Here is a 72089-nt window from a genome sequence, read left to right as displayed (position 1 = left end):
CCGCCAGCCGGAGACGCAAGGCCCAGCTCCCCTCCCGGGTAGTCATCTCTTCGGGGAGTGAGGAGTCTGGTGCTGCATCCATGGCTGCAGCTGCCGAGGGAAAGTCCAAGAGGCGGCGTTTAGAGGTGGACTCCTCGGCAGCAGTAGGGACAGCTGAGCCCCCACAGGGGCCTATGGAGGAAGATGGCACGGAGTCATCCAGGTTGGTGGGGGGTTTGGTTGAGAGGAGGCCACAGAAGGCCCATGCACGTGGCCTTGAGGGGGGATTCCACTGGTGCTAGTGGTGCAGTCCAGGGGCAGGGACAGGAGGCAGCACAGGCCGCCACGGAGGTGCCTGTGTGCAATCCTTTCCCCGATCCTGTGACTGCATCATCCAGCACCAGCTGGAATGCCTCCGTCCAGACCTGTTTTAAGGGAGGGTATGCGCATACAACAACTGGCCTTCCTCTCCCTGTGGATGTTGCAATCCATGACCTTATTGAGCCTGTCCTAGCAGGGATGGCGTTGCGCCAATGGGGTATTTGGGATGATGTGCAGGGTTCTCGTCTGGACAATGCATGTCATTTCGAATACCTCTTTGGCTGTGTCGACCTACTAGGACAGGTCGTCGGCACTGGGTTCATCCGTGTGCTGCAACTTCTTGCGACCCCTTCCTCAACTGAGCCCCCTATGCGCCAGTCATCCTCCGTGCCAGCTTCCAGCCCAAGTATCACCTGGGCCTCCTGTGGAGCTGCCCCTGAGCCAATGGCCAGGCTGGTGGAGGACACATCCCTGCCACAGTCTGCAGTCGGAGGTCCAGCAGGGCTGGCCACCCCACCAACTGGACCCCAGAAAGAGAAGGACGTGCAGGCATCAACAGGCAGGGCACGTGCACGGCAGCAGCAGGCTCAGGGTGGGAGCGATCATGGCTCTGGGCCATCAACATCACAGGGGCAGGCAACGGCCATCGGGCAGGAGGATCCAGGATTGGGAGTGTCTTCCGTGTGGCAGCGGTTGGGCCGGCAGATAGATGCAGAGTGGCGGCGGGCGGAGAGGGCACGGTTCACAATGTTCAGGCCGGAGAACTCCATGCACCGGGCATTGAGGCGGGCTGCGTGCCTCGAGGCAACTCGCACGGAGTTGGAGGAGGCCATGGCTGCATCCTTGCGAGACCTCGAGGCCAGGCAAGTGGCCCTCCTCTGGGACATTGAAGTGGAGTTTGATGATGCCCTGGCCCGGGATATCAATGAGTGAGCCGTGGGACTAGCCCATCGCCTTTGTAAATAGTTATGTAGTTGTAGGTTTCCTTTTTGTTTTCTTTTTTTCTTTGGGGCGCATGGGCTATGCCCTGCCTTTTTGTATATAGTTATTTATTAGGTAGTATTTTGGTTAGGTTTCCTTTGGATTGTTGGGCTCATGGACCCTTGGATGTTCTATTGTATATAGTTCTGGACCTGGATTGACTGAATTTGTTTTTGGACCCATGGTGGAATACTTTGCTTTTTTTTTTACTTTGGATTTTGTTTAATGGACAGACCCATTGGAGCTATTTTAGTTTGGATTTTTTTGGTTACAGCATTCATTTTTTTAAATCATTTTGGGAGTTCCGGACTTTGATGTTCTTATTTTATTATTGTGTGCTTTTGTTTTATTCATTTAGTTTACGATGGAATACATTATTATTATCTACTTTACTTGTGTGGTCTTCTCTCATTCGTTTTGTGCATGTCACAATTTGGGTTTTCTCAGCCATGTGTCGCCATTGTGTGGGTCTGAGGGATATGTATTCATGGGCATGCTGGTTATTTGTTTTATATCATGACATGGGGAATTCTGTGTGGAGTGGATGGAATGCTTGGTTGGGTGTTTGGATTGGGGTGGCGTGGGGTGGGATTTGGGTGGCCGTAGGGGCCATGGCTCTGGATTGTATAGACGTGTTGGGTGGGGGGGCATGAGTCGGGGCCTGCTGGCAGGTGCCGGTCAATGGGGGTGGGCATTAGTTGGGGCTTGCTGGCAGGTGCCCGTCAATGGGGGGTCGGGGGCATGAGTCGGGGCCTGCTGGCAGGTGCCTGTCAATGGGGGTGGGTTGGGGGCATGAGTCGGGGCCTGCTGTCAGGTGCCCGTCAATGGGGGATGGGTGAGGGGGCATGATTGGGGGCTCCCAAGTGCATGGTGACATGTGGCCTGCCTGCGGGGCATGGGGTGGGGGGAGGGCCACACCCGGGAGGGTCCACACTGCCAAATCGCGTGTAAAACTCCCAGCGCACCCCCACAATGCGCGTACCCCGCTCGTGCCAGCGAAATCGCGTGTAAAACTCCCTGTGCACCCCTCGGAATATGTGTACCCCGCTCGCGTCAGCGAAATCGCATTTAAAACTTCCCGTGCACCCCTCGGAATATGCGTACCCTGCTCGCGCCAGCGAAATCGCGTCTAAAACTTCCTGCGCACCCCTCGGAATACACATACCCTGCTCGCGCCAGCGAAATTGCATATAAAACTCCCCACGCACCCCCAGAATACGCATACCCAGTTCGCGCCAGCGAAATCACATGTAAAACTCCCCTTGCACCCCTCGGAATACGCGTACCCCGCTCGTGCCAGTGAAATCGCATGTAATACGTCCTGTGCACCCCCAGAATACACGTACCCCTCTCGTGCCAGCGAAATCACGTGTAAAACTCCCACGCACCGCTCGGATTACACGCAATAAGCCCCTCAACTGCAGGCCATTACTTCATAAGTTATTGCCCCCGGGGCCTGTATCTATAGGCCCCAGGGGCATTACCATGTGCGGTAATGGCCCGCAGTCTCGGGCTTATTTTCTAAGTATGTTGTGAATATGTGATCGTATTAGAAACTCCAGCGTATTGCGGTATGTCCTCAGCACTGAGACACCCTGTCCTGATAAATTCCGTCGACATTGCAGCACCTTCATCACCTTATCCCAATGGTGCACAATGAGCGCTGTGAAGTGGGGGAAGGCAACGCATGGCACTATAAAAACGTTGTAAGAAATAGAAGTGAAATGCTATGAAGTGGTGCCTGCAACGCAACAGAAGATGTGTGCCCGTTCTACGCCATACAATTCAGACCCTGGGGAAAGGGCCGAAAAGGCCACACCATTATCTCCATGGAACAATTTCACTTTTAAGTAGATGTCTCGGACCTGCAGGCAAGAGCAAGTCACGCTGGGCCTGAAAAAGGAGCGCACGCAGCCAACAGCATTGCCTAATAAACATAGAGAGTAGTATTATTCCAATTATTGCACATTTAATATTGCACATGGATGAAGTCGTTTCCAATTTACATTCCATTGATGCCCGGGGTGTAGTAGAAATAGGCTACGGCCATGACAATGGCGGGCTCCCAGATCTCTCAAGGCGTTTCCAACTTACCTTCCAGGACGTACACAATTAAGGCGCGTCTGATGCCCGTGGTGAAGTGTAAATCGGCCACAGCCATGGCAACCGCTGGCTCCCGACCTCTTCTGTGGGCAGTGGCGTAATACTAGATCTCGGGGCCCCCCTGCAAGCCATTCTGAGGAGGCCCCCCCAACTCAGCAACAAATCACGAGTAGCGCCACACTCTGGGCCGCCCTAGATTACCACGCTTGCGTAGTATGCACAAACGTGTTGCTGAAGGGGTAAGCCACACACTGCACTAGGAGAAAGATATAAATATGTGTTTCGATGCAATATACAGCACACTTTCTGAGAAAAATTGACTAAAAATCCACAGTGTTTGTTATTGTTGTGTAGGGTAAAGGCAATCCAATACATGCACGTCACCAACAGTGCGCATGAACATTAATGCTTTGCTATTAAAAATGCCATGCCACAATGAAAACATGTCCAACTGGCTGCACAATGTAGACCAATGTAGACACATAATAACACTACAGTAAAGCATGCCAGGTCACATTAAGACATACCTAGAGTGGTTGCACCAAAATGCCAGTCGAAGCAATAAGACTCATCAAGAAGAGAGCACACATTCAAGCCTGCGTCTGTGCGGCCTCTTACAACACAACCAAACTCTTTAAAATCTGCAAGGAACTGGCCAATCCTGTTGCGGTTTCTACCTCTCCTGTTCCCTCAACAGGCCCTCTGTACGGCTTTGGCCTCTCGCTTCTCTGCTAAAACTCAGGACATCCTTTCCACTATCTCCTCTTCCTCTCCCTCTTCCTCTCTCGGCCCCCTTTGGCCATCTCTCCCTCTCCTCCTCCTTTCTCCTCTTTCTTTCTAACACCTGACAAGGTTTCTAGACAAGTCCCATCTATGGAAGTGTCATCGAAACATGTGCTAGCCTGCTCCTCCAGAACCATCAAGGACCACATTGACACCCTTGATCCAGCCTTGGCGATTTCTGTAATCATTCTTTTGCCACTGGAACTTTCCCCTCTCCCAAACTCTTGGAAAAGCTGGCCAATTGCCAGCTTACTCTCCACACTGAATCGGTTGGTTGTCTCCATGACCAGTCTGTCTTAAGAGCTTCCAGAGGCATGGAAACTGCTCTCCTGAACACCTGTGAAGATCTGATCTCTAAACTTGATTCTAGCATTCCTTCTGTCCTCATCATCCTGGAACTTTCCTCTGCTTTCGACACTGTCAACCATGCCACCCTGATCAATTCACTCTGTGAGAACCTGGGCATCATGGATCAGGCCCTGGAGTGGCTGACCTCCTTCCTCTTGGACCGCCACTCCTTGGTCCAACTTTGTCCCTTTCACTCCGCCACCTCTCTTTATATGTGGATTTCTCCAGGGCTCCATCCTCTCACCCTGGTTTTTCAACCTCTACTTGGCCCCTTTGACCCACCTGATATTTACCTTCTCCCCTAATTTACAGTGTTATGCGATGACACTCATCTTTCCTTCAGACTCAACTCAGCCTACTCTCCTCTCTCGCTCATTCCTGGTGTCATCTTCAACTCCACTCTTTCTTTCTCTCCTCACATCTCGGATGTCGTCAAGAAGTCCCACTACCAGCTGCACCTCCTCAAAGGGACTCTTCCATTTCTCACTTTCCCCCAGAAGCTCACTGTCTCCAGAGTTCTGGTTCTCTCTAGGCTGGACTACTGCAACAGCCACTTTCTCAATCTACCTTCCTCTACTCTCCGCCCTCTGCAACTAATCCAGAACTGGACTGCGAGACTTATCCTTGGCCTCAAGCCCAGGGACTGTATCTCTCCAGCCATGAAATCTCTCCACTGGCTCTCGGTGGCTGCAAGGATCAAGTTCAAGATCTTTTTCATTGACCACAAGGCTTTCCGGGGTTGGGATCTGCACTACATACAACTCTATCTTCCAAAATACCTTCCTTCTCGAGCCCTAAGAATTAGATGCTTCTCCAGGCAGAGAGTGGGGGGGAGGTAGAGCCCTCTCCCTTGCAGGTGCCTCCCTCTGAAATAGCCTCCCTGACCCTCTCAAACTTGAGCCGGACCACCTGAAGTTAGGGAAGCAGTTCAAAACGTTCCTCTTATCCTCTGCTTTCTCTCTCTCCTTCCCCTGCTGACCTACCTGACCTACCTGTCCGCTGTCCCAACTGGTTGCTTGGCTATCCTCTGTCTCACTGAGTCCAGGCTCTTTCTTGATCAGTCACCCTTGCACTGCCTCCAGGCCTACCATACAGTTAGGGGCTGTAACTGTAACCCTACACTCCCTTGTTCTCCTTTCACTACCCAGAGCTGTGCTGCCCTGATGGCACTTACTAAGAGCATTGCTGCCCTGATTTCCCCTCCCCTCTCCTTTGCACTTCCCCCCTCCCTTTCCCCTTGCACTTCTTGTTCTCGCACTTGCACGATCTGAATGATACAAGGCTTAGTAATATCATTTGTCTTTTCCTCCCTCAGTTTTCCTTCCCTTGTCTTGTTGTGCCTAGAAACACGTGTGTACAGGTGCGTTATATATGACTTATCATATCATAAAATATCATTTTATCACAGATGCCCAGAAAAATATACAGTGCCGCAGTAAGAAACGGCTAGACTGGCAGAACCCAAATGCCAGTCTAGCAAGGTAATTACACTTAGCAGGACTGCTTTATCAGAAATGTCCAATTAAAAAAAGTCATACCAAACTGAGGAATGACTAGACTGGCTGCACCAAAATGCCTCTCTAGCCACAAAATGCCTCTCTAGCCACTAATACCACATATCATGCCTGCTTAGCATGGATATGGACGACCATTATGACTTAATGCACAACCCCACCCCCCCACACATCCCTTCTCCCTCCCACCCTCTACCCCAACCTCTAAAATCAGCTCATTGCCCCCGTATTACCTCCACATCCCTCTTGCTTGTCTCTGTGCTTACGTATGAGGCTCCTTGCCCCACTGGTAAGTACTAGGATGAGGAAGAGTGAGACTAGGAGTAATGAAGATTACATGTAGCTAAGTCAGGCATTACGTTCAAAATAAACTATTTATTTTTGAAGTCATAGGGCTTCCCCACCCCATGACATGGAGGCCTCCAGCCTAGGGTCTTCATGTCATGGGGTGGGGGTGGCCACCAGACTTTTTGTATTCACTCTGCCTTCATAAAGAAATTATTTCTGTTACAGAAATCAGTTCTTTAGAAATGCAGAGTGAATTCAAAAAGAAAATGTAAAAAAAAAAAATTGCAAAAAATAAATAAATGTGTTTTACTCCAAGTGGGGCCCCTACCAGAGCATGTGGTTGCGGCCCCTCCACTACCCCCGCCCACCCGAAGGGGGTGAGGGGGCCCCTATTACGCCAGTGTCTGTGGGGATGAATAATACTCGGGATGGGACCCAAAGAAAGTGCTGTGAGCAGAAGGGAGCCTCGGAGGGGGGCTGTATTGGTGCTGAGAGGGGTTATTGCTGCTGACAGTGAGCTCCTGAACGTCAGCTGAATCCATGCCCTGGGGCTGCTCTTTTCGAAGGCCACGCTCGTTGAACCCTGCTGCACTTACCAGATCAGGATGAGCTCATGGCTGCTAAGCAAACCTGGAGAATACTCGAGGCTACACAGTGGTGCTGGTGTCGGCCACGCCTGCTGCCCAGGCTGGCATGGAGCTTGTTTTTTTAAAATAGTTTGTTGTTTTCGCTGAGCAGAAATGAGCCTCAGAGGGGACTGGCTTGGTGCTGACAGGGGTTATTGCTGCTCACAGTGCTCTCCTAAGCGTCAGCTGAAGTTGTGCAGGGGGGCTTCCTCTTTCCAAGGCCGTGCTCAGTGAACCATGCTGCTCTCACAGGATCAGGACGAGCTCATGTTTGCTAAGCAACCCTGGAGAACACTCGAGGCTGCACAGTGGTGCCGGCCGGCCGCGCCCGACGCCCAGGCAGGCATGGAGCTTGCTTTTTTAAAATAGTTTGTTGTTTGCGCAGAGCAGAAGTGATCCTTGCAGGGGAGCTGGCTTGGTGCTGAAAGGCGTTATCGGCGCTGACAAAAGCTCTTGAGCGTCCGCTGAATCCAAGCCTCAGGCCTGCGCTTTTCAATGCCGCGCTCAGTGAACTCTGCTGCTCTCACTGGATTAGGATGAGCTCATGGTTGCTAAGGAACCCTGGAGAACACTCGAGGCTGCACTGTAGCTCTGGCGCCCGCAGCACCTGCCGCTCCAAGGCAGGCGTGGAGCTTGCTTTTTAAATAGTTTGGTGTTTTCACAGAGGGCCTTTGCGACCCCTGTTGAAAGCTCCATTCCAGGGGTCGCAAAGCCAAGGCCAGGGCTCACAGTTGTGACACCTAGCAACCCCCAAATGACATCCCTGGATTGGAGGACTTCGGGAGGGACAAGAGATGTGTCAGCCTAGACAATTAATGTAAAATGTGCGCAAAGCAGTGGCATATCAAAAAATAAGAGGGCCCGCTGAGAGCTTTACTGAGACCCCCCAAGCTCCTTGGAGAAACATATTTTGCCCCACAGACCCTCTGGCTTGTCTGGATCACCACTCATTCCTAATAATTGATGATCAGCTGCTTAATGCGGTCTGAACTAGATGAAAGATGTAAGGTTTTGAATCAAATCTTACACCTAACATAGAAATAAGGGCATGGCAGCTGGACCCCAAATGTTGCAGCCGCTATTGTGTGTGGTCATTAACATTGTTGTGCGCATGGCAATGGCAGAGGCCGCTTTTGGGGTTAGGGGATCAGGTGGCTCCTGAGTGCACACTGGCCTTATAAACAATTCAAGGTTAGTGGTGGCAGGTGAATATATTTAGTGCAATAGCATTAACATCTTCAACAAATTAGCACAAGCGAGGAACCATAATAAGAGAGTCTATAGTAATGTTGTGCAAAATGGGTGTTTCTCCCAAGAACACTTGTTAAATAAAGTTGAAATCGTGCTTTTTACAACATCCTTTTGGGGAAATATTGGTTAAAAAGTCATACAATTCATAATTGGCTTTCTAGATTAATACATGAACCTTTCTAGTAGATGTCGTGTCGCCAACAGTACACAGAAGCATTGTAAGTAATCTTTATGCATCTGCGCCCGCAATATATCCCAGCATTGCCATTGTAAATCATTTCATGAAGTTGAGCCCAAATGCTCTATATAGAAAATTGGATGATGTTGCACAAAACACTAGAATCTTCACTACTGATAAGTTACATGATACTCATGGACACATTGTGCAAACCCACGCACACGCACACACACACACACATGCATGCACGCACACACACACGCATGCACGCACGCACACACACCCTAGGACAAACATCACTCACACAATAAATCATGCCTACAACACTTTCACGACTTGTATCTTGTAACCATGTAATCTTGTCAAGTGCCTGGATGCCCCAGGGCCAGGCAGTGCTATATAAATAATAAACTAAACTAAACCAAGAAGTATGGACATGTGCAAACCTGAACTCTTCCGCTGCAGGAAGGAAAGAACCAGAAGACAGGTCTTCTCTGACAACACCCCCAGATTCTGGAACCTCCTTCGCATCCGCACCAAATGTGCCCACTAATTTTTTTCATTTCAGGTTGGAGATCAAGACCCAACTCTTTAAAGAATGGTTTCTCCCTAACGCCTAGGTCCAAAACCCTCCACCCACACAGTCGCCTGACCTGAGACTGTGTGGTGTGGCCCGCTCCTCCTGTTTCCTTCCATGGCTACTTGTAAATCCCTTGGTGCCAAATTGCCCACCCTCGCCCTCCTCCGTTGTTAGTTCCCCACTCCTTGTATTGATCTGCTTCCCTCACTATGTACTCCCCCCTATGAATTGTAAAGTGCTCTGTTGCTTCCCGATGCTCAATAAGTACAATAATAAAATAAAACAATATTAATAGAACAATAAAAATCATGAGCACGCAAACATGTTTCACGTTCACGCGGCATGATCTCAGGTGGTCTTGTTTGCATCCAGTCTGATAAATGCACTTTTCTTCCACATTCTGTAAACAGACCTCATGTGAGAAACAGTGTGAGGATAAATAGCATAGCAGTTCCTGGATGCTTTGAACACAAGAGCATTTTGTAAACATAAAAATGGACATGGATTTTTATATTTATGCATATTTATTTTTTATTTTTATTGTGTTACGGTTTCAGTAAACCTTACACAAACCATATTATTGAATCCAATATATAAAAAAGAAATTGCCCATTTAACGAATACATGATTTTCATATTTAACACGAATGGCTGTAATAATGATGTAAGAATGCTACTAATGTGAGCACACAATGCACAGTGGGCTTGATTTTCATGTGTCACAATACCCACCCTAGCAGTAAAATACCTGCAAAATACAAGTCATTTCTTCCATTTTGGACATAGTTTTATTTTAGGTGCGAGGCAATTACTGCTTGTTTCTCTCGCTGCATTGGTCTCTGGTGACGATTAGTTGGGGGAAAGCAGCTGTTACTTGTCTCCTTTAGGACCCCCCTCTGGATCTGGGGGCCATAAGGCCTGCAGCGGTGTGGGGGGTTTCTGCAAAGTCAGAGTTGCAGGGTACGTCTTGTGACAACAGAAAAAACACATTCTACATTAGCAAACGCGTCGCTGAGCATCCAGATCCTCTGGCCTTCCAGTGAAGGAAAAATGTGCCCTGGGTGTGACAGGTAGCTCAAGAAAATTGTATTTTTCTTGCAGTAAGTTGTAACGTTGGGAGCTATTCTTTAGGGTATAGGTAGTGCCTCAAAAAAGAGTTGATGAACTATTCTTGTCTTTTCATCACAGTGACCTCACTCTGCCATCTTGTGGTCTGTGTATGAATTATATGGGCAGGGACAGCCTGCTTAATAGACGTGTTTTGGTTAACAAAAACAACGTTGCTTTTCTGCTTGTCCACATTAACCTCTCCTCGAGGGGTGCCGTACTTTAGCCCCTTGAGTAATGGTGCAGAATTGGTGCTGTACCTTCAAAATCTGCTTGCACCAACAGCGCAACATTATTTGCGGCCACTTGAGGCCTGATTCTGAGCTCGGGTTAAAAGCCGTGTAAAAAAACCACGCATTCGCCTTCCGGTTTTCAGCACCAACGTCCTTTTTTGCCTTTTTTTTTGTTCACTACATTTTTATTGAGATTCTTTTAAGAAAAACACAATCATAAAATGCAAAGAGAACACAGACCGCATTAGTACATGAATTCTGCATAAACGCCTAAAACATAGATGGGGGAATATGCCTTCTATTATTAGCCTGTGCCACACTATGATAGAACTATGAATATTAGCCTGTGCCGCACTAAGATAGAACTGTGAATATTAGCCTGTGCCGCACTAAGATATAACTGTGAATATTAGCCTGTGTCACATCCAAAAAGAGGATTGTGCATATTTCCTTTAGTCACATCTAGAGAGGACTGTGAATGTTAGCCTGTGCCACTTTAGGATAGAACTGTGAATATTACCTTGAGTCACACAGAGAGAGGACCCACAAAATGAGTGTGCGTCTCTTCAGACAACAATGCTAACAAGCAACCCTATTAAAACCTCACCCCCCTGCAAATACCTCTCATAACTTGCATATACCTCTCAAACTCACTAAAGACAACCATACCTCTAAAACCACAGCAAACCACACGTACTTCACTACACTGCAACAAGAAACAAACCACACATAGCCTTACATACCAACTATACATACCAAGAAACATACCACACCTAGATGGAATTCTTAACATTAGCCTGCATTGCATCTAGGTAGAAATGTGAATGTTAGCATGTGTCACACCTAGATGGAATTCCTAACATTAGCCTGCGTTGCATCTAGATAGAAATGTGAATGTTAGCATGTACCACACCTAGATGAAATTCCTAACATTAGCCTGCATTGCATCTAGATAAAAATGTGAATGTTAGCATGTACCACACCTAGATGGAATTCCTAACATTAGCCTGCATTGCATCTAGATAAAAATGTGAATGTTAGCATGTACCACACTTAGATGGAATTTTTTTAACCTTAACCTGCGTCACATGTAGACAGGATGGTGGGAGTTAGCATGAACCACACTTAGATGAATCTGTGAATGAAGATAAGTGCAACACTTAATTGGAATCGTGTTCACCTGTCTGCCTCATATCTAGATAGTATATTGAAAAATTGGAAACGATGGAATAGTGAATGACCCCCTTTTTTTTTGATCCGCCAGAGCACCAGAGGACCACTCTGGTGGTGATAGTGCGTGGTACAAAAACCCATTTACATTAACATTCTGAGGCACGTAAAATAAACATGTTAAAATGCAACAATATAGGTTACTACACATGAATTATGTAACTATTGAACTATTATCTATTCAATGAGTAAGGAATAGGATATAAAATGTGATGAATAGAGTATGCAGGAGAAGGCATATATAACAAAATCCTTGAGCAAGTTTCTGAAATAGAGGTAGCATTACTTACTGCCCTGGTGGGAACGACAAGGGAACAAGAATAGACACGCAATGACAGACACAACACAGTTTGGGAAGAAGGGGGAAGGAAAATAAAGCATATATTACATTGGAGCAAAAACAATGCAACATTCCGCAAGCATAAACAAGTTAAAAAAAAATATTCAGCAAAACAAACCTTATCGTATTATGTTCACGATCTTGAGGTGGGCATGTTCTGAAAGTTTAAATAATTGATGAAATGGAACCATTTGGCATTGTGCTTAACTAATACACTAGGCAATCTGGACATACATTGTTCAACTCTTTGTGCACGATAGATGTTATTCCAACATACATTAACTGTAACATTTAGAAATTGTTTCCAATTTGCTGTAATCATTTTGATGGCAATAGCAATAAAATGAAACCATTTCTGTTTCAAGAGTGAGCCAGGAAGGATTAATGCCAGTTACCTCGCGTGAAAACCAGGAACAAGCCTTTTTCAAAATAAATGCACTGTGATAGCACTTGAATTCAGGAAAACAGACCCCCCCGCCCTTTTCAAAGGGTGCTTTCAGTTTGCTGAGTGCAATTCTCCTACTTTTCCATGTACGCCAAAGGAAATTCCCCAGGATAGAATTCATGGATTTAAAAAAGGAAGCAGAAAGGGGGACATGAAGCATTTGTAGATAGTACAAATAATTGCTAATAGCATAATTTGAATAGTTTCTAAACACCTCCACCAGGACAACTATAATGGTGATGAGGCATAAATTAAGTCTCTAAGCCTAATAAGTAGGGCATCCAATATCAAACAGAGTGAGCAAATTGAAGCCCACCATATTTAATATAACTGTTACACCATTTGAGAGCAAACCAATCTAATGTATGCTTAAAATAGAATGAGTAAAGTGGCAGGACCCAGATTTATCTCTAAGGAGCATATATTCTGAAACTGAGGAGAAATGTTCTAATTTATTCAATAGATTAGAAAGATGGGCTTTAGGGTTTTAGTAGTACGAGTAGATCATAGGCATAGACAGCTAGTTTAATCTCATGTTGCCCACTTTTAATCCCTGGAATATATACACCCATCGTAAAAAGTTCCAATAAATGTTCTAGAGCGAGGACATCCAAATGGGAGAAAGGGAGGAACCTTGCCTAGTTCCCCTTTTAAGAGAAAATAACTATGAAGATTGGCCATTGTTTGTTTGTTTGTTTTATTATTTATAATGCGCCAGCGTACCCAAAGGTATCAGGGCGCAGCATTTACAAGAATTTTCGAAGCTTAGTTGCAGTCATCATAGAATATACATAAGGACAATGAGGTAAACCAATGATATATACAAAGTAGCAGTGAGGCAGACAGGCATTATATACATGTAAACAGGTAAGCACACGTGGTTACAGTGTGTGCGGGTAGCACAGTATTTAGTTGTCCTAGTGAACCTCCGTTTGCAGCCATGAAACTACCTTGGAACGGAAGTTCTGGTAGGGCAGGTCCATTCTGAGATTTGGAGGCAAGGAGTTCCACAGTTTGGCTGCTTTCACCGGGAAGCTGTTTCCCCCTATAGTGGCACGTTTGTAGTTGGGAACGGATAGGCAGTCTTTATATGCAGTTCTAACGGGTCTTAAAGAGGACTGTCTGTGGAATCTATTGATCAGGTATGTTGGGGCAGCATTGTTAAGATATTTGTGGGTGAGTGATGCCGTTTTTAAGAGAATTTTATCTTTAGTGGAGAGCCAGTTGTTCTGTTGGCTGATTCCTGTAATATGTTCTCTTCTAGAGATACCCAGAGATGCTCTGAGAGCGTTGTTCTGGAGAGTTTGTATCTTGCTTGTGGTGGCCTTGGACGATCCCAGGTAGAGGGCGTTACAGTAGTCGAGGTGGGACAATATGAGGGCTCTGGCGATTGTAAGGCAGCTAGTGTCCGACAGAAATGGTTTGGCTGTGCGGATTAATTTGCATGTGTATGCCGTGGAAGATGCTAGGGAGCTCACTTGTCTTTTGAAGGAAAAATTAGAATCCAAGTAGAATCCCAATGTTTTGACCTCCTGTCCGACTGTGATGTCATTCCCGTCAATCATAAAGGAATTGTAGGCCGGGCCCAGTTTCTGTAGGCTGGACGTGGTACCTAGGATGATAAGCTCTGTTTTATCATCATTCAGGCATAGTCCATGGGTGGCCATCCATGCCTGATGATGATGTATACCATATTTAGCAAGGCCAAATCCTTTCCATAATCTCCAGAAAGCGGAAGGAGGATCTGGGTATCATCTGCATAGTTAGTGTAGGTGATACCGAGATGATCCAAATTATCGAAAAGGGGCTTGGTAAATATATTATACAATGTGGGGGAGACACAGGAGCCCTGAGGTACACCACAGGTGATGGTACAGGGTCTGCTGCAGCAGCGAGGGAGAAGACCCTCATGGTTCTGCCATTAAGGAATGATGTGATCCAGGTGATGGCCTCAGTAGAGAAGTGCGCTGAAGAGTGGAGGTGTGAACATAGGACAGAATGATCGACCAAATCGAAAGCTGCAGATAAGTCGAGGAGGAGGAGTAGGGCAGCTTGTCCATTGTCTCTGAGTGTGTCGATCTGAGCTTTTAAGTCAATGAGTGCGGTTTCAGTCCCGTGTTGAGGGCGGAACCCTGATTGTCTGGATCCTAAGAGGTGGTGATCTTCCAGGTGCTTCTGTATTTGTACATAGGCAACCATGTCCAGGATTTTTAGTAGGAAGGGAACAGTCATTATGGGTCGGTAATTTGTAGGTGTGGCTGGGTCAAGTATAGGTTTTTTCAGTAGTGGACGTACCCATGATTGTTTTAAATTGGTGGGGATGGAGCCAGTGGCGAAGGAGGCGTTGATCAGTTTCGTAATGAAAGGGCAGCGTCTTTGATAAGCTGTGCTGGGCACAGATCTCCCTGGCAATTGGATGGTTTCAAGGACAGGATGATTTTTTCAACTTCAAGTGTATTGACTTTGGAGAACTTGAAGCGGGTGATATCTCTGGGCGTGAGCTTGTCCGGAATTTTTGGAGGGAGAGTGACATTAAGGGAAGCTTTTTTGCTGGAGATTTTACTTTGGAGGGTGGCGATCTTATTCGCTAAGGCACTTTGAATTTCTGAGCACCAGTTTTTATCTTTGGTACAGGTGTCAGGGGATACTATGGGGGTTTCTACTTCTTTGAGGATAGAGAAGAGTTCTTTCATGTTGGATTTTGCTTGGGATATGCAAGAGTCAAAGGAGGTTCGTTTAGCCATATACATTTCTATTTTGTAGAATGCGAAAGTTTGAGTTTGTTCGCGACTGAAGGGGATTTTTTCCAAGTGGCCTCGCAATTTCTTTTCTGCTGCCTAAGGTTTTTGAGGAATGGTGTGTACCATTTGTTGAGGTGTGTTTTTGGTTTGCTTGGTCTGAGTTTGAGGGGGGCGATAAGGTCCAGCGAGGTGGCCATAATCTTGTTGTATTCTTCGACCAAGGTGTCAGGGTCAAGGTTGTCAGGGAGTGTGTTGAGTGTGGGAAGTAGGTTCGGGATGAGTCTTTCTACTGTCATATTCTTCTTGTTTCTAGTGAAAGTAGGTGGGGCCCTAATGGTAGGCGTAGGTGTAGGTCTGTCAGTAGAAAGCATGAAAGATACCAGATGGTGGTCGGTCCAGGCTAGGGGTGAAATATTTGTGATATTCGCTTGGCAGTTGTAATCGGCTACCCAGTCAAGTATTCTACCTTTTGAATGAGTGGGTGCTGTGCATTTTTGCGCGAAGCCTAGTTCAGTAAGAGTGTTAACTGTAGGACTGACGATATGGTCTTCCGGGTCATTATAGCCCAGATTAAAGTCTCCCAGGGTGAGAACTTGAGTGAAGCTTTTAAGATTGCTGGATAGAATAGAGTTGAGGTCTTCATCAAAGGTGCCAATGGGGCCTGGCGGGCGGTAGATCAGATAGATATTGAGCGTTTGGGTATTGGTAAGTGGAACTTTGATTGTTAGTGTTTCGCATGAGAGGACATTGGAAGAAGTTGCTAGTCTCATGGTAAGACTGCACTTATGGATAATGGCGACACCCCCTCCTCTGGAATTGTTGAACATAGAGGTTCTGGGGTCTGAATGTAGCAGTTTCGCAAGGGAAATTAACCCCACACCATGAATCAAAAAGAAAGTTCCAATCATCGCTATCAAAGGCCTTTTCAGCTACTAAAGCAATTGCAGCATATTCATCTGTATCTTTTTGATAATTTTTAATAATGTGGATGACATCAAGTAATAATCTAGCATTGGATGAAATATTTCTTCTTTTGATAAAACCAAGGTCATCATATTTAACCATTTTAGGGAGAAGCAACTCAATTCCATTAGAGAGAATTATGGCAAAAATGTTACATTCAACATTTATTCGAGAGATGGGTCTAGAGTTTTTGGGGAGGTCTGCATCCTTCTGAGATTTTGGAAAAAGGATTAGCTGTGCCTCCGCAAATGCGCCAGACAGAAATCCTATATTAGAAAAATAAATGACTAGTGCTTCAAAGTTAGGGGATAGACTCTGGGTGAAATTGTTAAAGAAATCAATGGAAAGAACATCAGGAACGGGAGCTTTACCATTTTGTAAATCTTTAATGGCTTTGGAAATGTCACGTAAGGTGATCTTATTTCCCAACTCACTAAGTTCCTAATTGGGATAAGAGTTCCAGGTAATTCTCTGGAAAAAGCAGTTAAGATTAGAGGGAGGGCTATTTTATTCCGGGGAGTACAAGTTACACTAAATAGCAGGACCATTCTGTGGTGAGTGGAAAGACTGGAGGGGAGATGTCATGTTTCCAGCTGTAAAAGCTGCTAACATCCATCACTGTGGGGGCAGCGTGTGCAGCAGTATCACTGCGCACATTTTTTAAAAGACTGCCACTTTTCTATTTTATGAAAGCATCCTTAAACTTTAGTAAATCAGAAAAGTGAGGCGCAGTCTGGGAAATGCCTTAATTAAAAAGGGGAAATGTGTGCAGTCGATGTTAACAGCCACTCACAGGTGCTGCATTTTTTTACATCGAAAGGCAGGACTCTAAGAGTCCTTAGTAGTCTATACCTTGCATTTCTGATGGTTACTAGGCAAGTTGCCAGGCCGTAAATCAGGCTCAAACAAAAGACGAGGCTTTATTGTCACTACAACACATTCTTTCTTTGTCAGAATATGGCGCGGTTAAGACATTTGTGGTGCCTGCTTAGAACAAAACATTTCTATTTTTACACAGACCTCTGAATCGGGTCATTGGACCACTGTCACTCAATAAGGCGAGGACATGGAGCAAGGACCGAACATGTCAGATTCCATTTCATCCTGCCACTTTCAAATTGCTTCAGAATATGGTGCTATTTAAAAGTATCATTCTGCCTCAAAAGGTCACTTTTCTAAATGTGTTTCACCAATAGAATTGGACCCTCAAAGTTATCCTCTTCTACGCTATAAAAGGAATTCCTTCAATTCCATTGCTCCCTTAAGACATGTTTGCTGCCAATTATAACGGTAAAAAGTAAAGTCAACCATGGCACTATGAAGCTCCATCAACGTAAAGTAATACTTTTGGTAAACCTGTCAAAACACGATTTAATTTTGACATCAGAAAATACGAAAAGTATAGATACCATAAAAAGGGATGTCTGACAAATATAATTTTTTGTACCAACGTTTCACGCTAGCCCTTCAAAGTTCTTAATGAACAAAGAACTGTAAAATTACTAATCCTAGTCTCGGGAAGATATCTCAGGGGGGCAACATTCTCGCCTTGGAAGCAAGATGACACAGGGCACCACAGGTTCGATCCCGGGTCTGCGCTTAGAAACCTCTGGGTATTAAGCGCGTTTTAAATAACCTATCAAATCATAATCCTTAGTTCAACCTCATCACAAACACTATGTAATTGGATTACAAAGTTAAACCATCACATTCCTCTATATCTGTCTCACTTGAACTCAAAGGTGATGTCAGACTAGGATGTTGTTTATGATTACCCTGGGGAGCTATCCTCTCTAAAACTCTCCCTTGAAAAGGCAGTCATGCTACTCGATAAGGGTACAGGCCTGATTGTGAGGTGGATGAAAAATTAGAAAAGTGTCGTTCCTAGCGAGAAGGACACTTCTCTAAATCGCATGATGTTCACCTTAAACCTGAAAGTGGAGGATTGAAATGGAATCCGTTAATTGCCAACAAGGACCCTCTTAGCAGGATCTGCCAAATAGCATCTTATATCACACATGAGACAGAAGAACACACACACAACCTTTAACAAATACACAGATACAGCTCCTAACAAACATCTAAGTGTAATGAGAAGAGTCACACTGGCATAGAAGCCAGTCACAGGGACAGAGCACAGATCTAGCTGTCCCTGACTCCACCACCCGCTTATCCTAGGGAGTTTTGGTGCAACGCCTGTCTAGGAATGGGCAGAACAAGAAGGACCCCTCTGGGATTTGCTGGAGGTCTATAACTGGTACTTTGCTGAAGAGTAATTTGGAAATTAGCCACAGGATGGCAAAATGGTGTGCTCTGAGTATCAATTCCATGCCTTATTACAACCCGCAATTACAATTACATCTGATTCATACACCTGCTAGCAAGCACAGCAGAACATAGGCCATGCTCAGTGAAACACTAATGTCATTAATGTCATTGTAATCCGGGTGTTTGCTGGGGCTGTGTCAACAGAAACCATATTTCCTGTTGATTTGGTTGTCACATTTGTACTTTATTGAAAGTCGCACAAGGATCCGTGGGCTGGGCAGCACATATGGAACTGTGTGTTTTTGATGTGTCAATCTGACGCTCTATGTGTTCTGCATGCTAACCTTGCAGCGCACCGTCTGCAAGCACTTTACAACGCATCAGCTTGCAGTTTCCACGAAGCCCCCTCCACTTTTCCCGCCACCCTCAGAATGGCAGAGGCATTTTTATGTGGTGGGAACGTTGATTTACATTGGGCCCTTAATTACCAGCAAGCACATTGGTTACCTGCGTGGGGAACAGGTTTTGCACTGTATACATTGCTCATAAAAGAACATCAATATTTTCATTGATGGATGCCTAGTTGAGTAGGTAAGTGTGAGAAGGCACGGATGAATGAATGAGGGAAAAGCAATTTTAAAATATGCACCTTAAGGGGGAATTAACATTGCGAAATATAAACACTTAAATTGTCAAAATACATAAGGCACCGTTTAAGTATGAACTTTGTTGTGGAATTGTAATATAAAAAATGATGACTTTGCACATTTAGGTACTATGCACTTTACGTTTATGGCATAAAATGTGAAATATGATCAACTTTTACCATTATGGATCAGTGTGTAGCTGGAAAACTGTGAATTCTATCAATGAAAGCACTATGCACTTTATTATGTAATAAGTAAATGAGCAAAACCACTGCAGCAATATATTGTATATTGTGGAGTTAAAAAACATTAAGGAGGATGGGTAAATAAATGCCTTTGCAGAAATGTCTTAAAGTATTATGTATATTGTGATAAAAAGCCTAAAATGTGGAACTGCTAAAGACATGATGAATAACAAACTGTAATGCAAATTGGGATCCACAAATTATGGAAATGTTGATGTAGTGCTGCAATGAATGGGTATAGGGTGTGTAAAATGTTATAAGATGGCTGCCAGCAATGGTCAAAGCAGTGAATGCGAAACACACAAAGTGATGAAACAAACAAAGGACTAGAAACGTATGAATATAATTTGAAAACATGCACTGAAAAGGTTGACTCAGACAAAGACCGGCAGAGGGTGAAACGGGTCAATTTTTCAGTGCTTGCCAATATTATATGATGGATTAAAGTTACAAATTTGGACAAGAAACCAATTGGTGTTCATGGTGTTGCTGTAATACAGATTGCCATACGGAGTGCGGTGCAGAAACGTGGGGAGACCCAGGAGCATGGAAATGTAATAAGCAACTTGCTCAGTTGCATGTATCGGCAGTGCGAATGGGTGAGGTTGGTCAAATTTCACTGTCGCCAGTACACCCCAGACTGGTATGCCGACCTTGTGTCCTAACTTCCTATTTTTGGAAAAGTTGAATAATCTGCAGTCACCATAAATCGCCTATAGTGATAGCACAGGGCCTGACCCTGCCTTGTGCAGGGCAAATGGGTGGGATTGGTCAGATTTCACTATCGCCAGTACACCCCAGAATGGTATACCGACCTGTGCCAAAATTCCAGCCCACCAACTGATGTGTGTATGGAGCCAACAACCGCAAAATTGGCATTCTCCTGAAACTGCCTATATTGATAGCACAGGCCTAGACACCTCGTTGTGCCGGGCAACTGGGTTTGTGACATGTCACTATAGCCAGTACACCCAAACTGGTATGCCGACCTTGGGCCAGAATTTCAGCCCACCAACTATTATGAGGCTGGAGCCAAGCCCAAACATATACGCTTTCAAATATTATATATATAGATTGTACCTGATAACTTTCAGAGATGTCGCAGGAAGTTGGTGTGAGATCATCCTGCAAAACATAGTAAATTTTGGCCCCTTAATGTTTGATGCGTTGTAATGTTTATTTTAAACCGATTACATTTTTCTCCATCCAGCTAAAGTTTATGAAAAAAAACCTACACAATTCATATAGTGAAACAGTCTATTTTATTCAATAACAAAGTACTTTTTTTATGAAGGTTTACTTTCATTGTTGCAAGTGTTTCTGTGATAAATACATTAAGGTTGTTGATCGGATGCTTTGCAATTTGCTGACAGTATTTTAAATTAATAAAATAAATAACACTTTTCTTACATTTTAACAAGATATTTTTAATCAAAAACTATTAATATAATTCAGTAAATTCTCACTCTTCATACCTCATCCACCAGACCAGTTGCAGTAGAAGAATAATACATTGTTGAAGTTCCAGCATCCCCCTTATATCAAACTCATTGTACCGATAAGAATGTAAAAGCAAATAAAAAAAAGATTACTTGCAAAAGATGGTCAGTATTGACATACAAGCCTACATGCCACTTTGTATAAAAAGCTAATATTATGCATAACAATAATCAGTATGTTTTCAATTGAGCTTCACCATATACATATTTTGTGTGGTTGCATCTGAAGGATTAGTATAAAAGAAATTACTTGAAATGTGGGTTCGGTTGTTGTTGACTACGGAATAGTAGTCGATGTAGAATCTTAGTCCTTTAATTAAAGTATATATTCATACCAGTGTTCAAAAGAAAATGTACATTAGTATTATAATTTAGACCAAATCAAAAGCTACAAGATAAGTTTAGCTGTAAGTCGCTTGGCTTCACCATTTGATGTTGGACTGGTCTGTTGTTTCCTCCATGGTAATGGTCTGTACTTCCATCAGTGTGGTCCATGTAAAGACAGACATGAGGCCTCATTCCTAGATTGAAGGTAGCCAGGGCGCTATTTGCGCCATAGCTGCCTCCAATACCGGGTCCGGCACCAGTCTGGTTCAATGGGGATTTACCGGTGCATTCCGACCCTAAAGGGGTCCCCATTGAACAAACCATTCCCCATTCCCATTTGAGCCCCCATAGGGCTCAATGGGAATGGGGAGGGTGCTAATAACTGGCTCACGAATAGCAGGCCCGCTATTAGCGCCCTGGTCCCTTAGCGGGACCCGTAAAGGATGTGTGGTCAGACCACACGTCCTTTACGGTTCCCGCTAAGGGACCTCGGAATTGGGAGGTAAGGGATTACCGGCACCGGTCTCCTTCCCGATGCCCGGTATCCCTTAGCACCCAACTTGTAATGACCCCCATGGTAATTAACACATTAAATGAAATTACCTATTTGTAAAGGGCGTAATGTGTTTGGAAAGGTTTATAGTGATTATTTCGAATTAGATTATTTCGAATGCAAAAATGTCGAAAAAATGTTACCGAAAAACAAAAATTCGAATGTCTTTTTTTGTTATTTTTTGTTTGAAATGGGGGGTTCCCCCCAAACTCCCTACATTCGAAAAAAAATGTCAGTAACATTTTTTCGACATTTTTGTCATTAGAATTTAGACATATTAACTGGATACCGTTTGGAAAGGCTCCCATTGCACTGAACTATTAGTGCATCTCTAAAGTAGGGATACACAAAGTAATCTAAAGTGAAAAATGTATAAACCACAGTACATTGTGTTACAAAGGAAACTTGTGTAGTAAAATATTGATAAATTAACAAGGGGGGTCCTGGGAGTCCCTCTGCCAGACATTAGTCCTGGTTACGAGAGACTTACCCAGAGTCTTTAGCTCACTATCTTTCACACAGAAGAAATATCCCAAACATATCAGTCTTTGTCCTGCCCTGGGGCAGTCCAGCACCGAAATGCTAGGCAATTCTCCTCTGAACAAGAGTACCAACAGCAACCCCAGACACGTGTTTCGGTCTGGTTGGACCTCATCAGGAGGGTGGAGCTGTGCCTCTCTAAGAATAGTGAGCAAGGGGTCCACGTCTGGATTCCCCCAGTAAGTTAGGGTGAGACCCAAAGTTACTTAAATATGCAAATTAACAAGGGGGGTCCTGGGAGTCCCTCTGCCAGACATTAGCGCCCAACTTTTAATGACCCCCATGGCAATTAACACATTAAATGAAATTACCTATTTGTAAAGGGCATAATGTGTTTGGACAGGGTCCCATTGCACTGAACTATTAGTGCATCCCTAAAGTATGGATACACAAAGTAATCTAAAGTGAAAAATGTATAAACCACAGTACAGTGTGTTACAAAGAAAACTTGTGTAGTAAAATATCGATAGAAATATTCCTAAAATACTTTTAACCGTACATTATGTTACCTGTTCACAGACTATTTCCATATATTGAGTGATCATTTAGAAGACATATTATACAGATATTGTTAGGAAATAGTCAAATACATCAAAACATTCAGTGTCCACTACTCGCCTGTGTCAGCATGTGCTGAAATTCAGTTGGATCTGCATTGGGAAGTAACTTGCAAAGGAGTCTGGGACATTGCTTTTTAGTGTACTTTGATTGTTCATACATATCTTCTGAGAAGTGCATGCTGCAGATGCAAAAATAAATTGCTCCTCACATCATCCAAGACATCCTTGTCTCTGCCTTAATCTCGGACACTGGAAATCTGCAGTTCAACAGCCATGTTCTTATTCAATTTAACTCTTTGTAAATACATGCATGGCTGTACCATAACTTTTGGCATGGGTGATATTAGGGCAATCCAAAAAGATACATGAAGGCATTGTTTGGCATTGTTTGATTGTCCTTATGATCTGTTAAAATATATATAAATAAATATTACTATTACAAAAGTATCACAGTGAGAAAATCAAATATCACATTGCTTTGATATTATTATTTTTGTACATTATAAAAAATGCCACCTAGAGCAAACATGCATTAAAAACATGCACTACGAAAGAATACATTTGGAAACAATACTCTGTAATGTTATGTGCTATTTGCAGAGATAAAATTACATAGGACGGTTGATAATGGTGAAAACCTTTTTGAATAAATTAAAATTAGTATAGGGTGAACATTGAGCATAAAGCAATAGAAAGTGGCTGAGCAGAGAATGTCACTACAGAAACCAATAGTGATAGTTAAATAACCATTACTTGGAAGAACAGATGAGCTGATTCATTAAGCAAGATAAAAAGTGGATAGATGGTCGATATCTGTTGTCAATTTCAGAGTTGTATTCTTGCGAACTTCCACAGTGTTTATAAGGCTCACAGAAGTGGGTGTGCATGTGAATGTCTGACGTGTTGGTTCGCACCCATCAGGCTTCTCTGACAATGTTTGACCTCCTCAATCCCTCAGTGCACCCATTTTAGGAGCGCTCAGCCACAGTTGTGAAATGCCCTTAATAGCAAGGGAGGGGTGGATGTGGATGAGGGGAGAGCTATAGGCCCGCACTGTTGTCAAAGGACACAGAGATATGTAGATAGCAGGGATGGGGTCTTCAAAGGGTAGTCTGGAGACACAGGGTCTGTGGTGGCCATGTGGCCAATGGTCCCCATGCGAAAGAACCCTTTGAGATGTACATGGCATTCGGCACCTTGAGCGTTCCCATCCTCAGAGCCCCCTTGCGAGCGCACGCCCACAGGTGCAAACTGCCATTGATACTGGAGGGAGGATGGATGTGTATGAGACAAGCGCAATAGGCCTGGAACATAGTCAACGGACACAGAGATATGTGGATTGCAGGAACAGGGCCTTCAAAGGGAAGTCTGGAGACACCGGATCTGGGGTGGCCATGCGGCCAATGGTCCCCGTGCCAAACAAACCTTTGATGTTTACATAGTATTCGGCACCTTGAGCATTCCGATGCACCCCAGCATTCTCGCGCCTATAAACACTTGTGTACATGCACGTTACAAATGCCATATCATATCATATCACCCAGCCCCCTTGCAGGTGCACGGCCACAGGTGTAAAATGCCATTGACATAGGAGGGGTGTGGATGTGAATGAGGGGAGCGCAATAGGCCAGTAAACTTGTTACAGCACACCGATCTTTCAAGATCCTCTTAGATGTTTGGACGTGTTGTGGACTTACAAAATTGTTTAACAACCTTTCATAAAAACTCTTATTTTTTTTAATTTACTTTGTTGAAGTGGATGGCAAGGACAAACTATGAATTGTACTGCTGCACTTGAGGTACCGTCTGTATACATCTCTGGTATTGTCCTTAGTCACAGGGGAATTTTTCATGAATGGCTCGGACCACACTGGCAGGAATCCCAGTCTTCCATTAATCCACCATGTAAATGCACAATAGGCAACAAGCCTGTGCCATCTGTGTGAGATATATAGAGATAGTTTACTTGAATGAACCAAATAATTGCATTTATTTTGTTTGCACTACCTTTCAAAATGTAAGGCATTGTTATGCTTTAAAAAGTATCTTTTCGTTCAAAGTACTGACAGTTTTTATGTAGGAATCAATTAGAAATGTGAACTCCCATGCCAGCAAAAACAGTTTGGGAGGAAGGAAAATATTGTTTTTAACTTCCAAGTGAAAGAAATAAAAATGTTCGGACGTTAAATCTAATGATGAATACTTTGGTTTGAGATTAGAAAGAGAAGTGTATTACATTTACAGTAAAAGTCTTTCATCAGTGATCCACCAATTATGTACGGGACCAACATACAATGTTAGTCATCTTGGTTGTCAAACAACAACATATATAGAATAAAATTACTTGTTACTTGGATTACAAGGGCAAACTGTAGCTCGCCGGTTTGTGCATAAGGACCATTATCATTCGCAACACAGATCTTGTAAGGCAAGCTCCTGAAGTCATGCAGCTCGGTAACACATAGCAGTGGTGTGTCTTCTTGGACAATGCAGGCTAGGCAGATGAAGTTTTCTCTGCAACAGCAGTTCTCCAACACAGTAGGCATAACCTCACAACTATGGCAGGTACACCAGGTGGAAATGTCTTTCCAGTGACTGGGTTCAGCCTCCGGTGATTAATCGTCACGACTTTCATCTGATTCCCCATCGTCTCGGCTTGTTTCTCTTTCAAGAATGACCTCTCCTGAATAGTCGGGCTCTTACAGGTAGGGCTGAATTGTTGCCATAGTTCGGGAATATTGAAGAAGTATAAAATCAACAGTGAGATAAATAAAAATGTTTTGTTTGTATACAACGAAATTAGGTTGAATTTAATGTTAAAGGAAGACAAGCTAAGAAACAGCCACGTTACAAAAACCCATCGTGCAAAGTAAAGTAGAACTTAAATAGGATTTGAACAAAGACATTTCTACATAATATAAGAAATTATTAAATAAAAAGTGACTACTGAGTTAATTAATTTTAGGCAGTGTAAGTAAACGTTCTCAGTGTGTCGTACTTGGAGGATAGCGGAACAGAACACAAACAAGTCAGGGAGGCTCGAAATGAAATACACTGGCATGAAGGAAAATAACACTCCAACATTCTGTGATCAGAAAGTGTTTGTTTACACTTGTCGAGGAAAGAGGCATCTTGGCATTTCCATGGAAAAACGTCAATAGGTTACTGTAGGGGAGGCATGGTATCACAAGTATGACACTGACACAAAAGTTACAATTTGTAAAATCTGTATTAACTTCGTGGGATTTGGAAAAACTCCTACTTGGCCCTATAACTAGGATGGGAGTCGTCTCGACCGTCAAATAATAAAGAAAATAGTCTTAGGGGGTCATTACATGTTTGGAGGCAGCCATGGGGCTAATTGCACCATGGCTGCCTCCAAACCCGTGTCCGGATCCGTGGTGTCGGAATAGGGACTTACCGGGAGATTTCGACCTTTGCGGACCCAGTAAGTCCCCATTCCAAAAACCATTCCCCATTCCCATTCCAGCCCCCGTAGGTAAAACCAGCCGGCCTTAGTGGGACCCACTAAGGGACCTTGGAATGCGGCGGTAGGGGGTTAACGGCACCGGCATCCTTACCGGTACCGTTAACCCCTTACCGCCGCACTTGGAATGAGGCCCTTAGTCGTATCTGTCAAATCAAAATAGCCTATGATAACAAAACCTAATGCCTGCCCTATCTCTTGTAGGAAAAAATGTGTAACAGACGTATGTATATAAAAGGAAAATCAGTGTTCGACAAAGAATAAATGTGGCTGAATCAGCTCTCCTCCCCACGTTTAGACAGCAACGAATAAGGCAGTCTCTATAGCCAGGATGACACACTCTTGCTCGTGCTTTAATGCTGAAACAGTTCGGAATGTGGATCGAGGCCCGCCTGGCCTTCCACTTTATAGGCTCCTGTTCCAGTCTTCTTCAAATAACTAAACAAAATGTTTACACCAGTCCCCCTCTGTCGGGACCAGACCTTACACAGTTCAACGTTGGTCCCCTTCTGCCGGGCTCAGACCTTTCACAATTCAACGTTGGTTCCCCTCTGCCAAGCACAAAACTTTCACAGTTCAACATTGGCCCCCCCTCTGTCATGCTCAGACCTTTCACAATTCAACATTAGCTGGGGCTCCCTTCCCCAAGCTTTTTATACTTTGTGTCTCCCTCAGTCAGGCTCAGACCACTTTATGGATGTCGAAGACTTTCAGATGTGCGGGTATTCCTTTACAGACCACCGCAGAACCACTTCGACTCAGAATTCAATGTCCAGCTTTCCCTCTCTCCTTCTCTCGGGACTAACTTCATCCACTTTTGCTTTTACAGTTCATTCACTTTTATTGTTTCAAAAATGTACCTTTCGCTGAGACTTTTGAGTGGGCTACCCCCTTTCACCCCACCACTCTACTACTCAGTATCGCTGATTCGACAGCTGTCTTTACTTTAAAGTTCATTCACAGGCCTGCCTTTCCTCGCATCTCATCCACATGCGAGCAGTCTTCACTTGCGATATATTGTTGCAAACTTCAATCTTTCTTAGCACACACTGGTCTCTCAGGTCGCTTGCCAACTCACCGGCTGTGTGCAGTTCTTTATTGCTTTTCCAATTTCTAATTCACGTGTCAAGGTTAGTACCACAGGCTTATCCTTGCCTCCCCAACTCTGTCATTCACCCTGCAGGGTGGCTGGTGTACTTGAAACACAATGCAGTCTTCAACATTGGGATCTGGCCTTCTCCACATGTCTGTTGCGGCCTTGTGGCGGCAACAACCTCCTATAGGGAACTCTTGGGGCTCCTGACCCGCTGCTCTCGTCCATTGGTCCGTCGCTCTGCTTCGGTAGGTTTGCCTTTGCCACGGACGTTCTGCTCGTACTCATGTTCCATCTTGCTCAGAGTGTGTCTCTAGGTTCCACCTTTTATCCGTATGAAGAGAGCTAATTGGAATGAGGTGCATGCACTTGAAGTCAAGTGCCTGACTTTGCCTGACCCGATTAGCTCGACATGTCCAATGCAATATGTAAGGGTTAGCCTCCTTAGTCTCAGTCGCCCTCTTCGTCGGCCAAGTGTTTGTGTAGAAAGGGTGGGGGGTTGGGACATCGGAGAATCCTATGAAAAGGGGGAATAATGCTTCTCACCATTGGTCACCTAATCCCCACTCCCACAATGTATAAGAGTTTGGGCCTCACCACGAGTTGGGCGATAGCCCTACCACCAAACCCCCTGGCGCTGTTAGCGCCAGATAACAGTTTTGGCGTAACAGTAAGTCCCCATTCCCCATTGGGCCATTCAGGAATTTCCCATTCCCCATTGGGCCCAATGGGGAATGTTCGGCGCTATTACCGCCGGCGGTAATAGCACCGAAAATCAGCAAAATCGCAGCGGATTTGTCCCCAGCTCAGAGCTGGGGGTAAATCCGCCAAGCCAGTGATTTGGTGGACCCTTAAATGTGGGGTAACTGAGGCAGTTAGCAACTCACCATTGGCTGCCTCAATCACAAAACTTCTGAGCGAACGACCCCTTTTAAGGCATAGGGGGTCATTACGACCTTGGAGGTAACCATGCTGCAATTTGAGGCATGGTTACTCCCTTACCAGGTACCGAGTACGGGTTCCTTGAATCAGGAATTACCAGGCCATTCCAACCTTGGAGGACCCGGTAATTCCTCATTCAAGGAACCCGGACCTGGTACATCCCCTTTCCCATTCGAGCCCCCGTAGGGCTCAATGGGAATGGGGAGGGAGCTAACAACGGGCCCGTTATTAACGGCCCGTTGTTAGCTCCCTGGTCTGCTAGCGGGACCCACTAAGAGCACCTGGTTTTAACAGGCGCCCTTTGCGGGTCCCACAAGCAGACTCGTAATGGGGCGGAGGGGTTGACGGCTCCGGCACCATTACCAGCGCCTTTAACCCCTTACCGCCTCGCTCTGAATGACTCCCATAGTGTCTTTGTTTACAGTTTTAAGTTAAAGCTGCTTATCGGTCATTCCTCTATTATGTTGCCTCTATGGAAAGAGTCGTAGGAACGCAGTGGTGATATACTGCTTGCTTTTATGGAGGGGAATTTGTCAAAGGGCTTGTATGCCAGATAGGCATTAATATGATATTTATTAAGAAACATTGTTTTCTGTTTTTACATGTAAGGAGAATTTTCTCCTATGTAAAAAGTGTTTGGGGATCCCATACGTGGGTGGAGATATTCAATGTTTATGAGTATCAATAAAGATCCCACAATATACAACATGGTGTCTTTGCAAAGGGTTTCTCCACAGTGTTCCAGACTATTTTCATGCTGCCAGATATTTTGAATACCTTTTTCCGCCTGCTTTGGTCTCCTGAGCTTCATCTGTTCCTCATATACGTGTTGGATGCTGATTTTGTAAGAGCTGCTCTGCTTTTGATGGGATTTTGGATTCCTTTGGATTCCATTTTCAAGTTCGCTGCCTTCTGCTTATTTTAACTCCTTGAACTCCTTGTCTAAAGCTTAGTACCTCTTCTTTTGGTTCATTTCTTAGCTATAGGCACGGGACCTTCCTGCCCCTCTAGGGTTTTGCAGAAGGTTGTCAGTTCGGGTGTATCTTTGGTTCACTGCACTGAAGTTGGTTACACCTTGCAAACATTAGTTTGCTTAAGATCACCTTTTGAATTATAGTCTCAGTTGATTTGTGTTGGATTTGGTAGCCAGCAGAAACCCAGAAGACCACAGGTTCAAGCCTGGTGCCGTACCACAGGAGGGTTTCTTAGGAATAGTCCGAACGTCTAGCACATGTCATAAGAGAGCTATTGGATATACTGACTTTCCCTTTAGTATGTTATAGGGAACAGGAAGGACAGCACCTACTCCTTTCCATGACCTGAGTGTGACTTCACTGTGGTCAGGGTCTCTCGTAGTCCCTGTCTCTTATTATTCATTATTAGGGTATTTATTCAGCATGGACCTAGCTTTAGAAAGCAATGGAGCACTTCACCGGTCTTTGGGAGAATTACACACTGAGGGAAGCAGAGGTAAAAGGGAGGGGGAACTAACAACCGGACATGGGGAGGGCGGGCAATTCGGCAGCAAGGTTCAACAAGCAACTCGGAGAGAAATCAGTGGGGAGTTGTGTGGACCTAAGTGTTACGGAGGAGCAACTTGAAGTGGAGTGTCTTGAGCTCCTTCCTGAAATGTAGAAGCAAAGGGATGAGTATCATGTTGACGGGGAGGAGGATCCAGATTCTGGAAGTGTAGACAGGGGCGGCCTGTCAGATTTACAATCTCCTTTCTCTCCTTGTTCTTTCATCCTTTCTCATTATTCTGTCACTCCTTTGTCTGTTCCTCCTCCAATCCATTTTGCCATCTCTACTGGTCTTGACTTTCCCGCTCCTTCTGGTCTTAACACTCTGCACTCCTTTGCCATCTTATTCCTCTGTTACACCTCCTCCTCTTCTCTTAATTCCCTCCTTTCCTGTCTTCCTCCCCTTGCTCCTCCACCTTCTCTCTGTTCTCTCTATTCCTTTCCTACTCACAGTGACTCCCATATCTCTCTGGCCCCTATCCCCTTTTACACCCCACACCAGTTCGAATTTAGAATGTGGATCATGAAAGACATAGCTCCTTTACCACAAATGCCACTCTCTTTTTTTCAAGTTCAGATCCAGGCTCCATTACTCATCTCTTGTGGGGCCCTGCCATTGCTGGCAAGCTGAGTTCACGAAAGTCTGCATGCATTACACTCATCGACTAGTGTCTCTCTGAAAACCAAGAATCCAGATTCATGTTACGAGCTGCGCAGACACCCGTGGTCCAGGAATGTTGACCTACCAGGGACTTGGCATTATTTTCTCTTCTGTGGTTCTGGTCACTTATCTTCACAGTTAAAAAGGGATTGTCAAAGGGTGGTGTCACAATTAACTAGAGATAGACTGGGGATCCTGGGGCATATACTATATACCTCCTCAGAATCTTCTTAAGGGCAGGTGGTAGACCCCACCCCCAATTGCTCCCCAGACCCATCGTCTAGACTCAGACAAGGGACTTCATCACAGCACACACATATAAGACTAGTATACAAAGGGGTGTTGCCCTGCCCTGACCAATAAGCAGCCAAGCAACTTACTAGTATAGTTCATACTTTACTGAGTTTTTAATCGAAGGGAACACTTAAAATGCAGAACCTTTACTCAGCATTAATACTCAGTAAATTATGATATTTAGTAGCCATTTTCAATGGTGGTTTATATTTATAGTTTTGCTTGCATGATTTAATTTTTTGTTGATTTTTGTATTGTGTTTTTTATACAAATTGTACATTTAAGCAATATAACCCGAGCAGCGGGGGCTTTACCGACTCAGGTAATGCCCCGGGGCCAATGCCCCCGCCGCGAGGGTTATATTGCTATTAGTACCCCGGCCCGCATTATGTACGTGACCGGGGCACTAAAAGCATTTTTTTCTGTCCCGAAACGCTGCAGCGTTTCGGGACAGAAAACAAAAAAAAAAAACGACCCAGAAAATGGCCGCCGCCATGGAAAGGGAAAACGGAGTCCATCTTCCCTTTCCATGGCAGCCATCGGGAGCGGACACGCTGGGAACACAAGTGTTCCCAGCGTGTCCGCTACCGAAAAAAAAAGAAGCAGAAGGTAAGTGGGGTTGGGAGGGGGAAAAAAAAAAAAACGTACCTGCGTCCCCGGGAGGGACGAGGGAAGCCTCCAGCCACACGGCTAGAGGCTTCCCTCGTCCGTCGCCAGGGAGGTAGGAACAAGTAGGTTAGTGGGAGTAGGGGAGAGGAGGGAGTAAAGGGAGTTTAAAAAAAAAAAGGCCTTACCCGAGTCCCCGGCGGGGGGCGAAGGCAGCCTCTCAGCCACGGGGAGGCTAGGAGCAGGGATGGCCCCGCTTCCAGCCTCCTCATTGACTGAGGGGCTGCCACGCCCCCGCCGAGGACAAGGCGGCTGGAATCCCGGCTGAGAATCGAAGGATTCTCGGCCAGGTAAGGACCTGGCGAGAGCCAATCAGAATGCGTGTTGCATTCTGCTTGACTCTCTCCGGGTACTAATTACACAAACAATTATCCAGTTTTTACATTTAAATTAACATTTCTCAACTTTATCATACTATATAAGAAGAAGAAAATAAGGAAGTCAAAACAACCCAAATAACCAAAAAGAAATTTTGCAATACCAACACTAATTGAAAATAATTATGTGTACACTCACGATAATCTTTAAATTTCTACTCAGGGGTTACATAACTTTGGCCAGGTCCACAATTCCTTGCTCAGTCATCTTGTCAATTTCTGCAAATATTTCAAATACCATCTTTACTAGGGCTATCGGCAGTGATAGTTGGGAAGATGTCATTAGTCGGTACCACAGATCGTTTGTCAGCACTGTAGAAGGTGAATGAATAAACCATTCAAGATACCGTATCGTGTGACTCAAGAATGTTGGGCACTGCATTACTAGATTAAATAGTGACTCAATCGAGTTGGATTCGCACATTCCGCACGTTTGCAATTCCCAGATTACTCCCAACTTCGGGCACACCACCTCCAATGTTGGCAGACAGTTTAGCCTACATTTTAAATACCAATCACGATAATGGGAACTAGGAAACTTGGCTAGGTGAGGTCTTAAGTGGGATAGCAGTAAATACATTAGTTACTTGCCCATGTAAAGTTTGAGGTGGCTCAGATCCGAAAGATCAGTTGACTTATCCCAACTTTTTATTTTGTTTTTAAAAACTATTTCTGACTTTGAGCCATCTAAGTCTATCATTGTGGCAAAATTATCACATCTTTTTTTCAATTTCTTCAAATATGGGTTGGTGTTTTGCTTTATTAGGATGTTAAGACATAACCTCAAATAATTCTGATCTGACTTTTCTAAAGTGTGGAGCACAGATAGGCTTCTGCTAATATACTGGGCCCACCAGGATGTTAGACCCATTTCAAGCCTTATTGCGCTTATAGGAACTGAGACTGGAAGACTCAGCGCCTGTTTTTATAATATTTCCTTCTAACAATTCAAACAACTTCTGCTAGAGATGTTCATAAGTGCACACCCATACAGGACAATGGGCTAGATTTTCGCTTTATAGAACTCAATTAATAGGGCCGTAGTTTACTTTTTACCATTTTCAGCAATGACAAGCAATAGGCGATCTTATCATCAATTCGAACCCTGTCTATTTCTCTTTGTTTTTTTAATGCAATATCATAGCCCAGATACCTGATTGAGTGAACTCGCTTAATTGCAGAGTTTTTGAGTTCCCAAGTGTGCTCCCTGCCTTTCTTTTTTGAAGAACTAACCATTACATATGATTTTGCAGTGTTTATTTGCAATGCGTTTTCTTTCAGATATTTATCTAGCCCATTCAGTTGTTCTTGGAGACCCGCTGGGGTATAGTCCAGTAACAGGATGTCGTCGGAAAATGCAATGCACCTTAGGTTCAAACCTGAACACATGGGAATATATCCTCCCCACTCTTTGCTGGCTTCCTACAGGTCGGCCAGATAGAAAGTAAAAAGTGTGGGGGCCAGTACACAGCCCTGGCGTATGCTTTTGTTCAATGTAATTTCACTGGATAGTTCCCCCCCCCCCCCCAGTATTCAGTCTCACCCTTGTGGAGTTGTTTGAATAAAGGAGTTGGATCAATGCCAACAAGGAAGTGTCTGTATCCAATTTCAGCAATTTGGACCACAACTTGGAGATGTCAACAATATCAAACGCAGATGTGACTATTGGCCAAGGGTCTTTCATTTTTTCCCACTAACCATACTGATTGGTTTAAATTGGACCTTGAACTATCCAACTTCTTCAGAACAATCAGGAGAAAGATCTTCTTCCTTGACAAAGACCTTCCACCCCAACTCGAAGACACAGGCCTCAGGCCCAAATCAGACTTTTTCCCAAGAGATTCTGAAACACCTGCCACCACCTTGTCTTTTGAAAAGTGCATTCGGCAAGAAATCCTTAAACTCCAGTCCACAGCAGAACAACATAGACAGAATTTAACCTCAGGAGAAAGGAAAGCTGTTAAAACTCCAGGTGAGAACACATCTCTGGTCATAAAACCAGCCAACAAAGGATGAGGGATTGTGGTACAAAATGCCACCTAATACCACAAAATGGTGATATCCCTGCTTACTGAGGAGGGGAATTATAAAAAACTCAAAAAAGACCCTACACTGGAGATCAAAACCAAAATCCAAGAAGTGAGCAAATACGCGCTGGAACGGAAATGGATCACTGACAAAGAGGAAGCCTTTCTGAATACCTCGGAAGGTAGAACTCCTGCACTATATGCTCTCCCTAAAATATACAAGAACAGTACCTTACCCCCGGGGAGACAAATAGTCTCAGGCTGCGGTTCCATTTTGGAACCCATTGGGAAATGTATTGATCACTTCCTAAAACATCTTAGTAAACGCACGCCCACCTACCTTATAGACCAGCATCCCACAACACTAGGTAGTGAAGTCACTTCACCCAGCGCATGACCCAGCACATGACACAAAGAAGGGTTGCCATCAACTTTATAGTCGAATTGCTTGAATAACACTGACTAACAACTTCTTTGTGTTTAATGACATATTTTACCTGCAAACATGCGGGACAGCAATGGGAGTTGTCTTCGCCCACAGCATGGCCATTATATTCATGGCCGAATATGAATTGGCACATGTACTTAATACTTCCAATCTGTTCCTTGATTCAGTCACCTTATGGTTCAGATACATCGATGATATTATCTTCCATTGGAAAGGAGACAGCCTGACCCTGGATCAGTTCTTTGTTTGGCTCAATACATGTACCCAGGAAATCCAATTCACCATCAGCAAAAGTAATCTGAGAATCAATTTCCTGGACCTCGCCATTGCACCCAAGGATAATAAACTTGAATGCCCCATTTTCAAAAAAGCCACAGACAGGGACACAGTGCTCCACTATAGCAATCACCATCCAAAAGGTTTACGGGACAATCTCCCCTATGGGCAGTTCCTCAGGATACGTCACAACTGCACCCAGCTTGAAAAATTTAAGAAACACTCCAACACTCTACAGCTCAAACTGGCATCCAGGGGATACCCCAAAAAACACTCAAAGAAAAGCCCACTTTACTCCTAGGGAAACCCTCTTGGTACACAAACAACAGAACAACACAGCAGATAACATCATGGACTGTGTTTCGACTTTTGGTCCAACTACTTCCAAACTCAGGCCACTCATTAGGAAGTTTGGCCACTGTTCCAACTGAGCTTGCCAACCCGAACCTAGACCCGAGATGTCACTTAAGAGGCCCAAAAACCTCAAAGATCTTTTCACCAACCCCAGAACTGGCAAAAACACTGCTCGTTCTACTCTATGGAACATGAGGGAGATCCGCGGACATCATCCCTGCGGACAATGCACAGCGTGCAGACAAACACGCAAAATCAACTCCTTCCCGATTGATGGAAAAGAGTGGCAACTGCAGCACTTCTCTAATTGCAAATCAGCTAATGTCATCTATGTGATCCAATGCCCCTGTGGACTACGATACGTAGGGCAAACCTCCAGACCCATTCACAAACGTATTGGCGAGCACAGATCCAGGAGACAATGTAAAAACTCCACTGCTCCCATGGTCAACCATTTTAATGAATTCCAACATGGCCCTGACTCCTTCTCCTGGTGGGTCGTCCAGAAAGTTCAAGACAAGGTCAATACTGCTAATTCACTAAACTTTAAGGAGGCATGGTGGATGTTTAAACTTAAATCCACCACAAAAGGCCTCAATGAGGCCCAACCAGGACAATTCAGCATCCAGACTGTTTTCAATGGTCCAAACTTTTGCTCTGGTTTACCCCTGACTGTCCTTTGTCCCTGGACTGCGACACACGGACCCAACATAAGTTAGCCGTGTTCCATCTACCACATCTACACGCCATCTCAGCCCAGGCACGGCACATCCTCTCTGTGTCCTTCAGCTATCATTTACTTTAGCTCTACCTGCACCACATTACACATCAACGGTGGAGCAACATCTGATGCCCATTTTCAACTCATATGCATCTAGCTGTTTTTAATTTTAATTTTCCTTTGCTCCCTAGGGTGGATTTTATGGCTCTGCTATGTTGTCTTCTTACATTGTACCTATATCCCCCATGTACACGAACTGTGTGCCTTGCACGTAGTCAATTGTGTAATGCTCTTGTGCACACCTGATGTTATTGGATGCTCATGACCAACATGTTCATTACTTCTTCTCCAGATTTATATTATTGCATTAGTCACTTCATATTGTTACAGTCGGCTGTATCCACTGTTATGTGCGTTAAGAAGGACTCACATCCTTTGCTCCCATGCTTGGTGCCCTACAGGATTTGCTTCTTCTCCATTTTCCTGTCCTTCATTCAACTCCCTCTAAGGACACCAGCGTCACTCAGGAGCAGGCAGCATTGCGCCGACCGCCAATCACAGGATCCCCTCCGGGGACCATAAAGACCAAATTGCGCACGCCTGTGCTCAGGACTAGGACACTACCCTTGGGCACATGCACACGTAGTCTTTGCGCTTCTGTACCCGCGCGCATGCGGCCCACGCAGGGACACTATCCCCGAACGCATGCGCACGTGTACTGCCCTACCATTTTAGTGTGCAGATATGCAGCTCTTTTACAGAGTCAGCACAGGCTCTGCTAGAGGACGTTTGCCTCAACCCGCAGCACCACTAGGCTACAGGTAACTGGGATCCCTCTCTCCAGGCTGCCTTCACGTGAAACCAGGCCTCCCGGCACAGACACATACAGAGCTTGTTTGGCATATCCAGACTGCATACTTATCTTGGCTTTCCCCTCATAATAGCCGGAAGGTCCCTCCATGGACTGCCAACCATTGGGCCTCACTTCAGCTCTTAGGTAATGCACTCATTTTTTTACCTTCACATATCCATTATTGCACAATTAGTCGTATGGGCACTTTTTAGCCTTTACCCTTACTTTCTATCTGTTTAGGGTTCCAGCCCTCTGTTTCGGCTCTAAACCTGGGAGAAAGTCCGGAGGATCCTCTCTCCCCCATCAATGGCCTCTCTCCCACAACCAGGCTCCATCTACTCATTTGCCTGGGGTCCGACACTGGACCTTATTTTCACTTCCCACCACGCTGCAACTTCACGCTTGCGAGCACTTAACGGTGCTCCTTGCTCTAGGTGAGTTGTTTTGGCCTCTGGAACTTAATAGTATTTGTCCTTAAGGATTTATACTTACTTTCTACCCTTGCTAGCACCTAGCTGCATGTTTTAAAACATCTTAGTTATTCCTCTTTTCCTTTTCCTCTACACAGAGTGACCTGACTCTCATGGCCCTAGAAGAAGGCTTCCATCTTCCTAGCTGAAGCGTCTGCAGCACCTCTGCCCACAACTACATGAGCCGACAACTATGTCTGCACCCATATTTCTAACATCACATTTTGACGTAGACCAAACACGAGGTCATATTCTAGCTGGGCACAGGAGACTCTTGTTCTAAGTCTCCAATTCACCAAATCGGTTACTACTCTGTGTTCATTTAATTTCTTCTCATGACATTCTGATTACCTTATGAGTTGTTTTTCGTATGTGTGTTCATTCAGTTTGTTCTCATGATGCTCTGATCACCTTACAACTTGGTTTTTGTATGTTGTAGTGTATTTATTATGCCCTGGAATGACCATATTGGGGGTCATTACGAGTTTGGAGGTAGCCATGGCGCTATTAGCACCATGGCTGCCTCCAAACCTGGGTCCGGGTCCGGTCTCACTGAATGGGGACTTACCGGGACATTCCGACCTATGCGGACCCGGTAAGTCCCCATTCAGTAAACCATTTCCCATTCCCATTGAGCTCCGATAGGGCTCAATGGGAATGGGGAAGGCGCTAATAACGGGCCCGCAAATTGCAGGCCCATTATTAGCTCCAAGGTCACTTAACGGGTCCCGCAAAGAACGGCTGGTCAGACCAGCCATTCCTGCTGGGACCCGCTAAGAGACCTCGAAATATGGTGGTAGGGGCTTAACAGCACCGTCATCCTTAACGGTACTGTTAAGCCCCTACCGTCATACTCGTAATGACCCCCATTGTCTTTTCTTACATTGCACAACTTTGTACTGCATTGATTATTTTCAACAAAAAAAGTTAAACAGTTAGCACATCAGCTAAATAATACAAAGCTGTATAACTACATTTTGAATATCTATGTGTTTTCACAAGTAGCTTGCTGAAGGGATAAAATGTTGAATGTCCCATCTAGGTGTGTTTTCACAAGGGTTCAAACAATACTTTGCAAATATTCAAACTCTATAGGGTAGGACTTCCCCCCTGTTACAGTGAAATGGCCCTACTGGACTTAAAAATCCAGATGGATGAAGCAAAAGACAAAGGTAACTTGGCCATCCTCTTACTATTGGATCTTTCTGCAGCGTTTGATCTTGTTGATCACCAGATCCTTACTGAACACTTGACCTCAGCCGATGCCTTCTCCACAAACGCTTCTAATTGAATACAGTCCTTCCTCTCAAACCATACAACTAGAGTCTTCGCACCTTCAGCATCTGCAGAGCCAGTCCATTTATGTTGCGGTGTACCTCAGGGCTCTTGCGTCTCCCCGACGCTATACAACATCTTCACAAAGCTCCTCTTTGAATGTCTTGATAACATGGGTGTCACCTACACGAATTACACCAATGACACCCAGGTCCTCATTACGCTAACTGAATGCTAGGAAAATGATTTCAAACTGATCAACGAAATTTACTTGGAAATTCAGGCATGGATGGCTGCCCACTGCCTGTGTCTCAACGATGATAAGATGGAGCTCCTGATCATTGGTTCCCAAGTATTTCTTAACAGACTTGACACATGGTACGCGACCTTCAGCATTGATGGGAACATCATCAAAGTTGCCAACGAGGTTAAAACTTTAGGCGTTTACTTGGACTCCACGCTGTCACTTAAGAAACAAGTGAATGTCACTGCCTTATCAACAGCCTATGCTAATAAACGTATCACTACCTGCAAACCATATTTGTCTGCCAACAGCTGTATCACGTTAGCCAGGGCACTAGTCTTATCAAAGCTGGACTACTGTAATACTCTATTCCTAGGCTCTTCAGAACTTAACCTCAATAGACTCCAGGTCCTTCAGAATAATGCATTGAGATCAGCATTAAACATTCCCCAATCCAACCACATCTCAACTATCAGACGGGACTCTCACTGGCTCTCTGTGTGTGACAGAATCTCGCTCTGCACTCTAGTTATCACGCATAAATGTTTGTTAAATACTGCCCCACAATATCTGACTGACAAATTCTTGAGAAACCAGCCCGCCAGACCTACTAGATCCTTCTATTCGCACTGCCTCAATATCCCTAAGTACAAACTAAAAACGTCTAGAGGATCGAGCTTCCCAGTTCTGGTCGCCGAATGTTGGAACTCTCTCCCTCTCACTATCAGAGCTGAACTGGCCTTCTGGTCTTTCAGAGCTACAGTAAAAGACTGGCTCTTCGATAAGAAACCCTAAAAGGCCTCAGGTAACTCACAATCCTACTCCGCTATAACCCATGCACTCTAACATCCGTCACAATGTATTTCTGAATCTTTTTACTGTTGTCAACCAAAATGTAACCACTGGTGACAATTCTATGCCCTTATATGTTTTATTATGTAATTCGACTAACCTGTAACCTATGGTCGACAAGCCTGGCTTTACTTTGTATTCTATCTATATGCTTCTGTAACTCCTTCATAAACTCAAGCGCCAGTTACCTCAGGGTTAGGTGCGCTCTATAAATAATAAACTAAACTAAACTAAAGTAATTGCTGCACCATATAAGGAGCGCCCTGAGTAGGATTCAATGTCTAAGAGACAAGTTTTCAAAGTTAGCCCACTGATTATTGTGCCTACTTCCTATAACCAGTTGCAGAGGGCTGAGTAAATAGATTTTTTTTCTCCTACAACCTTAAATCTCTCAATACTATATTTGAATTTCTTTTGATGAATTGTCAAGGAGTGAGGTTGGTCTGTAACAGGATGGTTCTGCAGGATTTCCCTTTTTAAAGATTGGGACCAATATTGATTCTGTCCAGGACACTGGGCACTTGTTGTCTGATGTTATATGTTTAAATAGATGGAATGAAATGTCTGCCCAAAGGACGGGATTGTCTTTAAATATTCCATTGGTGATGCCATCAGGGTCACTTGCTCTGATGTTTTTTAACTTGCCAATTATCATTTCTATATCTAGATGAGCAAAGGTAGGGAATAATTATTAGCAACATTTTTCATGCACTCCTACAGCTGCGATTGAGTCTGCGTTATATTTGCTGGACAAATAGTCTGCCCAGTCGCCTTCACTTACCTCACTCATTTGAGCGACTGCCTGTTGGTGATTTTTATTATTCAATTCCCACCAAATGGCTCTTGTGTCTTTTTTGACTATTTTATTCAGCAAATATTGATTGGTCATTACATATTTGTGTATGCTGTGCTGTTTACACCAACTATGATGACACTGTATTAAGATCTTTTTTTGTTTGTCTTTCTCATCCTTCTTCATATCAAAGCCTCTAGCTATTTCTCTAAGAGCTTTTCATACCAAACCTTTCCGTATTTGGATAGTGTTGTCATCACTCTGTCTTTTTTGGAAGAATGTGTTTGTTTTTGCGTCATCCTACCCTTTGGTTTTTTAATCTTTCCAGTAATTTGGGAAAGTTCTCAGGGGAAGTATGTTCCCATTTGTCGCTATCACTCAGGGTGTTCCACCACTCCAACAGGTGTAGATTGGGAGATGTTGGAACAACCTGTTTCCAGAGTAAGACACCACCACTGTTTTTTCATACTTCGACACTCTGGGTTTAGTGAAACCTTCAACTGTCAATGCTATTCGGAGAATTGAATGATCACTAGTATTTGTTGTAAGGATTTCAAGGGGTAGGATATGGTGTAGTTTAAAGTTTCTAACAAAAATATAATCAATAGATGATGATGCAAAGGTGTCTTTAAGGGCACCCCCATTTAATAAATTGGTTTGTATGAAGGCGCATTGTGAGAGAAATTGTGACCATACCCTTCTGTTGTTTTACCTGCCTTATACACAGTAGGCAAAGCTCTCTTCCCTTATTCCAAATCATCGCATTGAAACTCTTTGACCAAACACCGACAACTGAAGTCTCCCGCAACTACCACTCCTACTTTTGGATTTGCCGTTTACCAACCAACCAACCAAGATGTCCACGATCTTGTTCTCGGTCTCCTCGAGAGAGGCGTTCAGTGGGTTAACATATATATTAATCACAAGCATCAGAGGAACTAAAGGATGCTTCCTTCTGTCTATGATCTTTGTGATCAAGATAGAATTACTATCTATTTCCATTTCAATCACGCCTACTCTACTAGATACTTTTACAGCCGTAATAAGCCCACCTTTAGGCCTACCTCTGGTACCCTTGTTCGCTAGCATGACACAACAGTAAAAGCCATCCCATGCAGGTATAAACGTTACCCATGTTTCCGGCAGAAGAACAAGATTGAATTCATCCCGTGATACCACATTAGTTTTTCTATTCAAAAAGGAATTGTAACTCCTTGAGTACCAACAAAAGATGTTCCATGTTTTAAGCGAAACCTGGTCGTCTTCAACCTGTGTCAGGTAAGACTAAGGGGAGCCAACCCCATTTCAAATCTTCATAATTACAGTCAGTGTCATACTTGTTATCCGAATCAAAATGACGTGTGACTTATCGTTGCTTTGACTTGAAATAAGTTATGTCCATCTACATGGCGTATGTAGTAAAATTTGAAACCTTCAAGTAGAATTGCTCCCTGTTGATCGATGATACGTTTTTCTATCATTTTTGAATGGAAGGGTACAGTGCATTTCCCCAAATGGTTATGATCAAACAAATGAACAAACTTGATGTCTGCCAATGAGAATGAATTGAGCTGTTGGATGGACCTCAGAAGTGCTAACAATCTACTTCTGTTAAGCAGAATTTTATGATCGCTGTCCCGTATGGATTCAAAGATTAGAAAGTATTCTTTTCTTTTGCGAAAAATACTTTCTGGCCTTTCATCATGTTGTAACTTTTTCTTTAAAGAACCAACACCTTGAGCTGATTCATCTTCCTCTAGCATGATGACCCTGATACCTCCGGCTGTTCTTTGACAGCTATTTCTTTTTGGTGAGATCAATTAAGGGGGACTTCTCAAATGGGTTGAATCTATTGTTTTGTTGACTGTCGGTGTCGCTTTCTTTTCCTTTGTTCCCAACAAGGAACCGCAGTTTGTGGTATCTGTACTCGTTTGGGGGAGCTGCCCATTCGATTCTTCAATACACTTTCAGTAGCAGGGTTTAAAGACATTCTGACTCATCACGAGTTTGGCAGTAACCCTTAAATGTGGCGGTAATCCCATTACCGCTGCATTTAAGGGTCCGCCAAATCACAGGTTTGGCAGGATTTACCCCCAGCTCTGAGCTGGGGGCAAATCCGCTGCAATTTCTGGTGCTATTACCGCTGCACTAATAACACCAGTGGTATTAGCACAGAAAATTCCCCATTGGGCCCAATGGGGAATGGGGACTTACCGTTCTGCCAAACCCGTGATCTGGCACTAAGAGCGCTGGGGGGTTTGGCAATAATGCTAATAGCCCCGGCGGTAATACCGCTGGGGATACCACCTAACTTGTGATGAGGCCCATTGTGTGGACTTTACCTTTCAAGGGAAATATTGGTCCTACTTTGGTTTTGTGTGAATCTTATCAGTTCTAATCGTTGCTCTCAAATCCTCATCGTTGGTGCTTATATCACTGGAATTGTCCTCACCTCTTTTATGATAAAAAGTCTGCTTTTCTACCTGCAACATGTTGCATAGAAACCTGCGAGACCCTTTGTTACAGGTTTCGTGTTTGCCTCTCATGTTTTCTTTTTTTTGTATCAGCTTCTTATTGATTTCCTCTTTCAAACGAGTTTTCGCTCTTTTGAGGTTGATAGTGAAGAAATGTTGCTCAGCCATCTGTTAGTGCTTTGTGGCCACTCTTCTTTCCCTGAATTTCTGTTAACTCCTGATCTTTTGTTGGGAGGTTACTAAGGTGAGGATTAACGATTTTCTCGCTTGTTTGAGATGCGTCTAAAGAGGGTTATTTAGTCGGTAGTAGTCTTATTTCATTTAGGGATCGTGTATTAAATCATACTTCATGTACCACCGCATCATAGAGGCGGATGAAGGACCGGTGAACAATGTTGAGGGCAGCCAAAGACGAAGTTCTGCAGTCTACTGACTCATTGTTAATTGAGTTGTTTCCTTGAAAAGGCAGTGAGGAATGATCACGTGATATTGTTGAGTCGTCTATTCCTGGATTCTCAGGTCGTAGTGATTCTGCAAATTCAGCAGTTAAAGTATCCTGAGTTCTGAAAAGTCTTGTTGACAAACTCAGTCTATCAAGCAAGCCCTCAATCACCTGTATCTCATTCTCCAGGTTCACATAGGCTTCTAAGATCGTGGCATTTGCTTGATGTTCAATTTCAGTTAGAACGTGTCCAGAGATTTCAGACTCAAGATTCTCCGTGCAGGAGGCAATTGATTGTGTTCATTTATAACTGTTATGGTGTTATCTGACACTGTACTTGACTGAACAGTTTGAGAGGCTGGGGGTGAGAAATGCAGAGATGTTTCCTTGTTTCTTTGTTCCTAGAGATTCTGTGTGGTTTACCTCATTACTTTCAATGAGGTCACCCACCGGAAGGTAGTCCGCGCTCCGGCGCACATAGCGTTTTGTTCTTCCACGCATACTTATCGTAGTTTATTTAGAGGATCAAAGGGACTAGCCTTGCAGTCTCCTCTGAATTACTAATTGGTAAATGATGTGCAGGTTTACTTGTGGGTGCTGGGGTTTTGATTCCTGACAACTCGCTCTTTCCTTATCAGCGTTTTAGTTCCTGATCATGTGATGGGTGGAAAATAAGGAAAGGAGAATATGACCAGCCCGTTGCACTCACCGTTTAACGTAGGTGGATAACTGGAGTCTCTTCTTCCTATAACAACACTCACCCGGACGCCATGCGCTGTTCGCCTGCAAGGACTGCAGGGACTGCACTCCACTCTACCCCACTCCGCTCTGTGGACTTGGGGAATGTTTTTCAACAAGGCTCCGCCTCGCACAATGATAGCAAGTGTAGACAGACCACTTGCATAGCTGACTGCATGATTCAATTTGCTGAATGCTTCAAATGTGGGGGTGTAACTTCATATGTGCTGGGGAGAGCATACTTGTGCAAATGATGGCACTAACTAGCAAGTAACTTTTGTGATGATGGGGAGATCTACATGGGTAAATCAGCGGGTGTAGGGATCTGGGGGGTTGATATCACTCTAAATATGCAGCAGCAACCACTGAGACATCATTCTGAGAGGCTGAACTGCAAGAGGCCCAGCCAGGATTTGTTTGCTTGCCCTACACAATGATTTATGCCCACAACCATGAAATGACCAGGGAGATGGAGGGCCTACAACTATTTTCTCAAATCTAGATTCACAATTTTGCTTTCTGTAATTTAAAGTATGTTTTGTGGGAATATAAATTTTTTTCCCATCATGCTTCCTAACATGGTTAACTATATCAAGCAATAAATGACAGGCGATGTTGCTTGAACACAGATTTCTGCAGAAGGTGCATCCTCTGACTGCGGCCCCTTACACATTACATTCAAAGTATTTATTCTGCTGTATTAACTGCTTTAGTATAAGTAAAAAGATAAGGATGGTAGTAACAAAAATGTAATTCTGGAGGGGAGAGTGTAGTAAAATCAGAAAGTGATAGATGCAAGGCTTTGAAATCAACATTACAACTGCTGTTGCTCTGCGCAACATTCCAAGCCATCATTCTGTATTATGTCTGTGCCATTACAGAAGGGGACAAACCATTAGCAAATGACACTGCTGCCATCAAAAGGTGCAGTTAAATCTCAGTTGCTAGGTCATGACCCCTCTGCACTGGAACACAAGCAACCACATGCATTTTTAGGCCTTGTGATCTAGCTTGGGAAGAGTTTCTCATATTAGTGACAGGGCCAAGTGCTGATTTGCAAACAATGGTATGGAAGGCTGACCAGAGCAATGCCGGTGGTAATAATTGATTCAATGACTATTACTATTAGGTGCAAGCCTTAACTCATGCACTGGGACACAGATAGGATGGAGATAAAATGTGAGTGGAAACATTTTAAACATTTACCCACCCAATGTCCTGCCATTATGGCATTACCACCAACTACCTGCCCCCGCCACAAAAAAGTAACCCTTCTGGAACTCTTTGACCAAGCTCTATCAGAAAGTAACACCAAATGTGTTGCTGTAAAGGGCCTACCGGTGTTATATCTAAGCTTTCCTTAAGTACTTAATTGCAGCTGTAATTAAGATCCTGGTGTGATAAAAATCTCTTAATATGTGTCTTCAGCCAATTGGTTTTATAAGCAATATCTTTGTCAACTCCTCTGTCCATTGCACTGAAGTCCTGTCGTAAACAAGCAATCGCAAAGCCAAAGGTTTTGGCTTGCATGTAAGTATTAGACATTTGCCCGGCAAGGCCATCAAATGCCCAGCTACTCGCACTGTTTTCCAGCTGTTCCCATCTTACGGCCTGGTGGTACCCTTATGGTAGTGCCAGCCAAAAGCCTATCCATTCCTAATCAAAAGTCCAAGCTGTTGGCTTTGTCAATGGATGTTGTCTTCAGTTTGTCTCCCTAAGTGAACGTGTATATGCCCAGATGTGGGTGCCTTGATTGCTGCACCTAGGGAATCAAGCTGCACCTCACTGAGTTGGTCCAACAAGGCCATGCCTGCAAATAATAAGGCTATGATGTAAATATGGACCAGTTTTCGATCTTCTCATGCATGCTCACCAATGGGGATCCGACCTAAACATGATCTGCCTCCTCACGAGTTTGGCGCTAACCTTAAATGCAGCAGTAAAGCTATTACCACTGTATTTAAGGGTCAGCCAAATCATGGGTTTGGCCGGATTTACCCCCAGCTCTGACCTGGTGGTAAATCTGCCGCAATTTTGCCCATTTTTGGCGACGGTAGTAGCGCCGTAAATTCCCCATTGGGCCCAATGGGGAATGGGGAATTACAGTTACCCCAAACCCATGATCTGGCGCTAATAGCGCTGGGGGGTTTGGTAGTAATGATAATAGCCCCAGCGGTATTCCCGGCAGTAATACCGCTGGAAATCTGCCCAATTCGTGATGAGGCCCAATGTTTCTTTGTGTGGAAGCCTAGGCTACTCTGCCAGAACGTGTCTTGATTCAAACTAAGTACTGACTTCATAAGCTGATACTGTTTGAGTAACTTAACAGAGTGTGCATTCAAACAGAATACACTTTGGGCCTCATTACACGGTAGGCGGTAAGGGTTTACCGGTACCGGTATTTTACCAGTACCGGTAAATCCTTACCGCCTTACTACGAGGTCCCTTTGCGGGTTGGGGAATTTAACGCCTGCTTTTTACAGGCGTTAAAAACCAACCTGTAAAGGGACCAGTGGAGCTAATTATGGTACCGCAATTTGCGGTACCGTAATTAGCGCCTTCCCCATTCCCATAGAGCCCTATGGGGCAAAAATGGGAATGGGGAAGGGCAATGGTGGAAGGGGGAATTACCGCCCCGCCAACCTTGGAATGGGGCGGTAATTCCCCTTTCCACCAAGGCGGTGCCGGTATTTTACCGCATGAACCATGGCGCTAATAGCGCCATGGTTCTCCGCCTACCGTGTAATGAGGCCCTTTGTGTACTGTGGGTCTTGTTTGGAAAGTATGATGTAAATCCTCCGTGCTGGGTGTTAAGCTAAGGCAGTGCCGGAAATTAATCATGAACACCTGTTAAATAACACGAGAGAAGAACGTTTCCTATGCTGTTGCGGGCAAAGTATAAAAGGTGTACATTTTTTAAAACTAAAAAGCAGCATTTAAATATTTCCTAAAGAGTGAACTCACAGGGGGATTTAACGTTTGGACAAGGGATAAATGCCCATGCCCCCTTGCTCTGTCTCTCTTCCCTCATATACAAACAGCCAGAGCTTCACAGGTCCTCCCAGTGAGGTCCTATCTTTTTAAGTGTCTCAGAGGCAGATTATTTGCACCAGGAAGTTATTAGAGATGAGAAAAGGTAACAGGCAGTGACCATTGCTGTGGCACTTATTTCTTAAAATTATATAGGGTTTTAGCAAGCTATTTAAGTGCCCTTGTTGGGTGATTAGAAATGATGGGGATACAGAACAAGCTGTGTGAAACAATTACCTTGTCATGCATTTCATTTTGTATCTGTGTGAGATTTTTTGTAAATTCTCATTCATTTCTACGCTGGAGCCTATAGGCTTGCATTAAGGATGGGGAAAATAAAGCTACAATAATAGGGGCTCATTTTCCAAGTGAGATGGAGTGGAAGAAGTGGTGCTTAATGCATTTATCACCACCTTTTATGAGCTGCAAGATTTTGTATGATTTGCCAGGCAAAGTTGGAGAGCAGAGGTCCCCATGCCAAATCTGATTGATTTTCCACCAGCAATTTTTTAAATTGGTAAAACCAGCCGCTCTTAGCGGGAGCCGCTAAAGGACAAGGGAGCTAATAACGGGCCATTATTAATGAGCCCGTTATTAGCTCCCTTCCCATTCCCATTGAGCCCCACGGGGGCTCGAATGGGAATGGAGATGGCTTCCCTGAATTGGGAAATACCGGGTCCTCCAAGGTTGGAATGACCCGGTAAGTCCCCATTCAGGGAACCCGGACCTGAGTTTGGACGCAGCCATGCCGCAAATAGCAGTATGGCATGGCTACCTCCAAACTCGTAATGAGGCCCATTGTTTTCTGGATCATGGATCTAGGAAATCTGGATCAACACCAGCATTTTCTTTAGGGTACTCCTAGACCCACATCCAGCGGAATTTGGGCCCCCCAGATCATAAACCTGGCCCACACAGATGAAAATTCCTGGAGGCAGGCGTGATTTTCCTGCTCCATTTTCTGATTCCGATCTACTTCTGCTCTCCCTTCGGGTCCTTGATCATTGCTTGTTATTAGGAATTGAGGTTGGATCTGACTGTGATACATTCTTTTCTTGAAACCCAACGGCTGACTGGCTGACCTGGTAAATGAACTATGGCCTGTGTATGGACTTTCCTTGGTTTTGGTTGGAACTTGTTGACCTCGTTTTCAGAAACACTTCCCTAACAAGAGATCTTACTTTTTTTGTCAACTATCAGGTAAGACCCTTATATCTGTAAAACAGTTTCTAGAACCCTGACTACAGTGTCTAATCAACACCGCTGAGAATTGCTCAACTCGTGTCCTCATGTCGGCGGCTCAAGCACCTTGCAGACATTTGCTTGGACTGATTGCTCGGGAATGTCTTGTTTATCATACTTATTTTGGTCAGGCAGCGTTCTGGCATAAGGACTGTGCTCATTTGATTTTTCTTAGGTTCTTCAGCATAAACTCCTAACTGCAATCCAGGTGGTTCACTCATAACGTACAATAAAACTGCTCAATAAGGCATGCATGGATACACTGAGGGTTTGAAACCTGTTGATTGCTATTCCTGCAGCCAGGGAGATCACCTGGGAGTCTTAGTCATAAACCAGAGGCTGGATGCACTATAGAGGGTGTCAGCTCCCATCCCATGGATGGTGGGAATGTTCCTGCCTCCCTCCCAGGGCCCTCGGCTGCTCAAGCTCAGTCCCCCGTCCTGCTGGAATCCTCTGGAGCTCCGGCAGAAGATTCTGTGTACGTGCAATCACAGTACCCTATTGCACTTCTGGAATGTTTTCATGGTAATCCAAAATGGTATACTTTAAGAACTACTGCAACTTGCACGTTTGTTTGTAGGCAGCATTTGTCTTTTCTCACCTAAGTGGATTACCAGCTACTTGGGCTTACCACTTCTTGAATCAAAGGAATCAGTACTGTATAACTGAGATGAGTTATGGGCAGCCATGAGTTTGGTTTTCAATATTTGGTACAAGGCACTGGTCCAGAATTGAGAATGATTAGCCCTCTCCAGGGAAAGAGATGTCTATTGGCTTATGTCAACAGTTTTAACCTACTTGTGCCGGAGACAAACTGGTCCAAGCACAAGAAAATGTCTGTGTTCTACTGAGGACTGTCTGAAGACCACAAGGATGACTTGTCAGTGATCCATTTCATCCCAAATGAGTACCCTGCCTTGTTGGAACTAGTCCTGAAAGTAGATGCACAGTGAATGGGGTGGCAAGGCAAAAAAGAAAGCCTCTGTATGACATTTCAGAACCAACCTTTTGGTGCCATGTACACTGTTGTGGAGGATACCGGACCCATGAAGATCGGACTCGTTTTCAGGTCTTTTGCCAAAGGAGAGGGGGAACATTGGATGGCCACAAACCTCTGCCTACATTGTGGGTGAACTGGGTACTATATACATGGTTGTCCACACTGACCACAAAAGAGCAAAAAGTCATGAAACGCCAAGACTCGCCCTTAGCAGGGGCCCATAGGATGAGTCTGTCATGGTGGGGTCCCTCAAAGCTATACAGGACAATGATGTCTGCTTACGTGTGTCTGGATGTTGTTTGGTCTGGTCGTGGTATTGAGAACACATCAGCCTTGGTTATGCTGGATTCTGGCTTCACCAGCAATAATTTTGAAAAGAACTTCACCTGTTAGCTAGGGATTCCAATCTTAACAAAAAACGACCTAGAACTAGTCATAGCAGTAGATACCACTGCTCTGCAGTCTGGCCTGGTGGTGGAACAAATCACACACTGACATGGTGACAAACCAAAGGCACCAGGAATCACTGGTATTCAATTTAATGTCAGCTCCACACTTTGGTGTAATATTAGGAACACTCTGGCCCTCATTACAACACCGGCGCTAAACCATGGCGCTATTAGCACCATGGTTGGTGCCGGTGTTGTAACGGGTCCGCCATGGTTCAATGGGGAATTACCACCCCATTCCAAGGTTGGCGGGCCGGTAATTCCCCATTGAACCATGGCCCTTCCCCATTCCCATTTTCGCCCCATAGGGCTCTATGGGAATGGGGAAGGCGCTAAGTACGGTACCGCAAATTGCGGTACCATACTTAGCACCAAGGTCCCTTTGCGGGTCCCTACTTTAACGGCTGGTCTAGACCAGCCTTTTACGGCGCCGTTAAACACTTAGCACCAGGGTCGTAATGAGGCCCTGCCTCATTACGAGAATGGAGGTAGCCATGGAGCTATTAGCTCCATGGCTGCCTCAGTTCGGGGCTCCATTACCGGGTTCCTGCAATGGGGACTTACTGGGTTACTCCGACATAGGAGGACCCGGTAATTCCTCCTTGCAGGAACCCATCCTCATTCCCATTTGAGCCCCCATAGGGCTCAATGGGAATGGGGAGGGAGGTAATAACGAGCAGATTACATCTGGCCTGTTATTGCCTCCCTCTACCCCTCGCGGGACCCGGAAAGCACGCCTGGTTTTACAAGGCGTGCGATCCGGGTCCTGCGACGGGAAGCTTATAATTGGTGCTCCTGGAATGAAGGGGGCCGATGCTGCATCAGCCCCCTTCATTCCGGGAGCACCAGCCTTATAATGAGGCCCGTAGTGTGGAAAAGTAAAATAGCAGTAGTAGTGGTGTGGAGAGGGGAGAATAAAGCGGAGAGTAATAGTGAAAACAGGGGGAGTTGCAGGAGGCAGAGAAGGAAGAAGGAAGATCAGAAGGTGGAGGTAGAAACAAATCAGAGGGACAAAAAGGAAGTATTAGGGAGAGAAAGAAGGGAAAATGGGTGAAGTCAGAGAGGAGGAGAATGGGAAAGGGACATGGAAGAGGATTAGCAGGCCACAAGAGGGAAAACACCAAGTTGAGCTTGAGTGTCTGAAAGTCACCCCCCAGAATCTGTATAATTTATACAGGAAGTAGAGAAGGGGCCTCATTCCGAGTAGGGCGCAAAGGGATACCGGGCACCGTTAAGGACATCGGTGCCAGTAATCCCTTTGCTCCCTACTACGAGGTCCCTTTATGGCCCCGTCCTTAATGCCTGCTTTTACCAGGCATTTTGGACGGGATCCGCAAAGGGACTTCAGAGCTAATAACGGTACCGTAATTTACGGTACCGTTATTAGCACCCCCTCCATTCTCCATTCCCATGAAGCCCTATGGGGGCTCAAATGGGAATGGGAATTGACATTTTCAATGGGCACTTACCGGTCCCGCAAAGGTCGGACTAGACCGGTAAGTCCCCATCGAACCAGGGCGAACACGGTACCGGTAATGGTGCTAGTCATGGCGCTAATAGCGCCATGACTAGCACCAACCTCGGAATGAGGGCCAAGGTCACACCTACGAAATCCCTGAAGGAGTTAAATAGATAAGGCATTATGCTTCAGGCCATAACGTTGGGCCTCATCACAAGTTGGGCGGTGCAGTAAAAATGCAGTGTTAATAGCGTTACTGCCACATTACCGCACTGCCCAATCACGAGTTTGGGGGAAAATTGGAGGATCATCTCCAGCTCTGAATGTGCCTACTTTCTGCCCATTTTTGGCACAGTTACTGCTGCAGTAATTGCACCGAAAATGCACCATTGAGCCCAATGGACTAAAGAAAAATAGGGACGTCCACTGCCTCCACCTCCGCAGATTTACCACCGGGATACCCCCCAAATCCTGATGAGGCCCATTGAGTATGGTAGAAGTTCAATAGTAGGCATTACTAGAGAGAAGATAGTAACCTCGAGAGAAGAGACGGCTGTGTTTGAAAGGGACACTATGGGCCTCATTACGAGGCTTGCGCTCCTGAAATGAAGGGTGCCGGTACGGGACCGGCACCATTCATTACGGGATGCGCAATAACGAGGTTCCCTTCCGGGACCCGGAAGGGACATCTGGTAAAACCAGACGTCCGTTCCAGGTCCCACGAGGGGACCAAGGAGCTAATAACGGGCCAGTTATTAACGGGCCCGTTATTAGCTCCATCCCCATTCCCAAATGGGAATGGAGATCGGTTTGTTCAAGGAGGAATTACCGGGTCCTCAAATGTTGGAATGACCCGGTTATTCCTCATTGAAGGAACCCGGTGCTGGAACATGGTATGGAGGCAGCCATGCCCTTATTAAGGTTTGGCTGCCTCCATACTCGTAATTAGGCCCCATATCTCTAGACCAGAGAGAGGGAGATGGTCCTTACCAAACGTTTCATCATATCAATAATAGTCCTTGAACTGTCTTTGGTGTGTTATTGAGGCCATCTTTGACAAAGGCCACTTCACAGGACTGAGGAGCAGGGAGAAATATTTCAGACTGCAAGCCAACAATGTGCACGCCAGTGAAACCCAAAGATTGGCACTGCAGGGGCCCCTAACCAGCCCTTGAGTCAGCCAAAGTGGAGGGAATGGGCCTGAAACAGAAGGGAATATTCTCCAAAAGGACGCATGGGCAAGAAAAATATTGATGTGGGTAGCATATTCATCTGGAAACCCTTTTTAATAACAAAAATCAGGAGTGGGACCCCCCTTGTTAATGTGCATATTTAAGTAATTTGGGTCTCACCCTGAGTTACTAGGGGAATCCAGACGTGGACCCCTTGCTCACTATTCTTAGAGAGGCACAGCTCCACCCTACTGATGAGGTCCAACCAGACCGAAACACGTGTCTGGGGTTTCTGTTGGTACTCTTGTTCAGAGGAGAATTGCCTAGCATTTCGGTGCTGGACTGCCCCAGGGCAGGACAAAGACTGATATGTTTGGGATATTTCTTCTCTGTGAAAGATAGTGAGCTAAAGACTCTGGGTAAGTCTCTCGTAACCAGGACTAATGTCTGGCAGAGGGACTCCCAGGACCCCCCTTGTTAATTTGCAGGAGTGGTTGTATGTCAGAATTGAAAATATGCCCATGATATGGTATGATATGATATGTCATTTATAACGCACCTTTACACAAGTGTTTCAAGGCGCAGCAAGGGAGGGGGAACAGAGGGAAGATAGACAGCGATCCTACTAGGCCAGGTGTCATTCAGATCGTGACTTATTGTTGTGACTCCCTGAAAAATTAGCAATCCTTTCAGTTTTCATTCTGGCAAACTTTTCCTTTAAGTCTTCATGGTTTTTATACTATGTCAAATAAACACTATACTCATCTCAAAGTGCCTAGGCTTCTACTTTTGTGCAAAATGGTTATGTCCTTTGGCTCGGGAGTAGTCAGGCTTTCAAACTTGTTTTTGTGAGCCTTAGCATGTTGAAACATGCACAAGACAATGGGAGAGCAAAGCCCTTCGACTTACTCCCCTATACCTTAAATGGCCATGAATGGCCAGCTTTTATTGACAAGACAGCAGGGAAGTATGGACACTTTACAATGAGGGTGGGTTTGTAACCGTGGCTCATATGGGAGTAAAACCTGGGCCAGACTTCTTGGGAATTCTTGAAGCCTTCTAGGTACTCACAGGGATGGTTATAGTGGTGTGTGAGGCGGACTCCTCTTGAGCTCATCGGAGGGTCCATCTGCATATTCCTCCCAACCTCTTTGCAGTTGCAATGTCCATGTTAAAAGATGGCCACAAGGAAATCTCAATCCCAAAGGAGCTGTGGCGTCTAATTAGCAGCTTCATTTGCAGGTATGTGTTGGGAGTTACAGGCCTTTTCATGAACTGAGTGCCACACAAGTGTATCATTTATTGATTTGGGTGTCTTTCGGAGCACTACCTGTCACGTTCTGGCAGCTTTAAAGCACTTGACAGCATTGTACAGGGCAACATGACATTTATGAAAACCAACACGACAGAACATGTTTAAACAGGCATAACCAAGTAAGAAAAATAGCAGAACTCCCTTAAAACCAAAAATGTAATAGGGTACATGTTACAGGGTGCTGCCTCCGGCCTCCAGGGCAGCCCTCCAAGGCAGCTGGGATCTCCCGGCGGCAGTCGACGCGCCGGTGGGCAGCCGGCGTGTCTCAGACAGGGATGCAACCTGTCGGGCTCGGTATCACCGAGCACTGTACACAACAAGTGGGGATGTCACCCCCGGGTTCCACAGCGGTCACGGCTCCGAGGTCACTCGGGCCGGACCGCACACACAAGGCCACGACCACGTGGCAGGCCCCAGTCACACACAAATCACAGACACGAGTTGCCACTTCCGGGGGCTCTGCTGCTCTGCCTTTGCAGCGCAAGCAGAGCCCCTTTTATTAACTGGGCGCGCGAGCGTCATGACGCAGTCATGACGCCCACGTCGCCCCCAACAACTAGACCCCCACACAACATCCCTCCTTTATTATAAACAAACAAACAACAACCCACCGCAAACATTGGGTGCATTCCAGTCCGCGCACCAGCTAACCGCTATTCCAGCCCACACATATTTCTTTGAACACTGCAAAACAAACACAGGTGTGTTCCAGTCCCCACACCATGGGGCCCCATGACGGGGTCCTCCCACTCAGACGATTCCGGGATCAAACTGGCCCTCGGCACCACTGCAGGACAAGAAGAATACATTTTCCTCGTATTCATCCACCACCTCATATGGTCCTGCTCGGGGACTCTCCACCACCTTGACCGCCGCCACCTTGGGGGTCTTTCTCCCCTTCACCTCACTCCCCCCTGACGCCCCCATCATGCCGGCCGGGGCTGGAGCGAGGCACACTCGTGCGAAGTGGTCCTCCTTCCCGCACCTTCCACAGATTTGTCCCATCGCCGGGCAGTCCTGTGGGTGAGGCAGATCCCACCCACACTGTTGACATATTGCGGCATTGGGGTCTCTCTTCGGCCAGTCTCCCCTCCTCATCATTCTTCCTCCTGGCCACCTACTGACGGCCGCCACCTCCTCCATCTTCACTCGCTGCGTGGAGAACTCCGTCACTAGCTGGTTTCTGGAGGAGTCCATGACCGAGGCCCGTGCCTCCGCTAGTTCCTGGGCCCGGCCGAGCTCCATTATTCGATCTAGGGTTAGCGCTGGGTCTCTTAGCACCTGCTTGCGCAATTTGGTGGACCTGCAGCCATAAATGATTTGCGCCCGGATCTCATCCTCCTCAAAGTTCCCCAGGTCACAGCCCAGTGCAATGCCACGCAGCTTCCCGTGGAATGCATCAAGGCTTTCCCCTTCCTCCTGCTTCGCACACCTCATCCTGAACCTCTCATAGTCCTTGTTGACCATGGGTCTGAAGTATTCGTTCAGGGCTGTGACGGCTGCACCGTAAGATTTATCTCGGGGCCTTAGTGTCTTGAACAGTCTTTGGACAGCCTGCCCGGCAGAGTATAGTAGTGTCGGGCGCTTGGCGGCCTCTTTGATTTCCATAGCTTCGAAGTACAGCTCTAGGTTCTCCACCCAGGCCATCCACCGGGCCCCCAGGCTGGCCGGCGCATCAAGGACATCGAACTGGGGTATCGGGGCCAGCTGACCCCTACATACCCCTTCATCGTCCGACATGCTGTGGGAAGGTGAGGACGTCATCCGCCACTCACCCGTGTTAGTGGGCACTTGCAGATGCCAGGCTCAGGTATCCGTCAATCGGCGCGGGCGCACGAGCACTCCCAATGGAGCCGCAACCCTCGGGCGTGGCGCTACTGTGGCCTGCGGAGATGTTGTTGTCCCCTTTTGTCTGAGCGGAACGTTCAACGCTGGGGCCCGGGCATGGCGAGCCCTCCTCCCGGTCGGTGTATGGGGAAATGCAGGCAGTTAGCGAGGTACTCCAGGCCCCGTCCCCTGTTTCTTCCCTGCGAGCACACACAGAAAGGCTCACCTCATCTCATTTCCTTTTTTTTTTTTTTTTTTTTTGACGGCAACTTTCACCCGTGGCAGCCCGGGTGTTCGGCGGGCGTCGCCGCGGGTCGGAGTGCCAGGCCCCGCCTCCTCATTAATGGGGGCCTCTCCGCAAAGCAACGTGCGACCAGAAAAGCTCACCTCATCCCCTTTTTTTTTTCGAAAGAAATATTCACCCGTGGCAGCCCGGGTGTTCGGCGGGCGTCGCCGCGGGTCGGAGCTCCAGGCCCCGCCTCCTGACTGAAAGCGGCCGCTTCGCGCGACTTTGCACGGCCGCCGACTGCAGCCGTGCGCGTGGGCCCAACACACCGCCCGCCGCACGCACCAGCTGGCGGGCGCGACTTCCTCGTCGCCAGTGTTACAGGGTGCTGCCTCCGGCCTCCAGGGCAGCCCTCCAAGGCAGCTGGGATCTCCCGGCGGCAGTCGACGCGCCGGTGGGCAGCCGGCGTGTCTCAGACAGGGATGCAACCTGTCGGGCTCGGTATCACCGAGCACTGTACACAACAAGTGGGGATGTCACCCCCGGGTTCCACAGCGGTCACGGCTCCGAGGTCACTCGGGCCGGACCGCACACACAAGGCCACGACCACGTGGCAGGCCCCAGTCACACACAAATCACAGACACGAGTTGCCACTTCCGGGGGCTCTGCTGCTCTGCCTTTGCAGCGCAAGCAGAGCCCCTTTTATTAACTGGGCGCGCGAGCGTCATGACACAGTCATGACGCCCACGTCGCCCCCAACAACTAGACCCCCACACAACAGTACACACCTGCAACTTGGAAGGGAGAATTAAGAAAGGAAAGCACGAGTGTGGAGCAGGGGAAGACATAGTTGGAATGAAGGGGGACTTGGAAGTGCAAACTGGTGCTTCGGAAGAGGGCATTTCAGGGAACAGCCCAAAATCAAAAGGAAGCTGTCCATCAAAGCACAATTACAAAGGAACATTTCTAGCAAAGATATATTTGGAAACAAAGCACACTTATCCTAACAGAACCACGTTTGCACAACCTATCCCAACAGTTTCAACATGACATTGCATAGAAGAACATAAGATAGCGCACCATATGAACCCTAATAATGCACAGACCATTTTCAAAGCAGGCCACGGCAAAGAGAGGATAGCATAATGTAGAGTAGAACAGCCAGATAGCAAAAACATGGCATAGCATAACATACCAGACAAATAATAATGTAACGCAGCATGGGTGCACCGCAACGGTAGCATGTACCAAATAAGAGAGTGGAGTGGGTGATATACACACAGAAACTCAGGGTTCTACCCCCTCCCCCACCTCTTCATTTCCCTTCACTCTTTTTGAAAATCTCTTTCCCACCTTAATACCTACCTATGTACCTTACATATGAAGAGGATACTAATAAATGGTCGGAATGGTAATCAGACCAAACGGGGTGGCGAAATGAGGGTTCTTACTGTTTTTGTACAATTTTATGACTGCCACACATTGATGGCAGAAACAGGGAACAATGTCTATGGCCCAGCATGCTGGACTACAGGATTGGACTGTATTTCGCAAGTGCCCCGGTGTTCATGCGTCAGTGTTACGTGGCACTGTGCATGTGCGGCTTTCCTCTTAGCCATTGAGTGGATCCAATGGCGTAAACCACAAAAGCCCATTAGGGAGAAGACAGAGTTCTTGACAACAGTGAGTTCCCTGCTCGTCTGACTTATTTGTTACCTCGTTTGTGTGCCTGACCCTTGGAATGCTTCTCTGAAACATTCTGCCTGCTCCTTCAGTATTTCCAGTCTTGGACTGTTTGCTGCACTCCTGTCTGCTCGCTCTATGTTGATGGCATTGGCTTAATTGCTTTGGAAACCCAACTTCCCAAATGTTTGTTGTGACCCTCACTGCTAACTCTTGGTGACTGTTACTTTAGTTCAGAGGCGGACTGCGAACCAAACAAGGCCCTGGAAATAATTTTCAAAGTGGCCCCATATTACACATTTTGAGCACGCCCAGCCCTTTTTTGACGAGAACATTTGGAAATAAAATAGTCTACCACACAAAAGAGGCCACCCCTGTTTAGGCTTCTTCATATTGAATGATTGATAAAAAAAAATCCAAGCAATAAATAAGGAGTGTACGATTTGAAAGAAAAAGCAAGATTTATTACATGCAAATATGTCCAGGACAGTCAGTAATCTCTGTAGAACTGAAAAACTGAAAACGCTCTTGATGGGCCCACATCCAAGATGAGTATTTAAAGGCAAAAAATTAATAAATTAACAGTTGTTACAATATCAAATACATGTTAATTCCACGCTCCCTATTGGCTAGTCTCTATACAAAACCTACACACACCCTATACATCCCGAACCCATTGACTATTAAATTATCCATGATCGTTTAATTGCCGCCGCCAATGGATGGACTAAGTGTATAGGCAGCAGAAAATACTCCGTTTTGATTGGACAACATTATTGATTACTGTTGCTACAATGGACTTTTCCCATTGGTCAGGGCAACGTCATGATGTGCAAACCCCCTGAGACAACCCAATCCTGAAGTGAGTGTGATCAGTGAAGTCAATACCCTGTGGCAACAAAATGGACACAAGACTACTTTCTCATGAGACCAGACTATTTGGCACCCCTCAGTGATTCTCCAAACTTGCAGCTGTGCATTTGGCATCACCTTGTGCGACTTACATCTTGAAACATGTTGGTTTCCTAGCACACATCCTCCCATTACTCTTTTGGGAACTAGGTGGCTTTATATAAAACACAGCTGAGGTACTGCTCTTTAGGATTAATTTCTCAAATGTATTTGCTCTTTTTAGCTTGTCAGCTGCAGCTCCAATGGTATTACCAATGCTTATTGGGTGCCACAACCTGGGTAGGTCTTGCCTTCAGGTCTTGTACAGACCAAAACGTGTCCTTCACTGACATTACAACTACCTAATGTTGGAAACAGAATGTTACCTATCTCCTGCCTGATACATCTGGGAACAGCTAAGTGTTGCAACAATAACCGGTCTCTGTGTGGCTCTTGACACTTCCTCCAGGGGCCTTGGCAATCTGGACGCTTGCAGGGGAAGCATTAATAACATCTAATTAAATGAACAGGGCAAAAGCTCAGAATACGGCCTAGTGCCCTAAATGACAGAAAGCTACCAACTCTCAACTGGGATTAGTTCAAAATGGCAGCTATGGTGGCAGGTGGCCCTTATGCTAATAACAATTTATATCGACCCTAATTAATGCTTGCACTACCTTGCCCTTCAGCCATTTACTGAACACTAACAGCTTGTCCTAATGCAATAATAACACAATCTACTCCTGGGATGTTTGGAGTGGAATAGGCCTAAATGCTAAGTGTAATGGACAGTATGTTATTGGTTTATTTCATTTATAAAGCACGCAAACAACCCGAAGGCATCGAGGTGCTGTTACAACCAGTTACATGCAGTCAGCAGTATCTTTTGCTGTCCCTCATTTCACCATGTGATGTTTTCTATAGTGTGTCAAAACTAAGCACACTTCACACGTGGATGCAAATGCTTTCTGTTTCCATTGACCTCATTCAGGACGGTGTTCTGCTGGACTTGCTACCTATCCTTGAGAAGTTATTGTCCTTGGACTGCCTGTTCTCCTGGCTCTACCAGTTTTTTCCTTGTGCTGCCGGTTTACGTCACTGCATGTTCTTCTTTTGTTTGCATCCTCCGTCCACCTGGGGTAGTATTCTTGGACTATGGGGGTTCTCAAGGGGAACCTCCTTCACAACAATCCAGGTATTGCTGACAAGGGTACTGCTGGAGCGAGGTTTATTGACAAAACCATGTGTGACTGTTTCTACCTGCCTTTGGGGGGGGCGAGGGGGTAGTAAGTTTGCCTCGTGTTCATGTTTCAATCCACTTTCTCTGTCTTTTCTATTTCCAGGTCAGGTAAATACCAGGTGTGGGATCTAATCAGTTCGGTTGGTGGGGGTCCTCGGCAAAAGAACCTCCTAGTCACGACACATTGACCCACATTTTAAAAGCAGCATTACATTCCAACCCAGCAGCAGAAGGTAACTTTTACACTTCGAGGTGCTATAGCCTGTTCTTTGAGAACAATTGAGAATTCATTTTGAACTCCTAAAATGAGTCTGTCTGTCAGTTGTTCTGAGGCCAGCCTGTTCTACATGCTGAGAGGGGGGAGGGGCAGGAAGGCATTCATCCCAACAGGGAATTGAGCCACCTACCTGTTATATTGGTCACTTCCAGGGCCCCTAAAGGCTCTTAGAGAAGTCTGTCGCATTTGAAAGTAATTATTGCATTGCTTCACTAACATATTCTATATTCGATTTACTGATTCGGTTTTTCAACAGGCCGACAGGTGGAGAAGCCATGTTTCCAACGGAATTATATGGCAACATACTCACACGCCGGGCCCTGATGTCTTTCTGTCACCATCATCACGCTTTCTTGCAGGAGTTTGATGAGCAGTGCTCAGTAGCAAGTGACAGCAAATGGATCATCTGGCAGTGAAAGGCAATCAGCAACAGCACGCTGAAAATATTGATAACATTTTCTGTTGGCGAGTATAAACACTGCAGGCTATGAAATGCTCAGCCATCAGACTGGGCATTCAGCCGCAAATGCAACGTTAATTAAAATCGCGGCAGTTGGTAGCAATCAAGTTCTCACAAAGCACGTCATCATTTTGGATGCCTGGTTTAAAGCTGTCTCTCCAGTTTGTAGCCAATATCCAATTTAGGAATTGGAACGCTAACACATGAAGAAAAGTGTTGCAAGTGCGAAGGTGGTGCGGTGTCTCAGGAAGCCCTGTACCCTCAGCCATTTGCATTGGTGAGGCACAACATGGGAGTGCTTTGGACCGTCTGGCCAGAGCCCATGTATGCGTGCCTCTGATTTTAAACGCGTATAGAGGCTGCTTCTATACATAGAACACTCGACTATCTAGCAATATTGTACCACATTAAGTGCAAACTGATTTCAGCATATAATAACCAACTTCATTGTATGCAAAACCTTTCCTCTTTTCTTCATTCAAGATTCCTTCTTTCATTGGGGTATAAGTTAGGAAAGACACCCATCATCTACCTTTTCCATTTCCAATACACACTTCTTTCTGAAACTCACTTGTGTGTATGGGTACTGTCATGTTGACGTTCCTAGGGCAACGGGAGGCGGGAGGAGAAAGGGAAGTGACGGGGTAGGGGGCGGGGGAAAGGGAAAGTTCCAGTTCCAGTTTGGTATGCAATTAAAGAGGACGTACGATCCCCAAGCTCCGTGTCCGCCTCATCTTTGCTGCGACATCCCAGCGCAGGCCGCTCGGGAACACAACAATGGGGACGAGGAGGGCAGCGGACCAAGAGATGCAGCTCTCATAGGAGAGTGCGATCATCTGCCCTCGGCTACACGGGGGAGGAGCAGAGCCCCGAAGACAAGGGCCCGCCCAACCAGTGCGCATCAGGGCATGCAGCCCGGACCGTGGCGGTGATCGGCCACAGGAAAGACCGCAAGCCCCAGACGCTGCTGCGACGGCAGCTGCTCCACACGTGCCAGGCACTCCACACGTGCCCACTCGCGGGAGCAAGTTCTCACCCCACAGTGCCCGGCTAGAGGCCACAAGGCGCACACGCGTCCCGTGAAGGGGAGCTCCCCACGTGGCTTCAGACCTGCACGGAGCGGAAGAGGCCCACGGCGCATACACTGCCAGCAAGGGGGAAGCCCTGCCATGATACAGTCAAAGGCCTAGGACAGAGGCCTAAAGCACGCGGGTGGTGTAGAAAACCCTGGAGGGGCCCTGGACACATTGATGGTGCTTGTGCTTTCCTGGCGGCCATCCAACGTTGATGTGAGGTAAAGGACCAACTCCCTGGAAAGGGGGAGAAAGCAGAAGGGAACCACATCCAATTACCCAGCGGATGGTGCTCGTGCCCCAGCAGCGGCCATCAGGAGGAGAGAGCGATCAGCAGCACATACCCCAGTAAGTGCCCACTCCAGCAATCAAAATGTCAGGCCAAGATGATGGGCAGGGAGCACACGCTCAAGGGAATGGGCCCCCAGTGCCAGTAACACCGACACTAGATCATGTCCCATACCAACTACCAGATACATTGGCAGCTCAGATGCCAGGAGCATTTGATGTCACAGACACCAGCAACATGGGTCCAAGATGGACCAAGTGGATCAGAGACTTTGATCTATACATGGGAGCCACAGGACCAGTCGCTGACGCCAGGCAAGTGTGCCTCCTACAACTGGCCGTCGGATCTGCCACACGTGACATCATTGACGAAATGCCCCAGGACTCAATAGACTCAATTCAGGACCTCAAAGATGCGCTGTCAGCGTACTTTGCACCACACACTTATGTAGACTATGAAAGGCATCTATTTCACAGTTCCAAGCAGGCAAAAGGGGAAACCATGGATGCTTATGTGATGCGACTGCGCACCAAGTTAAAGCACTGCGACGTCGCAAATTACTCAAATAGCGAAGCCCTGAGGTCGCAGATCATCTCAGGGTGTGAGTCCCAAGCATTCCGCAGGAAGCTGCTTCAAAAATCGCGCACGCTGGAGGAAATCCTGGCGCTAGCAAGAGTCGAGAGGGCCATTGACTCCCAAGTGGAGAGTTTTGGCAACACCAGCACAGGGGAAACACTAAATAGATTACAACCAGAGAAGAAAACGGAAGAGCTCTTCTGCTACAAATGTGGGTTTGAATACCCACACGACGGAATGTGCCCTGCGGTTGGACAACGCTGCACCTCTTGTGGCAAAGAAGGCCACTTCAAAGCCGTGTGTAGGCTTTTCCGAGACCGGGGGAGAGACCGAGACCGACCCAAAGACAATCCTTCCCGCTCGAGAGGTCGATACGGGGGGTCATCAAGTAACAGCCCAAGCACACTGACCACCTCAAATCAACCTACAGGTGATCAGAGGGACAGAGACTCCGGAGAAGATCGGCAGAAGAGGAAAGAACGCAGAAGGTTAGTAATGCGCGCAAGACCTGAACGCAGGTCAAGACGCCATGTACGATACCTGGTGGAACAATCCCTCACAGACTCTGACCCCAGCTCATCGGGGAGCGACCAGAAGAAGAAGGCCTACGTATACGCTTTGGGAAACCCCACCGCAACAGCGCACTGCCCTACACTCATCATTAAACTGCAAGAGAGGCCAACAAAGTTTGTCATAGATACTGGAGCCACGGTCAATGTGGTAAGTGAGAAAGTCTACACTGACCTCCCACAGAAACCTAAGCTACATCCAGCAACTGTTGACATATATGCATACAGGGCCAAAACACCCCTGAAGTGCTTGGGACAGTTCTGTGGGCTCTGTCGCTACAAAGGACACAAAATGAGGGTACCAATACAGGTTTTAGCCACAGAGATCGACAGTGGTTGTGTTCTAAGCTTCAAGGTGACTGCCGACATGGGTTTGATACACATCCTATACAACATCATGGCCCACAAGTACATAGACCCAGTTGAAATGATAAACAACTTATACCCCAAAATATTCAAAGGAATTGGTAAACTCAAAAATCCAAAAGAAAGTCGAGGAGGAGCTCCAGAAACTACTAGAACAAGACATTATTGAAAGGGCCACAGGACCCACTACGTGGGTGTCCCAATTGTCCCAGTCCCCAAAAAGAGATCCGAGGCCATAAAACTGTGCGTAGATATGCGACGCCCGAACCAAGCCATCTGAAGAGAAAGATACCCCGCGCCCGGCATCATGGACATGATTCACCTACTGAACGGGGAGAAAGTCTTCTCTAAGCTTGACCTGCAAAAGGGATACCACCAGCTAGTATTACACCCGGAAAGCAGGAACATAACAACGTTCGTCACTCACGCCGGCCTTTTCAGATATAAAAGACTGAGCTTCGGGGTGTCCTTGGCGGCAGAAACATTCCAAGCCGAGGTCCATGACATCATTAAGCACATCCCAAACTGCCTCAACTATTCGGATTACATATTAGTATTCGGTACAGACGTGAACAAGCACGATGAGACCCTCATGAAAGTATGCAAGGCCCTGCACGATGCCAACCTCACCCTGAACAGGGACAAATGCGTATTTTGTAAAAAAAACACTGAAATTCTTCGGACACGTGTTCTCAGAGTCAGGAATGACTCCCGACCCGGAGAAGGTAGCGGCACTAAATGACACCTCTGCCCCCAGCAATGTGTCAGAACTTCGGTCGTTTCTGGGCCTGGCCAGTTACTGCAACCGATACATCCGGGACTTTGCATCCGTCAGCGAGCCATTAAGGCACTTCACACATCAGGATGTGAAAATCGAGTGGACCAGCACCTGTCAAAATGCATTTGAACTCATAAGAGAGAGAGTTGCGAAAGCGGAAAACGTGTCATATTACGACCCGAGTAGAAAGACCGAGCTAACGGTCAATGCTAGCCCAGTGGGTTTGGGTGCTATCCTGGCACAACTTGACCCAAAGGACCCGTCACAGAAACACATAGTGGCCTACGCCAACTGCAGCCTGTCCACCACCGAACAGGCGTACTCTCAAGCAGAGAAGGAAGGGCTCGCTGTAGTATGGGCATGCGAGCACTTCCATTTGTTTCTGTACGGCAAACCATTCCAGGTCGTCACAGACGATCAAGCTCTACTTTTTCTATATGGCAACCCGCAAGCCAAGATGCCTCCACGAATTGCTCGTTGGGGTCTGAGATTACAAGAGTACGTATTTGACATCATACATAGGCCGAGAAAAGGCAAAAAATCCAGCAGACTTACTGTCCTGGAGACCACGGGAGGAGAGCACACCTGAACCGTCAGTAGCCGTCAGATACCTAAGATATCTAATCCACCAGACCACACCCGAGGGAGTTAACTTGGAGGCACTCGCCAGAGAGACCGAGAGTGACCGACATATTGCATCATCTGCGAGGGACTGGAATCGGGATCGTGGCGAAGGGCAAAAGAAAGGGGGAGAGCCGCGGGAGGGAAGGTGCGAGAGGATGTGGAACGTCTACTTCAAGTGAAGGACGAGCTTGCAGTGTCCGAAGATCACCTGCTCATAAAAGACTGCAAGCTGGTGATTCCGGAAGCCATGAGAGCAAAAGTCATCGACCTAGCCTACGAAACACACAGGGCATGGTATCCACCAAACACATGCTCCGCCAAAAGGTATGGTTCCCCCACATGGACACGTTAGTAGAGGCGGTGTTGAAAGCATGCCCCACGTACTGCCTCATAACTCCGAATCACCACCCGGAACCACTGGTCATGTCAGAGCTCCCGCAGAAAATATGGGAGGCAGTCGTGGCCGATTTCTTCGGACCTATCGAAGGAGGAAAATACTTTCTGGCCGTGATGGACGAATACTCACGTTATCCTGATGTTCGCTTGATATCATCCACGGCAGCCCATCATGTCATCCACGCCCTGGACCACATGTTCTCAGCATATGGGGTACCGAAGGTACTCAAGGCGGATAATGGACCCCCATTTTGTGGACATCAATTCGCACAGTTTGCGGAATACCTTCGGATTCCATCACAGGAAGATCACTCCCCTCTGGCCCCAGGCCAATGGGATGATCGAGAGGTTTATGGCAAACCTGAAGAGAGCCCTACAGATAGCCCGGTTGACGGGACAGCCATATGAACAAGTATTGTACCAACTCATGAGGGACTACAGAGGGACACCTCATAGCACCACAGGGAAAACTCCGGCTGAACTAGTGTTTGGACGAAACATGCAAACGCGACTTCCCCAGGCCGAAGTGATCAGCCCACCCCCTGCCCTGGACCTGGAGGTGTGGGGACGAGATGAAGTGGCAAAAGCCTGAATGGAGGAGTACGCCGACACCCGCTGGTGGGCACAGACTTCTGAAATAGAAGTAGGAGATGTGGTGGCCAAACAACCGCTGACGCACAAACACAGGTCAGCATTTCACTAAAAACCTTTATTCGTCACCCAAAAGAAGGGACCCATGATCACCGCTCAGGGATTGGAAGGATCCATCACGAGGAACTCGACCCACTTTAAAGAACTTCCACAGCCGGGAGCGAGGCACCTGAGTGGGAGAGTACAAGCTCCTTTGAACTATGAATCAGATGATCCCTACCAAGGAGATCAATGGGATGAATCAGAGCCAGAGGTGGAGAAGGAAAATGCGGAGAGTGGACCTTCGCCAGGGCAGAGTCAGACACGCCCGCAGAGGGCCCGGAACAGACCTCGACAATGGATTGAGGAAATGGACTAGAGACCCACTAGACCATCGCCTGTTGCGAAGTGTCTGGTAACTGTTTAAAAAGGGGGGAGATGTCATGTTGACGTTCCTAGGGCAACGGGAGGCGGGAGGAGAAAGGGAAGTGACGCTGGAGAGGGCGGGGGAAAGGGAAAGTTCCAGTTCCAGTTTGGTATGCAATTTAAGAGGACGTACGATCCCCAAGCTCCGTGTCCGCTTCATCTTTGCTGTGACATCCCAGCGCAGGCCGCGCGGGAACACAACAGGTACAATTATTCAAATAGCTGCTAGGAAGTGTGGGAGTCATCTTGTGGTTCTACCCTTCTCCCAATGATGTCACATGGAATGATATCCCAGGAAAGTGAGGAGCATCTCTGAAAGTTAAATCTCTGACGGTGCTGCATGCAAATCTAGCACATTCTGGAGCCCCTTCCTTGCATGTACAGATGTACAGCAGACTGTAAAGTGCAAATAGAACTAGACAGTTTATATCTGAATTAATGTTAGAACATAAACAAGTGTTAGTCACAGATGGTGCATTAATAAGGTAGTTAACTAGTGAAATGATGATGTTATCATGGATGTTCGAAATAACGAGGATACTTCGAAAATACGCGAAAACCTGAGCTGCAAAATGTCTGCAAGATATTATCAGCGTATTTAAATGTAGATGTGTCATTTCATCATTTGTATAGAGCCTTTCACCATAGGTATGGTCACAATGTGCTGTAAGCTGAACGCCCTCGAAGGGGCCAAAGTCTAAGGTATGGGAACTTCGAGGAGGTGCTGGTATGCGTGTGTGCATTATAGCCACTAGAAGGATAAGAGAGGCTGACCAAGTCCCTGCTAGTCACCCGTGTCTAATTGGCATGTGGATGGGTGGAAAGAGGTAGTCTGGAGTGGTATGTCAGAGGATAGTCATTATTATAACTCAGACAGCTTGGTATCAGCACTTCCTCCTGCGGAAAGGCAAGCCCTTCCTCCATCCAGGCAGCTTTAGATCCACCATTCAAGCACTGGTCCTTTCCCACCTGGATAGGAGCAATGCACTCCTCGAAGGCCTCACGTTGTCCTCCCTTGTGACCTTGAGAAGTGTCCTACAAGCGGCTGCATGCCTCATCAAGGCTCTACACAGATACAACCACATCATCCCGGCCCTCATCAACCTTCACTGGCTCCCACTGCACGCACAAATCACCTTCAAGGCTTGCTGCATCATCTATAAGGCAGTCACCCTCAAGTCACCCAGCTACCTCGCAGAGAAAATCAGCATCTCATGTGGGCAGTGCACCACCAGAAGCCAGGACATGTGCAGTCTTGGAATTCACTGCTGCAAAAAGGAAAGGACCAGAAAACAAGCCTTCTCTGCCTACACCACAAGCGTATGGAACATCCTCCCCATCAGTATCAGACTCGGCTGCCTGCTTCTACAAGTCAAAAGAACTCAAGACCCACCTCTTCAAGGAATCTCTCTGCCTGAACACCTAGGCCATCACATTGCACCACTTTAATTGATAGATGCCGCCCGCCCCTCTTGTCCCCACCACCCGGTACAGCTGTACCCCTCCTCTGTGAACCTCTGTATCCCACCCCCATCACTATATCTGTTCTGTTGTTACCTCTGAAAAGCATTCCGTTCTGTATATGTATTGTTGTATAACTCTATAACTTGCTCCATTGCTTCAGGAAGCTAGGTCCGGGTCAATAAATACCATAATAATGATACAAAATTATAATAATATGTGTGTAGCTACAGTTTGAATTTATTGTTGTGAAAGGTAGCTGCATACTAATGGCAGAAGGGTTGTGCAAAATGTCTTTCGAGTTGAGTGTGAAAGCATATGCTTGCGAGAGGGTGGTCGTACCCTCGTCTAAAGTTCCATAAGCATAGAGTGCGATAGGTTTAAGTAGATTTTCTATATTCTGACAATTGCCATATTCTAATATATAGGGAGTTAATTTTATTTAGTGGCTTCATTCTACATGCAGTCAGCTATACTATAGCGGCTACATTCTGAAGGACATATGTTGAACGTAGAACTAACTAATTCTAATTCTGCTAGATCTGCATTACATGAAATGGCCATGCTCTACAATCGCCTAGATTCAATGCACTGGCTGAAACAAGCGTAGACCTACATTCAATACATAGGTTATAATTCAGCATTGGGCAGGATATAGTGCAAAGCTAGATTCTACATTCTGCCAGGTTCCATGCAGTAGCTATCTTCTTCATAGGCCCGGAATGATAAACTAGCTAATTCTAGAGTCATATAGGTTAAAGGAATGGTCCGCTCAGAAAATATTATTGTCCCGAGGGTTCGGGCATGTGTTTTTAAGCATACGTTGATCGATCGCACAAACATTTCCAATGTACCTTACCTTAGTTTTGCTCTTTTGTACACATGCGAAATCTGGCAGCAGGGCGTGGCCATCTTGTGCTAAGCTTATCCGTTGCTGCATCGCTCTAAGGTGAACTGCCCTGGCGGCACTAAATCATATGCCCTGCCCCTGAGTCTGACATCATCAAACCTAATGATATTCTCCGCCTTTCTCCGTGACGTTACTGGGCAGCATAGCCAAATGCGCCCAGTCATCACCTACGTGACGTGACGCAGAACCCGGAAATCAACACACATCGTCTCACAACACAGCGTGTCACAATTTGGAATATTAAACTGTACTTTAAAAGGAAACAGCAAGACTGTACAATTTGTAAAGTACTTTTATTTCACAATAAAGGCTCCGAGAACATCCGACTATTGCCATATTCAATCAAATTGGAATTTTCTTTCTTTGGTATCGATCCGAAAATGTTTATCGTGAGTCACGCGTTGTTCCTTTTGGGTAAAAGAAGCGCTTGGGTCGCACAGTGAATTGCAGGGCTCGTGCATCAACTTGGTGCTAGACCACCGTAAAGGATGTTATGTTGCTCCTAATCGCTGGTACAGCGTAAGGGCATACTGGCCTTTGGCGATCATCCCAAAAAAGAGTCAAATATATCCGGTTGTTCACAAATATCTGCAGCTGCCGGTTGAAGAACCCATCAGTTGGCATGTGGAATCGATGACAATCGCAGAATGGCAGGATGTACCTGTTTGGAAAACATAATAGAAATGTGTCTCAGTAGCCAATCTTTATTACAATTTATCTATTGACTTATTAATTCAGCATAGAGTTAAAACTAGCGATTAGCACAGACGTGAAACAATGGGCCTCATTACACGGTAGGCGGTAGCCATGGCGCTATTAGCTCCATGGCTACCCCCTTACCGCATTCCGGGTCTGTGTTCCCAGAGTGGGGACTTATCGGGTCATTCCGACCCTGGAGGACCCGGTAAGTCCCCATTCCGGGAACCATTCCCCATTCCCATTTGAGCCCCCATAGGGCTCAATGGGAATGGGGAAGGGGCTAATAACGGTGCTGCAATTTGCAGTACCGTTATTAGCTCTGAAGTCCCTTAGCGGGTCCCTTCCCTAACGCCTGGTAAAACCAGGCGTTAGGGGAGGGACCCGCTAAGGGACCTCGTAGTAGGGCGGTAAGGGATTACCGGCACCGGTGCCCTTACCGGTGCCGGTAATCCCTTACCGCCTACTGTGTAATGAGGCCCAATGTCAAAAGAGAGAAAACAATGTGGAAATTACTACACAATTTGCTTCCGAGGATAGTGCTATGGAGTATGTTCAGCTCTAAACAGGATACGGAAGCTGACTCTACAATTCGAGGTGCAAATAGATGGCATTTTAATTAAATATTAGCGTTGAACCTGGAGGAACCGAGTGGTGGTCTACATGCATCTCGATGCTGGACTGCTCATGTTCCAGGTAGAAAGAACAGTACACACAAAGGTTGTACTTGCGTTTCATTGCAATATGCCACACAGAACAAACAAGTAGAATGTAACACAGCAATAATGGTCAGCTAATGGAATGATGCTCGTTCGGGTATAAAATCGTCGAAAGTCAAACTTACATTATATTCGGCATTTCCATTCTCTTGGCGTAACTCAGACTGTAACGCAGACTCCATTCGCCTCAACGATTTTTCATAAACTGAATTTATATGTTCCTTAGTCCAGTTTTGGAATGGATAACCTTATCATATCTTACATTATTACACCCCTCCTTTGATTCAATTCCTTTTGGAGTGGTCCCTTTCTCTCAAGGGCAAAAAACTGTTGAACCTTATACTGTGTGTGTGATGCGTGGGCTTCTTCAGCTCGCAAGCAAATATTCAAAGCTGGTAACTTTCACTCAGAATGAAGATACATTCTTCATTTGCAGCATCTAGGCTCACTGCATCCATGAGAACTGTAATTCTGATGCCCGGGCACAGGAGGAAAAATGTGGGGGCTGTCCTTGCTCGATGATCATGGCGCTGCTGAGGGGTAGGGGAAACTCTGCAATGACAGAATGCGCCCTACTCCAAAATTGGAGTCGAGGGTACACAAAAAGGAGTCAAACAGACAAATAGGATGCTTTATTTGGACACTTCATAAAAACATTGTTGATCAAATACACAGATGGTAATCATTTGTACCTGGATTTGAACTGTTCCACAAGCTCTGCTTTAGGTGGACAGGGCACATTGGCAATGTTTTGTGGCAATGTATGTGTACTCCGAACAAAATCGCACGCAATTCCATGATTATGCATCTCCAAAACATTAATAATAAGATCTTTCACAAAATCAAATTCCATTTCCTCATATACTGGCTTGACCACCCATTTTTTGCTTCTTTTTGTAAAGGCCATATTGTAGCGAAGCATCCCAAGGGTTCCCGCAATCCTTGATTGTTCACGGCCTACAATCTCGTTATGCGCTAATACAGCTAGTAATGTTCTATATTTCATCCCTTGAATGCTGAAATGCAATCTTTTTGGCCTGTACTTTAGGCACATATTGTGGAACACCTCCAAATCTCCCGTGTGACAGAATGCTGTGAGTCCCTTCAGATCTCTTGATAGAGTTTTATCAAACACAATCTTCTCAAGGGCTTTGTGTGGAGGCGAAGAGGGAATCAACCACTTCTTCCTCCGTTCTTGCTACAGCGACAAAGGGCCATGTTCAAATTGGTGGAAATGTTGGTTTTCTATCCAAGAGTGAACGTTGGAACAGTGGTGCATCAGTGACCGCCAATTTTCTAGTAGAATTTCCACAGACCCATCACAAGTCTTGGAGCTCCACCAAAGATGGTTGCTGAAAGACTGGGACCACTGTGAAATACTTTCGGAACCTTTTTTTTCCCTGCAGCTGAGATTTTTTTATTGATGGATTTGGCAACGTGCCATACATCAAATTGATGGAGAATATTTGGAAACTGCTCTCTCATTGTCTTGGCTATTGAAACGTGTCTATGCATGGCTATGAGGTCGATTTGCATTTCCCTCGATTGTAGATCTTCCAGTGATTTCTGAAAACCAAGTTTCTCCATGGCCACTGAGGATTTACATTCGGACACCTGCACGACCACCAAACTCACAATTTATTTACTTTCCATGTCCTGAAAGTCGTATGTGCAGTACTTTGCTGAAAATCCTGAGCTGTCACTCTGTCCATTGCCAGCTAGACTGAATTGTTTTTTGGAGAATGTACTTTGAATAGACAATTATTCAATTTTCCAAGCTTCACTAATGGCAGGGAATAGATATTGACGTTGATATTTGTAGTACTGCATTTTAGAAATGAAATTGAGTCCCACAAATTGACAGAAACTGGACAACTTCCTGAAACTAGAACCACTGAAAAGTAAAGCTGCTGCAAACAGTAGATTGCCAGTTGGCAGTTTCCCCAGTATTGGTTGAGTGGACCATGACTATCTTTCATGGAACATTTCACAGGTGGCATGTATTTTGAGGTTACTGCTTTGTGATACACGAGCCACATTCACCAATGGCTTCCCACATATTTCCCCTCTCACTGAATGTACACATTTCAGCATCTTTATAATCTCCATCAAGCTGCTGTCGAATACTAATTATTTTGGCTCCTTTATCAGACTGTCATCGGGCATTAATGTTGTTTCTGACAGAACTGTGGTTGACATATCAGCCAAATAGGACATACTGTAGTCGAGATCTTTGTCTAGTTCCTCGGTCGATTGTATTGATGCTTCAGTCTCTGTCATTTCAGAGTCTGTTGCTTGAACCTGAATCAGAGAAAACATCAATGACGACTGGTTTTTGTGTGGCCCTTTTTTGGCGGGTGTGGATTGTGTCAAGTGGTCTGCGACTAATTCAAAAGCATCTACAATACATTCAGTTTTATCTTCATCTGGTGGAGCTGACGCATTGTAGCAATGGTCCAAAAACACTTTTCTGGCTTCGCCGGTCATATAAAATTCATTTTCTCGAGTCTGAACATGCCGCACCTCAATTAATAGTTGCTCCATGGTGAAATCAGGTTGGCAAGCAGCATCTCTCATTTGTGTCACTGTCTGTGTCTGCATAGTCCCTACACCATTGGGCAACTAGAAGACAGGTTGGAAAAAGATGT

The sequence above is a fragment of the Ambystoma mexicanum genome, chromosome 4q, assembly GCF_040938575.1.
Source record: "Ambystoma mexicanum isolate Mex_15411 chromosome 4q, UKY_AmexF1_1, whole genome shotgun sequence".
Classification (NCBI taxonomy): Eukaryota; Metazoa; Chordata; class Amphibia; order Caudata; family Ambystomatidae; genus Ambystoma; species Ambystoma mexicanum.
This window is presented reverse-complemented; position numbering follows the sequence as displayed.